General features: G+C 51.0%; 5 protein-coding genes across 14 annotated transcripts in view; 1 reads left to right on the forward strand and 4 right to left on the reverse strand.

Moving 5' to 3' along the window:
- Bcan (brevican) overlaps positions 1-7274 on the reverse strand; it is a 17187-nt gene extending 9913 nt beyond the window's left edge. The window contains exons 1-6 of the mRNA XM_046421901.2: positions 7145-7274; positions 2472-2582; positions 1555-1929; positions 1139-1313; positions 782-909; positions 116-409 (exon numbers count right to left, since the gene is read on the reverse strand). Of these exons, the coding sequence (XP_046277857.1) occupies positions 116-409; positions 782-909; positions 1139-1313; positions 1555-1929; positions 2472-2562 (1063 nt within the window). The 5' untranslated portion in view covers positions 2563-2582; positions 7145-7274. The remainder of the gene's footprint in view (positions 1-115; positions 410-781; positions 910-1138; positions 1314-1554; positions 1930-2471; positions 2583-7144) is intronic.
- A 14248-nt stretch (positions 7275-21522) lies between these two features.
- On the reverse strand, positions 21523-26982 carry Hapln2 (hyaluronan and proteoglycan link protein 2). Of its 9 annotated transcripts, XM_058571886.1 has the most exons (9): positions 26625-26982; positions 26513-26535; positions 26406-26425; positions 26231-26312; positions 23614-23724; positions 23032-23385; positions 22732-22848; positions 22435-22617; positions 21523-22122 (listed from the first exon to the last, which is right to left on the reverse strand). In XM_058571886.1, exons 2-9 carry the CDS (start codon positions 26532-26534, stop codon positions 21842-21844), a joined length of 1170 nt encoding a protein of 389 aa, XP_058427869.1. In that variant the 5' UTR covers position 26535; positions 26625-26982; the 3' UTR covers positions 21523-21841. The 9 variants fall into 9 exon arrangements, with proteins under 9 accessions (XP_058427869.1, XP_058427870.1, XP_058427873.1 ...); XM_058571887.1 differs by lacking the exon at positions 26513-26535; XM_058571890.1 differs by having other exon boundaries at positions 23614-23749; positions 26231-26425.
- An 8099-nt stretch (positions 26983-35081) lies between these two features.
- On the forward strand, positions 35082-44220 carry LOC124077394 (G patch domain-containing protein 4). Its single transcript, XM_046421769.2, has 8 exons — positions 35082-35532; positions 39040-39168; positions 39633-39706; positions 39802-39894; positions 39994-40077; positions 42192-42283; positions 42660-42710; positions 42921-44220. Exons 2-8 carry the CDS (start codon positions 39090-39092, stop codon positions 43747-43749), a joined length of 1302 nt encoding a protein of 433 aa, XP_046277725.1. The 5' UTR covers positions 35082-35532; positions 39040-39089; the 3' UTR covers positions 43750-44220.
- Positions 40282-47740, reverse strand: Naxe (NAD(P)HX epimerase). Of its 2 annotated transcripts, XM_046421771.2 has the most exons (7): positions 47529-47740; positions 47321-47429; positions 47087-47197; positions 46890-47003; positions 45444-45591; positions 44749-44956; positions 40282-40296 (listed from the first exon to the last, which is right to left on the reverse strand). In XM_046421771.2, exons 1-6 carry the CDS (start codon positions 47708-47710, stop codon positions 44754-44756), a joined length of 867 nt encoding a protein of 288 aa, XP_046277727.1. In that variant the 5' UTR covers positions 47711-47740; the 3' UTR covers positions 40282-40296; positions 44749-44753. The 2 variants fall into 2 exon arrangements, with proteins under 2 accessions (XP_046277727.1, XP_046277726.1); XM_046421770.2 differs by lacking the exon at positions 40282-40296 and having other exon boundaries at positions 44703-44956; positions 47529-47739.
- Positions 47741-51324: 3584 nt separating this feature from the next.
- Ttc24 (tetratricopeptide repeat domain 24) lies at positions 51325-58420 on the reverse strand. The gene is made up of 9 exons (XM_058571860.1): positions 57730-58420; positions 57406-57609; positions 56407-56535; positions 56129-56241; positions 55311-55409; positions 53523-53620; positions 53184-53427; positions 52051-52178; positions 51325-51635 (listed from the first exon to the last, which is right to left on the reverse strand). The coding sequence occupies exons 1-9, from the start codon at positions 58418-58420 to the stop codon at positions 51554-51556; spliced, it is 1788 nt and encodes a 595-aa protein (XP_058427843.1). The 3' UTR covers positions 51325-51553.
- Positions 58421-60948: the final 2528 nt, after the last annotated feature.

Below are 60948 nucleotides of genomic sequence, written 5' to 3' on the forward strand. Positions count from 1 at the left end.
AGAAGCTGGGGACCAGGCCAAAGACCCAGGAGAAGAGCTTTGGCTGAGGCTGGGGCAGGACTTCCAGGCTCGCCCTGGTCCCTGAGGGCGCCCCACTCGGTGGGCAGGGGCTCACCTCGGAAGCAGTAGACGTTGAAGCGGCTGTGCTGGTTGGGGAAGCCGGTCTGGTTGGGGAAGAGGAAGAGGGTCTTGACGCCGGGCAGGCCCCCGCCACAGCGCTGGCTGGGTGTGACGATGGGGTAGCGCACACTGCCGTCGGCCAGCCAGCCCGGGCTGCAGCGGTCCAGGCCACCATCCCAGGCCGCGTAGAGCTGGCCCGTGGTGGCGATCTCGGCGCCCCGCTCCCGGCAGTAGGCCCGCGCCTCCTCCAGCGTCAGCTTGTCTGGAGGGGCACCGAGGAAGAGTTCTCCTAGGGACAAGAGGAGGCAGGGTCACCGGCGGTCAGTGGACACTTCTACCCTGGACGCCCACGGGACCCTGAGCAAGCTTCTCCAGGCTTCTGTCCCCTGGTGTGTGGTCAGCCACCCCACCTTAGAGGATCAAAGTCTGGAAGATCCTCAGGATGGAGATTAGGGCTCAGGGGAACCTGGCCCCACTTCCTCCTTCTGCAGACAGTCATGCACGGGGTTTACAGAGAGGGACACTGATGTCTCCTTACCCCGCCTGCCTCCCTGCCTTGGGAAATACATGAGGGACAATAAGGCCCTGTGCAGGCGCAGGAGGACCTATGGGCGATGCTGGAGAAGGGACTTGTCCCCGGGGAGCCCTCAGTTCCAATCACCGTTCAGGTCTTCAGCGTAACAGTAGACGTCGTAGAGGTCCTCTGGGTCCACCACTCCGTAGTTCCGGACCCCTGGGAAGCCGTCCATGTCTCCATAGCAGGCCTCGCGGGGGGTCTGGATGGGGTACCTGGGACGGGAGGGCAGAGGGTGAGCAGGTGCCTCTGCCCTGGAGCCAGCCTCCATGCGCCCTGCTCAACCATGGCCCTCTCGGTGCAGGGCTGCCAGCCCAGCTCTGCAGGGAAGCAGGTCCTCTCCCGCCCTCCTCGGACCAGCCTCCTTCCCCAGAGGCCAGGAGCTTGGTGCCTCCAGCTGCTGCAGAACCGGAGGCCACGGCCTGGGTCACAGCCCCCGCGCACCTCACGGTCTGGTCCGACAGCCAGCCAGCGTCACACTGCTCATAGCCCCCCAGGTAGGCGGCGTAGAGCTGCTCCGGGGTGGCGATGCGGGCTCCAATTCGGGCACAGGCTTCCTGGGCCACGGCAAAGGAGAAAGCATAGCGGGCAGAGCCCTCCCGGTAGAGGAAGACGACCCCTGAGGGCAGAGAGGACCTGAGCCAGGTGATCACCCAGTACGCTGACCCCCATCCCCCAGCCTCCTGGTGCACAAACCAGGGGTAAAATCCAAATTGCTCTCACTCTACAGCATGAGAGACTTAAGTTAGACGGGGCAGATTTCCTTCACCTGGCCCTTTTTCCAACTCAGACTGCGGGCTCCCCAGAGCAGGAGTCTTTGCCTCCCTCCCTCCCACATCCTCTGGGCCGCGCACTCTTACCTTTGACCTTGACCTCCACGGCGTCGCTGCTGTCGTCGATGCCCTGCTGGACCTCGCAGCGGTAGATGCCCGAGTCGTTGGGCCGCAGCTCGCTCAGCACCAGGGACACGTCGGTGAGCGACGCGGGGTAGGCGGGCAGCGCCACGCGGAACCGGTAGGCCTCGCTCACCTTGACGCGCAGCCCCCGCGCCACCAGCACCTCGGCCTCGCGGCCCCCGGACAGGAAGGTCCACTTGACCCGCGGGGACCCCGGCGCCGCCCTGCGGCTCGGCGGCGGCCGCAGGTAGTGGACGTGGCACGGGATGGTGAGGTCGCCGCCCAGCACCCCCCGCAGCGGCGCGGTGCGGGCGATACGCACGCGGAAGGCGCGGTCCTCTGTGGGCGGGAGGGACGCGGTGCTGGACCGGACCCTCGGGCGCAGTCCCCACTCCGCCACCTGCAGTCCCCCCTCCATCCCAGCACCCCGGCTGGCTGGACCGGGTCCTGCTGCCCTGACTCTAGGTCCTCCAGGACCGTCCCTTAGGGTCCCCCGATGCCACCCCAGGGTCCTCACGCTGCACCCCAAGGTCCTCCAACCAGGACGCCTGAGGCCTTCAGCTTCCCAGACTACCTGGCCTCTCCCCTTCAAGGTTAACTCCAATTCCGCTCCTTTCTGCCTCCAGATCCACTCATCCTGCCCCAGCCTCCCCCTCTGTCCTCCACTCAGAGGCCCTCAGCCTCGCCCTCATGCTGCTTCCCAGCCCTGCCACCAACCAAGACCCCCCTGCCTACCAGGTCTACCCGCACCCTCTCCGTAGGCCCCCTATTTGACCTCCTCCCCAAGCCCCCCAAGGCTGGAGGCAGTTGTTAGGGTTGAAAAGAAACCAGCCTCTACCGCAGGGGACAGAGGGAAAGCAACCCCAAGCAGGGATGCTCACCTGAGCTGTCCCCTTCCAGGACATCAGCGAGGGCTGCAGGGACCTGGGTCAGGGCCAGGGCTGTCAGCAGGCCTGCCAGGAGTGAGGCCATGCTGCAGGCTGGTGAAGATACTAGAGGAGGAAAGATGGAGTTAGACTTCAGGATGGACTTCCCCTGTCTGACTGCCACACCCAGCTCTGGAGGTAGACCGCGTCTGCAGCACCATCAACTCTGTGTCTGGTCCCTGTCCCCTTGCCAAGGGATTCCTCCTCAGAGCCAAGGTCTTCCTCCTAGTCAACACTGTGTGACCTGAGCCAAGTTCCTTGCTCTCTCTGGGCTTTTTTTCTTACTGTGAAAACAGCATTATTAACTCCCACTTCATTAGCTGCACTGAGCCTTGGGCTTTGTGAGAGCTTTATATTAAACAACCAGCTGTGTCGGCGACGGTGGTGCAGGCCTAGAATCCCAGCCACTTGGGAAGCTGGGGCTGGAAGACCACAAGTTCAAAGCCAGCCTCAGCAATTTAGAGAGGCCTTGTCTCAAAATAATAAATAAAAAGGGCTGGGGGGCTGGGAGGGGCGGGGTCGTGGCTCAGTGGTGGAGCGCTTGCCTGGCATGTGTGAGGCACAGGGTTCCATTCTCAGCACCACATATAAATATACGAATAAAATAAAGGTCCATCAACATCAAAAAATATATTTAAAAAAAGGGGCTGGGAATGTGGCTCAGTGGTTAAGCACCCCTGGGTTCAATTCCTGGTATCTGCCCCACCCCCAACAAAAACAGGTGGCACATGCTTGTAATCCCAGCCACGCAGGAGGCTGAGGCAGGAGGATCAGGACTTCAAAGCCAGCCTCAGCAACTGAGGGAGGCCCTAAGCAACTCAGTGAGACATTGTCTCTAAATAAAAAATATAAAAAGGGCTGAGGATGTGGCTCAGTGGTTAAGTGCCCCTGGGTTCAATCCCCAGTTCCAAGAACGTAAAAGAACCCCTGTATCAATGCACAGCATGAGGCACACAGTAGGAGCTTAGTAAATCCTTATAACATGAATGGTGAATGCTAGTATACAGTTGGCCTTCCCTATCCATGGGTTCCGTATCTGTGCATTCAACCAACTGCAGATCAAAATATTCAGGAAAACCTGCCTGCACTGAACACGTACAGATCTTCTTGTCATTATCTCCTGAGCAGCGCAGTGTGACCACTGTTTCTGTTGAACTGGGAAGTGTAAGAAGTCCGGAGATGACTTAGAACCACAAGAGGTTGTACACAGGTCATATGCACATAGTAGGCCACTTTATATAAGGGACCTGAGCCTCTGCAGAGTTTGGTATTCATGGCGGGTGCAGAGGCTCCCAGACCAATGCCCCCCCCATTCTGGCAATAGTACTTAGAACTCCACCTGCCCTCCCAGTGCCACGTGCCTCCCTTGAACCAGAGCCTCCTCTTCCCATAGGACCCCTCCAACTTCTCCTGCCCACTCCTTCCTCCCTTGTACCATACCCACCTGGCCTCCTCCAGGAAGGCCTCCTAGACTGAACCTGGGCAATGCACAGATTCTCCCCAGCCCAGCCCCTCCTCTTCCTCTGTGTGGGTGTTTTCCTTTAGGTTTTTGTGCAGGGGATTAAATCCAGGGCACCCCACCATGGAGCTACATCCTCAGGTCTATCTAGTGACCTGTGCATAAGGGTCTCGCTAAGTGGTTGAGGGTCTTGCTAAGTTGTCCAGGCTGGCCTCAAAGTTTCGATCCTCCTGCCTCAGCCTCCTGAGCTCCTGGGATTCCAGGCGTGGGCCACCGTGTCCAGCCAGCCCCCTGTCCCCTCCCTCTGCTCTGCAGGCCTGTCACCCTCGGACCCCCCCTTCCCCTCGGCCCTCCCTCTTCCTCCCAGCCATTCCTTTCTGCCTGGCGCGGGCTTTCCCACCGGATCTCCCGGCTCACAAACCAGCTGGGACAAAGCCCCCGTCTCTGCCAGTCTGGACCCCATCCAGCCTCTCCTCCCCCACCCCACCTTTTGTGAAGGCCCCAGGCTGGGGGTAGGCTAAGGGGGGGTGAGAATAAAAGGGAGCGAGCACCCCTTCCTACCCCTGGCGGTCAGACGCTCCGGAACTCAGAATCCTCTTCTAAATATCTCAAATCTTCAGAGAGGTGGAGTGGGACACTGGGAAATGGAGACTGATGCCCAGAAAGGGACGGAGCCGCCCCTAGGTCCCCAGCAAAGACAAGTCGGGCACAGGCCAGCGTGCCCTCAGGAGGGAAGGCTGCTAGTGTCCAACATCAGCTTTAAGGGTCAAGCTAGACTTAGAAGAATATGGGGACCCGCATTGGCCGAGGAAGAAGCTGATGATGCAGCAGGAGGGATGAAGGTTAGACTGCAGGCAGGACTCCTAGAGATCAGGCTTATTCTTAACTGGCTACTCACGGCCGCTCCTGGTACACTGAATGTTTAACCTCCATCTTCCCTGCCTTTTCAGGGTCTGCCTTCATACATGTCCTCTCCCTCCTGAGTCTGAACTGATGGGAAATTGTCCTCTCCTCCTGGATCCTCTCCTAGGCTCTCTGCCTCTCCTCCACTTCAACCTCTGAGCTGGTCATACTCAGGGAGGAGAGGCAGGAGGCTCAGGGCCTCTGACGGGAGGAGGTTGCTGACGGGGCCAGAGCAGGGGGTGCTGAGGCCAGCTCCGGGCTGGGGACCCTGGGCTGGAAGGGGGACCTTTTGGCGTGAGCGGCAGGGCTCACCGGTGCCAGGAGACCACGTGCCATGCATCTGAGCTGGCTGGGCCCCTCTCTCTGGTGGGAGCGGAGCTGTTCACAGACCTCGGCTCTCTGACAGGTGCCCGGAAACCCATACAGTCGAAGCCTGTCTGGGGCCAGGCCCCGGGCCACCCTCCCACCTCTGCCCCGACCGGAGGACGAGGGAAGAGGCTCTGGGGTCAGGGAGGACCCGGCTGGAACATGGAGACCTGGAGGCCAACCCACCCCATCTCTAAGAGTGGGAGTCCCAAATCAGAGGGTCCTGTTCTTGGAGAGCGCCACCTCTCCTCCCCCCAGGGTCACACGGGAGCCCTAGATTTGGATCCTGGTGTCCAGGGGCTGGGTCCCTCCCCCGCCCTCTCTGCTCCAGCCTGAGTCTCTGCCCTTGTCTTATGTCCCAAGCTGTTCAGGAACTTTCCTCCTGTTACAGGTCATTGTTGTTGACCATGGACGTCCACCTCCCACCCAGACCCGGTCCACAGGGAATCAGGAGCCGCTGCACACGTGCCAACTTGCGCGTGCGGGCACGCGGGACACCCACCACCTGCATGCTGAGTGCCCACTGGGTGGCAGTCCAAGGTCTGCTCCAGAGGACCTGAGCCCCAGCCAGCACCCAGCCAGCAGGGTCAGCAGGGAGGCATGGAGGCCAGACCTCCACCTCAGCAGGAGGGAAGCTCTCGGTCATGCCTTAGTGACTGTCTGAGGAACAACTTGTACATACACAATACCAGTGAGGCCCCGGGGGCACGATCCTGTAAATGGCCCTATTTATTGCAAGAACAACTAATAATAGTGTGAGCCACATCCCCAGCCGAGCTGTTGCAGACCCTGTGAAGTCTGAGACGTGGGGGACACCTCCTCAGAGGCAAAGTCAGCTGTAACCACACAGGCGCTGGGACCCTGTGGGTGTGCCTATTGGGAACACGGTTCAACAGGGATTGAACCCAGGAATGCATGACCACTGAGCCACCTCCCCAGCCCTTTTTAAGTTTTATTTTGAGACAGGATCTGGCTGAGTTGCTTACAGCCTCTCTGAGTTGCTGAGGCTGGCTTTGAACTCTCCATCCTCCTGCCTCAGCCTCGCGAGCCTCTGGGATTAGGGAACACCGTTTCTTGACCCGACTGGTGTTATCTGCCATCTGTGTGATGCAGATCACGGTGCCAACAAAATCAACGTCCATCCCTTGCTGGTCCTGCTAGAATCCTGAAGTTAATGGGATTGGAGGAGGGTGTGGGAATACCTGGGGCAGGAAGCCTCCAGCCCGGGCGGGTTAAGAAGGGAGGACGTGGAATCCCAGTCCCAGCCAACTGTTCCCGGGGTCCACAGGAACCAGCCCCCTCCAAGGGCCTCCGTGGATAACCTCTTTGTGCTTCCTTCAAGTAAGGAGGAGCCCAAGGTTCAAGGAGGTCGCCCAACTTGCCCAAGGTCACACAGCAAAGTAAGTGGTGGAGCTGGAAGTCCCGCTCCAGAGTGGGCGCCGCCACCACCCTGTGCTGCGCACCCTGGGGAGGTTCCCAGAAGGCGGCCGCTGCTGCCCGCGGTTCCTCCCGGGGACCCACCGCTCCTGCTTCGCCCAGGGCCAGGTGGAAGTCCTCTCCGCCTGGAGGGGCGCGCAGCGGGCAGGACAGGGGGGCGCTCCCGTTGACTGGACCCCGGGCTGCAGCCGGACCGCGAGCAGCCGTGTGCGCGGGTGTGCGCGGGTATGCAGGTGCGCGCGTGTGCGCGTGTGCGCGGTGTGCAGTGCGCGCGCCCAGGCACCGCTCAGGGCTGCGTTGGCAGCAGGAGCCGGCGCCAGGACCGCTCCCCCGACCCCGCCGGGCGCCCGGGTCTGTGAGCCGCGGCCTCCGAGGCGGGGGGCTCCGGGTGCGAGGCCGGAGGCCGGGGGACGCCCCTCGTCTCCCCTCCCACGCCCGGCGGCCAGGCTGCGGCGGCACTCACCTTCCCGGGGCCGGGTGCGGGCGGCACTGTCCAGCTCGCCGCGTCCTCCTGGGTCTCCGGGACCCACGGCCGGTCCTGCAGCCGGTGCGACTGCGGCAGGCACTGCGCGGGCGCGAGGGGAGGCCGGGCCTGCAGGACGCGCGGAAGAGGGCGCCGGCCCGCCGGGCGCCGCACAAAACCCCCTTTCTTCACCCCCCACCCGCCCCGCCCTTCTCTGGGGCCACCCCCGCCCCCTATCCCGGAACGAGAGGGGCTCGGGGTGGTCACGGGACCCGCTGCCTTCTCTGCGTCGGTTCCCGGCGGCAGCGGAGAGGGCAAGGACAAGCGAAGTAGGACATCGTTCCGGGGATAGGATGAGGACTTGGAGTAGGAAGGGAGGGCAGAAGGGGCGGGGAGGGAGCGCCAGAAGATGATGTTGTAGCTGGAGGGATGGAAGTTAGACAACTGGAGGGACTTCCCATTGGTCAAAGAGGGAAGAGGAGGGACTCAAACTTAGTAGGGAAAAGGATGAAGGATCCTGGAAAGAGCGATACCCCGCCTCCCACCCCCAAAATGGGAAGCTGTCTTTTGGAGGCAAGGATGAGGTGCAGATGACCGTGGCCGCCTCCCTGGGGATGTTCTGATTGGGCTCTGTCTCCCGCGGTGCTCCCAGAGGAGGAGCTGACTTTGCAGCTGGGGGGATGGAGGTTAGACAGCAGAATCACGGGTGAAGCAAAGCGAGTCAAGAAACCTCTAGCCGAGGGGGTGCCCGGGGCACTCTGAGCGGTGCCGCTGGTCGTGCAAACCAATGTGCACAGTCGCCGCGTTGCCGGGCGCCCAGAGCCCGCTGGCCAGGGCTGGGGCTGCTCAATGTGCAGGCGGCTGCCAAGGGGTGGGCCTGAGGCGCCAGCAGTTGTCAGGGGCTCCGCAGCGGCCAGAATACCAATGGCGCCGCCCCCGCTTCCCTCCGCTTTCCCAGGCCCTCTCCTCGGCTCCTCTCTCCCTCCCCCTCCTGGGACTCAGGGACACCCCTGGCACGGACCGCGGGCGACGGTGCCTGGATCCTCTCCTGGACACGAGGGCAGCTTTGTGACCCCCATAAAATGCAGCCGCATCCTCAAAATATTGCAAGCACAGTGGGGTGCCCACCGCAGACACAGGCTCCCACAGGCCCTGGCTCCTGCGGGACTGCACCCCAAGTCCCCCCTGGGGGTTCTGGACAGCTCCCTACCAGAAGCCCACCCCCAACCCCACGGCCTGGGCTTGCACCCCTGGGCCACCGCTGAGTTCCCAAAGAGCTCCTCCCAAAGGCCTGAGGGTCAAAGAAGATTCCAGCCACTCCTCAGAGGTCCCTCTACTGTAGGGACAGAAAGATCTGGGATGGCAGTGATCAGATCCCTCAGCAGGTGGCTCGCACAGATGCAAGACTAAAGGGCACAGGGCCAGGTGCCTCCGGAGGCCTGGGGAGGAGGAGGCCTCGCTTTTGTTCTTTTCATTAACTAAATGCCAGCTAGGAACCAACGTGGGCCAGGCACTGTTTTAGGCTCCAGGAACACAGAGCCCGGCCCTCCTGTCCTGGAGAAGCTGAAGAGATGGAGAGGTGGTACCGAGAGGCCTCAGGGGACAGGTCTGAGCAGTGCCTAGTGGCTCCAGGGCCTGTTTGCTCACCTTGACCTCCCGACTCAGGGCTGGAAGAGAGTCCCTGCCCTCAGGGGGGTATTGACATGGTGGCCTGCCCCCTGCCCCCACAGCCTCGGGCTCACCCCCACCAGGGCTCCACAGACAGGGCTTCAGGCCAGCCAGCCTGAGCCAGGCCACCAAGTGGCTGACATTCAATCCCAGTGGCTGCTGGATGTAACCACAGTTCCTGCCCCGGGGAGACCTGCCTGGGACCACAGAAGGCCCAGGAAAGTGACCTTCCCCGCCACCCGCCTCCTGACCAGAAGTCCAGGTGCACCGCTGCTGCCCTGGGGGAGTCCGACCTTGACCCAGGGCCAGCACCTGGGGCAGTGTGTTCAGGAGGCGGACTCCTGGTGAGGGAGCAGGCACAGGGAGGGACAGGGAGGGATGCTGCCGACCTCCAGGGGAGGAGGGGGTCTCAGCACTGCAGCCAGAGTCTCCACCTGCCACCCTCAGTGGCAGATCTCAAAGGGTGTCACTCCTCTGACACCATTTTGTCACCTGTACAACTCTCTGATGGACACCATTCACCTGCACTGGGGGAGGGGGGCGACCCAGTCCACGGCTCGGGCTCTGAGAAGATCTGGATTTTTTTTCTTTTTTCATATTTATATTGGTGCTTTTTTAAACTTTTGTTTTAAAGTATTATTATTAGTAGTAATAGTAGTAGTAGTAGTACCAGGGATTGAACTCAGGGGCACTCAACCACCAAGCCACATCCCCAGCCCTGTTTTGTATTTTATTTAGAGACAGGGTCTCACTGAGTTGCTTAGCGCCTCACTGTTGCTGAGGGTGGCTTTGAACTCGTGATCCTCCTGCCTCAGCCTCTCCAGCTGCTGGGATTACAGGTGTGCGCCACCAGCCCCGGCATAAAGCATTATTTTTTAAACTTTTATGTTATTTATTTATTTGTATGTGGTGCTGAGGATGGAACCCAGTGCCTCACAGGTGCTAGGCAAGTGCTTTACCGCTGAGCACCAGCCCCAGCCCCACATTATTTTTAAAAAATTGTTTATTTGTTCTTTTTGGCTACACGTGAGGGTAGAATGTACTGTGGCTCACTGTACATGCATGGAGTGTAACTGCCCGTTCTGTGGTTGAACGTGATGTGAGTCACACTGGTCGTGTGTTCCTACGTGAACATGGGAAAGTGATGTCCGATTCATCCCTCTGTCTTTCCTACCCCCATCCCCCCTCCCTTCCCTTCATTCTCCTTAGTCTAATCCAGTGAATTTCTATTCTTCCCCCCTCTTGTTGTGGGTTAGCATCCGCATATCAGAGACTATATTAGGCCTTTGGTTTTGGGGGATTGGCTTATTTCACTTAGCATGATAGTGTCCAGTTCCATCCATTTACCAGCAAATGCCACAACGCCATTCTTCTTTATGGCTGAGTCATGTTCCATTGTGTATATATACAACATTTTCTTTATCCATTCATCCATTGAAGGGCACCTGGCAGGCTGGGGATATAGCTCAGTTGGTAAGTGCCCGCCTTCCATGCACAAGGCCCTGGGTTCAATTCCCAGCACCCAAAACAAGAAGGGACCAGAGCTTACCTATAGTGAATTGAAGATCTGGGTCTTTTCCTTTGCCAGACAGTGTTCGGCGTGTGCAGCCCTAATCTGCGCGAGGCCTCCTGGCCAGGAGCTCACAACCCTCTGTGTGAATGGAGACGGGAGGGGTGGGGGGGCTCGCCATTTGGGAACGGAGTCTTCCTGAAGCTTTCTCAAGGAGGCAATGAGCATCTCTTTAAGATCCTTTCAACATTGCTAGCTGGGAAAACCTACATGTCCTCTAACCTGCGCTCTGAGATGGTAACTGCTGAGTGGGGACTGTCCTTGCCATTACAGAGCCCTTCATCTCGACGCACAGCCATAGGACTGTCCCCCATTTCTATTTGCTTTCTGAGAAAAGGCCCCTCCAAATCTGCAGGCATTTGTGGAGATCAAGCAGGACCAACAGAAGCAGGAAGGATGAAAGTCAGACTTCAAGTAGAAATCTCAGTTATCTTCGGGACGAGGACACTGAGACCCCCCAAAGGTGAAGTAAGGTTCAGGGTCACACAGTGTGGAATTTAGTGAGACGAGAGAGCTAAAGCCCAACTCTCCTGCCTCCTGGGCCAGAGGTCCTGCCAACATGGTCTTCTCAGGGGAAAGAAAAGGAGCCGGAGAGAGAGCCAGAGGGAGAGAGGGTGGGCAGGGGAGAGAGTGGCACCTCTCCCTGCCTCTTCCACGTGCAGCCCAGCTGGCCGCCTCCCAGCCTCCAGGCCCGGGGAGGTTTCCAGCCTCTCTGGTTAAGAACAATCCACCTCCTGCGTCCACCCCACCCCCACCCCCACCCCACCGAGGCCAGGACCCAAGTGGGGAGAGCCTCCCCATCCCTCCTCCACGCCGTCAGCCCTGGCCGTCCTTGCTGGGCTCCCATCCACAGGGGACGCTGGGAGAGCCCATCCTTCCAGAGTTTTCTAGGCGCTCCCACACCGGGAGGCGGGAGCCAGGCAGCTGAGTTCCTCTGAGGTCTTGCCCGCCGCACGGACACCTGGGTCCCCGGCCTTGGGGACGTGGGATGCGCGGCTCGGCGCTGGCCCAGCTGTGTTCAGAGAATGGGGGCTTTGACAGCGTCTGAAAGACCCCAGCGCAGGCGGGCGGAGGGGAGGGCGCCTGGGGCAGCTCTCTGAGGGCTCTGCAGCCGCAGGGGCCGGTGTCAGAGATCTGCCGCTTGAGGACAGCGTGGGAGACCCTGCTGCATCTGCCTGGCCGCCTGTCCCCGACTCTCACCAGGGGGTACAAGTGCGTGTCCAGAGGTCACTCCCAGCCTGCTCCAGGGTCTGCAGCCATGAAACCAAACCAAACGCAGGGCTCACCCCAAGTCTGTGCCCATCTACTCTGGAGCAAAGTCTGTCCCCCCAGGAGGTTCCCTACAGCCCCTCTCCCCGCCTGCCCACGGGGAGGCCCCTCGCTTCTCCACTTTGTTGGGACCCTAATCCCTTAGCTTCAGTATCTTCATGCATAAGATGGAGAGAACACCCCACGGGATTTTATTTTATTTATTTGGTTGGAGATTTGACCCAGGGGTGGTGCACCACTGAGCCACCTCCCCAGGCCTCTTTGTTTTCCATTTTGAGACAGGGTCTCAGCCAAGTTGCTTAGAGCCTCTCTAAGTTGCTGAGGCTGCCTTTGAACTCTCCATCCTCCTGCCTCAGCCTCCCAAGCTACTGAAATGACAGGTGTGTGCCACCACACCCGGCTCAACTCCCGATTTGGCCAATTCACAGGGTGTAGTGGATCCAGTGAGTCTCCCACCCGCACCCCCTTAGCGGTCACCCCTCCAAGCCAAGGGCCACTTGCTCCTGAGGATGTTTTTCTGTCTGCAGGGTTTTGCTTGACCTGAGTACACAGCAAATCAGGAAACCAGAGGGTTGGTTCTGTTGGTGGCGATCCAGCAGTGGCAAATGGGACACTGGAAAATCAACACCTCAGCCCTCACGGCCCAGGTGGGAAGACTCTGAAGGAAGTCTGTCTCCCAGGGTCTCCCAGCACGGCCATGAGCTGTTCAGTTATGCACCTCTCCCGGACCCCGTCCCTGTTCACATGCCTGTCACTATCTGAGAACTTTCAGTGTCACCCCATCATGAGGACACCTAGGCACAGCAGCAACTCCCATGGTGTGTTTGTGGTTGGGTGTTAGCAGGTTCAGAGGATCCAATGAGCAGGTGGCCAGGTCCCATGTCACTTACCTCTGCTATCCCTCGTCTCTTACCTTGCCTCACCTTGTACCTTGTGCAGTTTTCTTTAAGACCAGACTTCAGAGGAGGAGACCTCCAGGCCTGGTTTATGGACCCATCCATCCATCTGGCACAGTGGTATGAGCTCAGTATGGGGGCACACCCATAATCCTAGCAGCAAGAGGGTCACAGGTTTGAGACCGGTCTCAGCAACTTAGTGAGACCCTCTGCAACTGGCAAGAGCCTGTCTCAAAGTAAAAAGGTCTGGGATGTAGCTCAGTGGTTAAGTGCTCCTGGATTCAACCCCAGTGCTACAATAAATTAAAAAACGTCAAAAATAAATAAGCCAGGGCTGGGGTTATAGCTCAGTGGTGGGGTTCTTGTCTTGCATGTTCGAGGCACTAGGTCCAATCCTGGGCACCACATAAAAGTCAGCAAATAAAGTAAAGGTCTCATGTCCATCTACAACTAAAAATATTATAAATAAACAAACAAATTAACCAGGTGTGGTGGTGCACACCTGTAATCCTAGCAGCTCCGGAGGCTGAGGCAGGAGGATTGCGAGTTCAAAACCAGCCTCAGCAAAAGCGAGACCCTAAGCAGCTCAGCAGACTGTGGCTCCGCGGTTAAGCCCCTCCTCCCCCGGTGCTCAGTACCTCGTCCCAAGTAAATAAATGAACAAACATGCGCTGTCACCAAACTCCAGCCACCTGGGGAGGGCAGGAAAGACCAGAGCGAGAGGGGAATCCTTCCAGGAGGAGGTGTCCAGCGTGGCTCCTCTGCCGCAGGAGAGGCGAGTTGGGGGCAGTATGTAGAGATGGACTTCTGAGCAGCGGAACGGCTTGGCTGGCTGGTCAGGAACCAGAAAGAGCAAGATGGGAGGGTGGGAAACAAAGAAGTCGGGAACAGAGATCTGTGGATGGACTCACAGCAGGGAGCACACGGTACACAGAGCTCTGTGTCTTAGGTCAATGCCGTTACAGAGCCTCCCCTGAAGAAGAGGCATTGAACAGCAAGGGGACACAGGACTCCAGGGGATGACAGGCAGCCTCTGTCCTCCATGTGCGGGCTTGCATGAGGGGACCTGAATGAGGGAGCTTTGCGATGGGTATGGAGACTGGGCCAGGACTTGCCAGCAGCAGAGCCCGGCGCTCATCCCCCAGGAGCCACCACCCAGGAGTAAGCCCCCACACCAGGCAGTGTCTCTGAGCATGTTGGTTACAATGTATCTTTTCAATCTGGAAGGAGTGGCCATCTGTCCTCACTGGGATTAGTGCATATTCTGGACATGGATTTGCCTTACCTGACTAAGTGCGTTTGGCCAGCACCGATATCCAAAGGCACAATGGAAATGAGTCCCTTTATGGTATCAAATCTAAGTGAGAGGATCCACTTTAGCTGGGCACAGTGGCCCACGCCTGTAATATCAGTAGCTCAGGAGGCTGAGGCAGGAGGATTGCAAGTTTGAGGCCAGTCTGGGCAACTTAGCAAGGCCCTCAGCAACTCAGAGAGACCCTGTCTCAAAATAAAAAATAAAAAGGACTGGGGATGTGGCTCAGTGTAGAATGTCCTAGGTCCACTCCCCAGTGGTGTGAAACAAAACAAGGTCCACTTTATAGTGAAGGAAATGTGTCAATGGGCTCGTGACCCCTGATCCGTTGGCCCTACAATATACCACATCACTGTAAGTGCCCAACTCGATAGTTGACCAGCATGGCTTTTTTTTTTCTCTTAATACCGGGGATTAAACTCAGGGGCACTTAGCAACTGAGCCACATCCCAAGCTCTTTTCTTTTTTTTTTTTTTTAATTTTTAAAAAATATTTATGTTTTAGTTATAGGTGGACACAATATCTTAATTTTATTTTTATGTGGTGCTGAGGATCGAATCCAGGCCCTCACACATGCTAGGTGAGTGCTCTACCACTGAGCCACAGCCCAGCCCCCCAAGCTTTTAAAAAATATTTTATTTTGAGGCAGGGTCTCACTAAGTTGCTGAAGCTGGGTTCGAACTCGAAACCTTCCTGCCTCAGCCTCCCGAGGCACTGAGATTACAGGCAGGCGTGCGCCGCGGCGCCTGGTTCAGCATGGTCTCTTTACAGCGTATCTAAAACCAGTTTGGGGAGAAGGTCCTCTGGGATTGGGCTGCTGCTTCTCAAAATGTAGTATATTCTTTGGAGCCAATGGTCCTTATGCAGTGCTGAATCCTAGGTAGCTAGGAATCACGGATACAGGAACTAAGGCCTGAAAACGACCACCTCCCTCATCATCAGTCCTAGTGGCCCATTTGGGGAACTGGTGCTTCCACTTCCTATACAGTTAGGCTCTGCAAGATCAGAAGCTCTGGTTCCTGGGGCAGAGGACGCATTACCAGAGGTCACAGTAAAGGTACCACTAAACCTAAGGCCACAGCAACTACGGGGCCATTTTGGGCACCTCATGCCAATTGGTCAGTAGGTAAAGAAAGAAATTATATTGGCATAGACATTTGATTTGTTTTATACTGTGAATGGACCCCAGGGGTTCTCTATCACTGAGCTAGAGCCCCCAGCCCTTTTAATGTTTTGAGATAGGGTCTCACTGAGTTGCTCAGGCTGGCCTTGAACTTGCAATCCTCCTGCCTCAGCCTCTGGGGTTACCAGCTGTGCCACCATGCACGGAGGATACTTGATCTTGGTTATCCCATAAACAGGAAGTTGTAGCCACGGTGGTCGGTGAGGGGTTTGATATTGAAAGACTGAGACCTTCAGGGATGAGAGTCTGGGTTTTCCATTGGGAGAGCTCCAGAGAACGAATCCTAGAGGAGGGAAGTGTTACAGGTGATGCAGGCTTGGGACTCATGGAGCTATAGTGACTGTAGTTGTTCCCACTGACCCTTCTGTTGTAAGACTTTCTTTCAAAGCAACAGAAATCGTGAGCTAGGGATGTAGTTCAGTGGCAGGGCAGTTGCCTAGCATGCTGGAAGCCCTGGGTTCACTTCCCAGAGCGGAACCAGAAATAGCAATGAGAAGCTGAGGCAGGAGGATCATGAGTTTAGAGCCAGCCTCAGCAATTGGGCAAGGCCCTAAACAACTCAGGGAGATCCCGTCTCTAAATAAAATACAAAATAGGCCTGGGGATGGCGCTCAGTGAGAAAGCAATGAAAGAAAAGAACTAGCAATCAGTCGTCACCTTGAAGCATCAGCGTGACAGGACAAAGGGAATCAGTAAATCTTTTTGTCCTTTTGACAGGACAAAGGGAATCAGTAAATCTCACACAGGCACAAAGGATCTGAGCAGGCAGAGTGGATTGCAGCGGTGACCCAATTTTCCAGCATTCACCTCTACAAGGAGAAGGGATCTTTGTGACATCTGTGACTCTGCCTGAGGGATTTTTTTTTTCTTGTTGTGAGAACACTTTTGGGCTCAGGACAAGCCAGAAATGCTTGAGAGCCAGCTCCCAGAGGGGACTCAACCAACAGTGGAGGTGACAAATAAAATGTGTACGTATATATGCATATATGTATATATTGGTACTAGGGATTGAACCCAGGTGTGCTCTACCACTGAGCTACATCCCCCCCCCCTTTTTTTTTTTGAGAAAGGGTCTTGCTAAGTTGCAGGGACTGACCTCAAACTTGGGGATCTTCCTACCCCGGCCTCCAGAACCACTGGTCTTACAGGTATGAGTCACCACGTGTGCCCCCTAAAGTACGATTTTGATAATGATCAGATTGGACAATGGAGTTCTTTATCATACTATCTTCTCTCCGTTTGAGTATTTTTGAAATTCTCAGTAAAAAATAATAAAAAAAGATCTGACGCTATTATCGACATTCAGAGTATGAATCAATGGCATCGTCTCTATGGGTGTCAGAAATGGAGCATTGCAGCAGATGAAAGGCTCTTCCCATGGCCTTTTTTGCTGCTTTAGGTAATTTCGGTTGTTTGTTTTTCGCGCTGTATCCCAAGGCCTTGAACTTGGCCCTGGGCCTACCAGGGCTACACCCCGAGCCCCCTGGCCATTGCTCCTGTGGTCTCTGGACCAAGGCTGAAAGCACTGTACTGCAGAGAAGCCATTTTCCTGCTGTCTGAACTGCGGGAGCCCAGGGTCTTGGTTTCTGGGGCTGTGATTTCAACATAGGCTAGAACATGGAAAACTCTGGAGCCCGTGGGTGGACAGGAGATTCGCAATAAGTCCCAGAATCTGGTCCTGGGTCTCCTCAGCAGATAGTCCCAGTTGTGCTTCTAGTCCCAAGTAGGATTGTTCTCTCCTGCCCCCTTGTGGTTGTGCGGGGCTATGCAATTGGTTCTGGCCAATGAGGTGTGAATTTAAGGGACAGGTGTCCCTTCTGCATGGAGCCTTAATTGCTAGGGCTCTTTCTTTTTTTCCTCCTGGAGTGATGATTGAAGGCATTTGAGATGGTGGCTGCTCTATCAGCCTGGGTCCTTGAATGTCTAAAATAAGATGACGCCTCTTTTTGAGGGGTGTGGGGGGGTAACCAGGGATTAAACCTAGGAGTTTTTATATTTTATTTAGAGACAGGGTCTTGCTGAGTTACTTAGGGCCTAAGCTGAATTGCTGAGGCTGGCTTTGAACTTACGATCCTCCTGCCTCAGCCTCCTAAAATGTTGGGATTACAGGTGTGCATCACTGCACCTGGCTAGATGAACCCTATTATTGACCACTAGACTGAATGAGAAACAAACTTTTGCTGTTTTAAGCCCATAAGATTTGGTCTAGCTAACCTTGAATAATACATTTACATACAACAACCAATCCTACAGGCTACCTGGTAACATCCTGAACAATAATTATTACTGTTGCTGTGTTATTGTTACCATGGTCATTACAGGTGCCACTTTTAAGTGCCTCTTGTGTGGACCAGGCTATGCAACCCAGTGTATGCAATGTTTCCATTAATGTCTACAACAAATCCAGGAACAGTTATTATTATCCTATGATCAAGATGAGAAAACAGAAGCTTAGGGGTTGGCACAAATGTTTTACTTGCTGTATTATGGTCATTGAAGATGCTCTTCACTCCCTGATCCTTAGCTGATGTCCCGTGCAATCAATGCTTTTTAACAATGATTGAACAGTTGTTATTGTCCCTTGGAAGATAACTTTAAAACATGTATCAAGCACCTTTAGAATATTTATACCTTTTGCCCACTCATTACTTATCTCTACCCAGGACTTTGCAGTGTAGTAAGATTGCTTGACCAGTAAATACAGCCACGTACTGCACACCATTTCAGTCAGCTGAGGACCCCATATCCAATGGTGGCCCCATAAGATGATAAGGAGGTAGGAGGGAAGAATAGAAGAATACTGGACTAGATGAGCCCTCTTATTGACCACTAGACAGCTGGGACTGAAGGGAAGGGTGGGTGAACAGGAAACAGGAAAGACAGTGAAATGAATCTGACTTAACTTTCCTATGTACCTATATAAATCCATCACAGTGAGTCTCCACGTCATGTACAATCACGAGACTGAGGTTAGAATTAGTATAAGATGTATTCCATGTTTGTATAAATATGTCGAATTATACTCTATTGTCATGTATAACTACAAAGAACAAACTTAATTTTTTAATTAGAAGTTTATAGTTATATATAGTTATTGGGTTAACACACCCATTTTTTTTTTTTGGTGCTGGGATTAGAACCCAGGGCCTTGTACATGCAAGGCCAGCACTCTCTCAGCTGAGCTGTATCCCAAGGCCTAAAGAACAAATTTAAAAATAAATAATGTTCAAAAGATGATAATGGAGCTGAAACGTTCCTATTGCCTAGTGAGATCAAAGCTAAAGAGAGGCAAGAGAAAAGGAAACTTCAGAAGAAAAGGATGTCCCAAGAAAATTCACAGTGAAAGGCTTGGCAGAAGCTTTGTAAACCCCAGCAAACTCCTTCAAAAGTGTGAAAGCGTGGATGGGGCTGGGGCTCAGTGGTAGCGCACTTACCTGGCATGTGTGAGGGCACTGGGTTCGACTCAGCACCACATATAAATAAATAAAATAAAGGTCCATCAACAACTAAAATAAATAAAAAGTTTGAAAGCACAGACCCAACACTGAAAGGTTCTCATTTATAGAGAAGAGTATTATCCACGTGTAAGCAAATCACGATGAAGAAAGAAGCAAACCACCATGCACACAGTTCTGCAGAGTGCCACCTCTTCAAGAGCCTCAGAAGTCCTTCAGGGGTGATTCCAGAGAAGGCGTCTCTGTCAGAGGAGACCGCAGCTCCACAGCTCCCAGTGTGCTGCTGTCCCTAAATACCTTCCAGGGGGACAACATGTGAAGGTAGCAGACTGTGGCAATTATTATCCTGGCCTTGTGTAGGCTAATGTGTGTGTGTGTGTGTGTGTCTTAGTTTTTAACAAAAAAGTTTTTTAAAAATGATTAGTAAGGGCTGGAGGCGTGGCTCAGTGGTAGAGCACTCGCCTGGCCTGTGTGAGGCCCTGGGTTTGATCCTCAGCACCACATATAAGTAAATAAAAAAGATCCATTGACAACTTAAAAAAATTAAAGAATGATTAATAGATGAAAGCTCAGAGAGTAAAGATATAAGGTAAGAAATCTTTTTGTATGGCTGCTATAATGTTTGTTTTCAGCTAAGTGCTATTGCAAACAGAGTGGAAAAGTTTTTAAAGATCTCAAAATTTATGAAGTAAAAAAGTTACAGTGCAGGGGGTGTAGCTCAGTGGTAGGGAATTCCTCTAGCGGATGTGGGGCCCAGGGTTCAATCCCCAGTATCACCAAAAACAGAACAATCCAACAAAAAAAAAAAGGGGGGGGGGGAGTTACAGTAAGCTAAGGTTAATTTGTCAATGAAATGTCTTTATAAAGTTGCTGTGGCCTAGAGTAAATTTGTCAATGAAATGTCTTTATAAAGTTGCTGTGGCCTAGAGTAGAGTGTTTATAAAGTGTACAGTAGTGTACAGTAGGGCATCAGGTCCACTCACTGCACAGTCACTGACTCACCCAGAGGAGCTTCCAGTCCTGCAAACTCCACTCACCCTGAGGGGCCTGGACAAGCTCACCATCTTATTGTCTTTCATACCATAATTTTACTGTAAATTTTCTATTTTTAAATCCCCCAAACACCATTGTGTTACAATTGTCTACAATATTATGTACAGTAACATGCTGAACAGTGTTGTGCCCTAAAAGCAAGACTCTACCCTATAGCCTAGGTATACAGTAGGCTCTACCATCCGGGTTTATGTAAGTATACCCTGTGATGTTGGAACGAGGAGAAAATCAAGTGAGTTCTTAAAACATTTCCTTGTTGTTAAGCTATACATAACTGTGTGTGTGTATGTGTGTGTGTTTGTGTGTGTGCGCACACGTGCATCAAATACATGAAAAATAAATTGGTGACATTAGAGTTTGTCTATTGATTAGTAATTTTAGCCATATATTTAGAGGGTCATTGTTCTAGTTCCGGGTTTGCCTGTGGCCTCGAGTTTGGTGTTTGTCTCCTCCGGAAGGATTAATTTCCCATTGATTTTAACAACTGTCTTTCCTTTTGAATTTTTATTTATTTATTTATTTGTAAGTACCAAGGATTGAACTCGGGGCACTCGACCACTGAGCCACATCCCCAGCCTTATTTTGTATTTTATTTAGAGACAGGGTCTCACTGAGTTGCTTAGTACCTCGCCTTTGCTGAGGCTGGCTTTGAACCTCCTGTCTCAGCCTCCTGAGCCGCTTGGATTACAGGAGTGCGCCACTGCGCCCGGCTCCCTTCTTTTATAGCAGTCCCTGAAAGCTCTCTGGGAGACTGTCCCTGAAAGCCCTCTGGGAGACTGTCAAGATATAAACACATTTTGAAATATGTTTAGGTCCACAGTATATCTGCTCTCTGGGGCCCAGAGGGCAGGCCTCGGGGTGTGCAGCGCTCCTAACAGGAGAACTAAAGGAACCCTAGGTGAGTGCGCGGCGCCCCCGCGTGGCACCTGTTGCAATAACAGTCTGGGTTCTCCCGCTGGGGTCCTGGGCCAGGAGACTTTCCTGCTCTCTCCCTTGGTCTGTGATAGCCCCCCCCCCTTTTTTTCCCACCTTTTAAAAATCACATTTATTTTTATACATTTATATATCACGTATTTCTAAATTTGATACATACCATCACATATCAGGTTTGAGTATTTGTACAGTATGTTTCTATGTTTGGCACGTAAGTTACATTTTAAATATTTTATTGCCTGTAGTATGCCTAGGGTGCTTCTTACTCCAGCCTTAAGCTTTGATTGTATTACCCTTATTGAAATATTTAGAATCTTTTAAGTCGTGATAAAGGCACCTAGGAAGTGGGCCCCCAAGATATGCTAGGCACTTTTACCTACACTTTTTAATTCTCAGTTTGGTCCCCACTTCAACAAGGAGGCTGAGACCAGAGGGGTCAGAAAAGCCCTGGCTATCGGCGTCCTTCATCCACGTCCTGTCCTTCATCCACTCCACCTTAGAGCCTCCCTGTTCCTCTTCCTCCAGTTCCTTGGAATCACAGGGTGACCCAGGTCGTCAGGTGTAGCTTGGGTGTGGGACTTCCAGCGCAGGTGTGTCATCGCCCTCTTCTACTGCACCTGCGTGGCCTGCCCTGCCCAACAGGGGCATTGTTCCCCAAGTGCGACCAGGACACTGGGTCCCGAGTGTGTATGAACCCTCCAAGCGGGCAGTGGACTTTGCTCCCCGGGGACACTGAACTCGCGGCCAGAACCTCCCCCTTCAGGCCGCCCTGTTCCTCCAGCTGCTCCAGGAAGCTCCGCGCCGCGTCCAAATTGTGGCTCATGGCACCATCGGCCCGCAAGGTCCCGTCCAGTAGTTGCGCTCAGCGCTACCAGCCTGTGATAGCCCTTTTGTCGCAATGCTGTCTTCTGATAACCCATCCTTTGGAGGCAGTGGATCCCCTCCTCCTACCCAGGCGCTCAGTCTGCACGCTGGGTCCTTCCTCCCGCACACCCACACCCCCACGCTTCCCAGCCTCATCAGACACCGAAGGTTCCCACGTTATTTTATTACTGTACGCAGAGGCCAGTTAATTCCTCGGGGCGGCCCTCCGCCCTGTGTGTCTGCGTTCTCTGGGATGGGAACCCCGTGGGTCTGCGGTCAATGGGTCCAAGGGTCGCACGCAGCCGCGGGGGATGCCACCACCTCCCCTCCCCAAAGTTGGGCCAGCCGGAGTCCGTGGCCCGCAGCCCCCGGCTGGGAAGGCAGGTCAGGAGGGACCACTCCGCGTGTGGCGTGACAGAAGGCTCCTGGGAAAGGGGCGGCAAGTGACCCCGCCACCACTCTTCTTGGCGGGCGCTGATGGGGAGCTGTGGATTCTACTCCGCGTAGCAGTAGGTCCCGTAGGCCGCCTGCTGGGGTCTGGGGAAGCCGAAGCTGCGCACCCCGGGGTCCGGGAGGCCCCCGCAGCGCGGCCGCGGAGCAGTGATGGGGAAGCGCACGCTGCCGTCCGCCAGCCAGCCGCCGTCGCATTGGTCCAGCCCCGAGAACTTCCAGGCGGCGTAGAGGTGCCCGACCTTGGCTACCACCGCCCCGCGCCGCCGGCACGCCGCGTGCGCTTCAGAGAGCGTCAGTCGCCCAGGCACGAAGAACACCTGGCCTAGGGACCAAACCGGTCACCAGCCGCGGGGAGCGGGGAGGGGCGCTGGCACCAGGATTCAGACCCCCGGGCAGCGGAGCAGGGCGCAGGGCCAGCACCACTCGGGTGGTGGCAGAGAAAGGGTCGCGGCAACCGGATGCAGGTGGGTTTCGGAGCGGGGAAGTAGCCGGGGCGGGCGGGCTGCTGGAGGGACGGCGGAGCCTCGGCAAGGGAGGCCACTGCCGGCGACCCGCGCTTTGCGCCCTGCACTTTCCGCCCCTATTCTTCAGACCCCGTCCCAAGTCCCGGTGGCCGGCTCCCTCCGCCCCTCACCTGCCAGAGCCGAGGTGAAGCAGAAGGCGTCGTAGCGGTCGCGCTTGCGGTCGCGTGGCCCGTAGCTGCGGATGCCCGGCCGCCCTCGGCCGCCGCACGGAGCGCGCGCGGTGAGCACCGGGTAGCGCACGGAGCCCTCCAGCAGCCAGCCCGCGTTACACCAGTCCAGCCCCTCGGTCCACGCTGCGCAGGGCGGAGGGCCGGGGGGAGACAGGCGTCAAGGCACCGGGCTCTCCGGCTGGGCCCCTGGTGACAGCCCGGGGTGGGGTCGGGCGGTGCCGGGGCTTGGCCGCTCACCCTGGTACAGCTGGCTGTAAGTGGCCAGGCGTCCGTCCTGCTCCTCGCACGCCTGCTTCGCCTCGTAGTAATTGAACTGGTACCGGCCGCGGCTGGGTTGGTAGGGAAACACCACACCTGCCGGGGGCCGGGAGTCGGGCGGGGCGACAGGTGGGCGGAGGGGAGAAGAGGGCGGCGCGGCCTGGGGAAGCTGCTTCGAGGACCCGGGAGCGGCGGGTCGGTGCTGGGACGGAGTTCTGGGAGACCCGCGCCAGGCGACCCTGTCCAGGGAGGAGCCAGAAGGCCGCGGAAGGGCCTCACCTTCCAGGCGCAAAGTCAGCGCCACGCTCTCGTCCTCGATGCCGTTGACCAGCTCGCAGCGGTACCGGCCCTCGTCCTCCAGGCGCACGCCCTCGATGACCAGGGAGGCGTCCAGGCGATGGCTCCTACGCATCCTGGCGCGCCCTCCCAGAGGCCCATAGCCCCGGGCGTGCAGTCCGTTGGTGATGAGGATCAGTGTCTCCCGGAGCTCCCCGGGCTCCACTTTGCTCCAGCGTACCTTGTAACTGGGAGGCGAGGCGCCCAGGACGCAGGGTAGCGTGGCCGTGGCCCCACGACGAGAGTGAATGACCTCGTGGATGGGGGGCAGGAGGTAGTGGGGGCCCGGGTGGAATGCTGGGCAGAGGGGGCCACAGTGGCAGGAACCCCCTGATCCTCACTGCCCCAAGTGCCCATGCAGACCCTGCCCCCAGAGACTTTCCCCTGGTCCCCTGACCCTCTCCATTGCCCATTCCCCACTGACTCTCCTAATACCTCTAACAGCGGCCCTTTCCACTCTTCCCTCCCACCCCTGATGTCCACCCCCCAGTGTGTTCCAGGTTCTGGGCTGGGCTGGGGTCTTACCTGAATCCCCCAGGGCTTTGTGGAAGATGGCAAAGGCCCAAGGGAGAAGGAGTCGGCACAGTGCAGGAAGGGTGAGGCTACCTGGCATGATGGGCAGTCCGAAGGCACTGTCTGCAGGGCACAAAAGGGGCATTCCCTAGGACCGGGAGAATGGGATGGGAAAAGAGGAAACCCCTTAGGAATTCCTGGAGGGAGCTATCCAACTGGGAAGCCCAGGGGGCAGAAAAGGAGCTGGTGACAAAAGGAAGGTATGGCGAGTGGAGGGAGTAAGGACCCCACCCACTCTGCCGGAGGGCCATCCCTCTTCCTGGCCCACCTCTCCTCAGTCAGCAGGTCCTGATATAGCATCTCTGTCCTGTCCCATCCCAGGTGCTACTTCCTGAGCGTGCCATCCAGTTGTCATCTCCAGTCTGTCCCCCCCACACCCCTTCTCCATCCCAAATTCAGAATAAATATAACCTTGACATCTCCTGCTTGAAACAGTGGCTCCCCAGTGTCCTGAGGATGAAGTCCAGTCTCCTGACTACAGTTTCCCAGTCTCCCTATGATCCAGTCTCCCCTGCATGTCTGAAATCAACCCCTGTGCTGTCCCTCACCATCCCCCACTCTTCACTGTGCTCCAGACATGCTGGACTTCTGGCAAATTCCAAAGCAGCCCAGTTGAAGGTCACCTCCTTTACACAGGCATCAGTTGGCCCCCACCCCCTCTGGGAAAACTTCTCATTCCCAGTTTGCTATACTGTAGTGCACTGTGATCTAATGTACTGGACTGGGGATTGTTTTTCCTTAGAAGTAATTTTATTAATATCTAACCTAATGGTGTGAATTTGAAAATAATCATGTGCATGTGTAGATTATATAAGTGAGGTTTTCCAGAAGTTATAAAGTATAAAATTAGAAAGCCATAAAAACTATTTCAGGGCTGGGGTTGTGGCTCAGTGGTAGAGAACTTGCCCAGCATACAAGAGGCACTGGGTTTGATCCTCAGCACCACATAAAAATCAATCAATCAGTCCATATATTATTAAAAAACTATTTCAAATGCAATTGTCTATTTTGTCAGAAGATTCCCCCCTTCTTTGTCATATCTATTTTAAATTAGACTGAGGACCCTTTGACCTGGTTTTATTTTTCAAATGTGGCTCTTCCACATCCTAACTGCAGAACTTTAAACAAGTTATTTAACCTCTCTCTGCCTCCTGTCTGCATTAGTAAAATGTGGATAATAATAGTATACCTACCTCACTGAGCAGTAAGTAGATGTGAGGATTTGATGAATTAATATGGTAAATGTAAAGGGTTTAAAGCAGTTCCTGATACAGAATGTGTGTGTGTGTGTGTTTGCGTGCTTTCATCACCATCATCTCCAGTTCTTAGCTCTTGTTTGTGACACACAGTAGGAGTGTCTGTGGGTGTTTTAATGAATGAACTTACGTTAAGGACCTCTGAGAGGAAGAGAGAGGGTATGGGGAGAGAAAGGAAACTTCCTGAAGAGTAGCCAGAAATCTAAAGAACTGAGCTCCATCTTCCTGCAAATGAGGGCCAGACACTAACGTGCTGGAGAAACAGTTTAGTAAGTAAGAAGTAAGAAGTTCCCAGTGATTCAAAGTGAGAGTACTTGCGACAGGATCTGAATGAGAGACCCTCCTGCACTGTTAGGAAAACCTGCTAAATAAGGGTGACCATGGCCAGGTGTAGTGGCACACACCTGTAATTCCAGCAGCTGGGAGGCTGAGGCAGGATTGTGAGTTCAAAGGCAGCCTCAGCAACTTATCAAGGCACTAAACAACTCAGGGAGACCCTGTCTCTAAATAAAATACAAAAAAAGGGCTGGGGATGTGGCTCAGTGGTTAAGTGCTCCTGAGTTCAATTCTCAGTTACCGCCCCCCACCAAAAAAAAAAAAGAGTGACATGAGAACTGACATTGAATCTGGAACCAACTATAATGACAGCTAGCATCAACATCTTAAATGTTCAACATGTATAAAGACATGAATTGGCATGAACATACTTTATACAAAGATATGAAAAATTGTGCTCTATATGTGTAATAAGAATTGTAATACATTCTACTCTCATGTATTTAAAAAAATAAATAAAAAATTAAAAAAGAACTCTGAAATGACTAAAAAAATGTTTAAAGTCAAATATGCCTGACACCACTTCAAGCACTTTGTGTATATACTTATATACATAAGTGTGTATTTCCCCTTCCTAGCAATCCTGTGAGGACAGGAACTAACAAACACCATATGACACATGTTGAAACAAAGGTGCACACTTTTTAAGAAACTTCAGTGTGGTCACATAGTAAGAGGAAGGATCTGCTGGGATTTGAACCCAGATCTGACAAGCTCTTTATCACTGATCTATATTTCTGTATTGTTTAAAAAATATTTTCTTGTCAATAGACATTTATTTATTTATTTATTTATTTATTTATTTATTTATATGTGGTGCTGAAAATCTAACCCAGTACCTCCCACATGCTAGGCAAGTGCTCTACCACCGAGCCACAACCCCAGCCCCATATATTTCTGTAGTTTAAAATGAGTCCACATAGTGTTTTCATGCTTTTGCCGAAAATGACACAGTAGCCAGCAGCCCGATTGCCTACCTGTGAGAAGCTGGTCTCTTCCAGAGACAAAGGGAGCAATGCTCAGCTGCTCTCTGTCCTGCTTAAGGCAGTCCAGTGGGTCCTGGTAAAGGTGTTTCCGGGTCTCTCTGGAAGTCCAAGCACTTTGAAGCCCCAGGGCTTGAGCACTTGACCAACGTGGTTACCCCCTTTATACCTTTGAGAAAGGCTTCATCCCTGTGCTCAAAGAAGAAGAGTGCTGGAAGCTTCTCTCAACCATCAGTCCAGTAAGCCAGGCTAAGTGACCTGTGTCCAGCCCCGTACCTTTATCTGTGGAGCTCACCATCCTGGGACCAGGAGGAGATGATGGGTTTGGGATGAGGGGTGGGAACCAAGAGGGAAGATGGAGTAAAGGGGTCAGCTCAGAAATGATTACCTGGAAGAGTGCAGAAAGCAGGTGCCTTGTTTCTTCTAAACACTCTTGAACCAGAAGGGGGTGGACTGACCAGTGGGTGTGAAGGTGTAGGACCGGTGGGATGGGAATGAGCCCTGAATGTGGCTCACAGATCCATGGCAGTCAAGCTCGGGTCCTCTGCACTGCCATGTGGGTCTCATTTAGGCAGCTCCTCTACTTCGTCCCTGCAAGTCCTCTGCCCACCGCATCTGGGTGTGCATGGCCTTTGGGAAGAGGCTATTAAGGTGAGATGCTTCAAGGAAGCTGACCCCTTCTATCCAGCTCTGCCCTCCCCATCTGTCCATCTGTCTGTCCTTTCCTTCTCTGTTCCCACCCATCCGAAGCACAATTTCCCATTGTCTCTGTCTTTCCCCCTATTGTTGACTAACAGGGCGCCTTTCTTTATGCTGTGGGTAATGGCAACGAAATGTCAACAGCTGGGGATGTGGGATGCAGGACCGGCTGGCACATACCACCGGAAAAAGAGCCTGGGTGGGGGGCGGGCTCGGGACAGGAATTGACATCCAAGGAGAAGAGAATGGGCTGAGGGGGAGAGAACAGGTGGTGAGAAGGTTGAAATGGGGTCTCCCTCAGAATTCCAAGTTGCAAGATTCTGAAAAGATTTTATCTGAGTCCAGGGGAGTGGCCTGCTTCCACAGAGGGCAGAGGAAATAGCTACTATTAATGCAGAGACATAGAAGAGATGGAAATTAGATGAGGAGGAGGACTTTTCTTTCTTCCTTTTTTTTGGGGGGGGTTACCAGGGATTGTACCCAGGGGACTTAGCCACTGAATAAACCACATCCCCAGGGCTTTTTATATTTTATTTAGAGACAGGGTCTCACTAAGGTGCTTAGGACCTTGCTAAATTGCTGAGGCTGGCTTTGAACTTGCAATCCTCCTGCCTCAGCTTCCCAAGCCGCTGGGATTACAAATGTGTGCCAGTGTGCCTGGCTTAAAGTCTTTCTGTTGAGGGATGATTCACATATTCAAAGAGCACACAGATCTTAAGTGTAAGATCAATGACTTTTTTACCTGTGTATACATCATGAACACAGGTAACCCCCTCCAGATCAAGATTCAAAACATTCCGTACAATCCAGAATAAATCCAACTCCTTTTTGTTTGCTATCAAAGCAGATGAAGGACTCCCACTATACATCCCCATTAATAGTTGTTTAGGAAAATTCAGGACTTTAAATTGCTTCTTAGCTTTTTTTTTCTCTGCTGAGCAAACCTACGTCTGTAGCCTTGGGTTTCTAGAACCACACAGTTCCAGAACTGGGGGTCACCTCAGAACAGTGAGCTTCCTCATTTACCAGATGAAGAAGAGATGGGGAAAAGGGTGATTTGTCCCAAACCAGAACTTTCTGCTGTTTTCCACCAATCCCTCTTTGGTTTCTCTTCAAGTCACAAGAGCTCCAGGTTCTCACTTGGACCACACAAGGGCACCCCAGTTATACTCTTCAGGGGTCCAGTTGGCTGTATTCCTTCTGTTCACTCCATCCCTGTCCCCAAGCCTTTCCTTCCTCCTCCCTGGACAGTCTCTCATGAGAGAAGACAAATAGCCCCCTGTCTCCTCGAACAGGACGCCCTGATCCAGTGCATCTGATTGGCTTCTTCCCAGTTCAAAGAGGGAGAGGGAGAGGGACGGGAGGGGAGGACAAATGCTCCCCAGCCTGGATGGTTGTCTGTTTCCCAGGTTCACCCATCCTCCTCCTCTCCTCCAAATCACTTCTTAACTGTGGCTGGAAGTCTTTGGTATGTGAACCCATAAAGGCTGAGCAGGGCAGAGAGGAAGGCCTTGAAGTATTTGATAGACGCAAGAGGAACCCTTTGACGACGTCCAGAAAGGGTCAGTTACTGTTGGAGATCACATAGTAATTAAGTAGCCCAGACAGTTCATCTCCAACGCTAGAGGAGTTCTTCCTTGCCACGAAAGAAGAATCCCTCCAAATGTAGAAGAAGGTGAAATGAGGATTTCTTCGTCTCTCTCCCTCCCTCCCCATTGTGTTTTGTTTTATTTTCTACTGAGCCACCCAACACCCACCCCACTTTTAACATTTTTATTTATTTATTATTTATTTATTTATTTACTTTGGTGCCAGGAATTGAACCTAGGGCTGCTTAACCACTGAGCCACACCCTCAGCCCTTTTTTATTTTTTGTTTGAGACAGGGTCTCACTAAGTTGCTGAGGCTGACCTCCAATTTGTGATCCTCTTGTCTCAGCCTCCCTGGTTGCTTGGATTACAGGTGTACACCATCATGTGGGGGCTTTTTTAAAAAATTTTATTTTAAGGTAGGGTCCTGCTAAGTTGCCCAGACTGGCCTTGAATCAGTGTGGGCAATTTGTGAGCCAGCCTCCCAAATCTCTGGGATTACAGGTGTGCACAGCCCCTCCCAAGTAATTTGAATAAACATAAAAAATGTTAGGCCTAGGGCTGTGGATACAGCTCAATGGTAGAGTGCTCGCCTAGCATGGGAAAAGCCCTGCGCCCCACACAAAAAAAAAAATTTAAAAAGAATCCAAAAAGCCAGGCGCAATGGTACACGCCTACTAATCCCAACTACTCAGGATACTGAGGGAGGAGGAGCACAAGCTCTAGACCAGCCGAATCACCTTAGCAAGACCCTGTCTCAAAACAAAATTAAAAGGGCCGGAGATGTTGCTCAGTCGTACAGAGCCCCTGGGTTAAATCCCCACAAAAATACATATATAAAATAAAATGAAATTAGGGTTGGGGGTGTAGTTTAGTGATAGAGCTTTTGCTTCGCAAGAGCAAGGCCTCGGGTTGGGTTCAATCCCCAGCACCGAAGAAAAAATGAAAATTCCCCTTTAACACCTTGTTATCTATCCTTCCAATCGTGCAAGGCACTTATATATCATATATTTCCATTTCCATACATTATACATATAATTTAAATGGTAACATGCAATACGAAAGAGCGCCAGCAGGTGGAGGAAGAGGGCTGCGTCAGCCGCGCGACGGCCTCTGCAGAGTTCTGGGCGCCACACCCAGTTCCTGTCAGGGATCACCAGATGTTTACGGCAGAGGATGCTCAAATCAAAGACTTCACCGCTCCGACTCAGAGCGCCCCGCGGACCCTTGTTTTTCTTTGTTCAGCTAAGCTCTAGCTGTGGAAGGGGGAGTCCCAATTTCTCAAGATGCTTTGCTTCATGTTTGGGGCAGCAGTGCCAGGAGAAGAATAAGGCCGGGATTCCTTGGTGTCTTTTTTGCCATGGTGGATCCCTTTCCCATCTCTACTCTGGCTGGTGTTGAGATCTTTTCTACAGTCCCTTTCGGATTTTTTTTTTTTTGTACCAGGGATTGAACTCAGGGGCACTTGACCACTGAGCCACATCCCCAGCCCTATTTTGTATTTTATTTAGAGAGACAGGGTCTCACTCAGTTGCATAGCACCTCTCCTTTGCTGAGGCTGGCTTTGAACTCGTGATCCTCGTGTCTCTGCCTCCTAAAAAGCTGGGATTACAGGCCACCACAACTGGCCCCTTACAGAAATTTTTCCAAAGCTTTTTTGTTTTTCTTTCTTGTCTCTCTCTTTCTCTTTTTCTCTCTCTATCTCTCTCCTTGGTACCCAGGATTGAACCCAGGGGTGCTTAACCACTGAGCCACACTCCCAGCCCTTTAATATATATATATATATATTTTAGAGGCAAGGTCTCACTGAGCTGCTTAGTGCCTAGCTAAATTGCTGAGGCTGGCTTTGAACTGGAGATCCTCTTACCTCAGCCTCCTGAGCCACTGGGATTACAGGCCATGTGCCACCATGCCCGGTTTCCACAGCATTTTTGCTGATATTTCTGAAACTATTCCATTTGGATTTAAAAAAAAAAAAAGCACAGGGTGCACACCTATAACCCCAGCTTCTCCAGAAGCTGAAGCAGGAGAATCACAAATTCGAGGATTACATGGGCAATTTATCAAGTTTCTGTCTCAAAATAAAAAGGACTGGGAATGTAGCTCAGTGGCAAAGTGCCCCAGGGTGCAATCCCCAGTAAGGAGATGCAGAGAGAATGAAAAAGAAATAAAAGAAAGCCAGTGTGTTGAAACCCATAGTCCCTAGGACAACTCTAGAAGTCCAGCAAGCACTGCAAAGGAGAGCCAGCCACCAGCGTTTACACAGGCTGGGGTTCCAAGCCCCTTGAGAGAAGTGTGGCCAGGGAAAGGCGAGGCACAACTAGAGGAACAGGACTTAGGGGTCAGAGACAGGTCTTGACCCAGATCCCAGAGAACAGTGGCTCCAAGGGCAGATGACAGCACAGCATCTAAGAGAATAAATAGTGAGCTGAACACACACTGATGGCAGCACTAACGCTGTGAGCACATTTTAGCCCACTTCCTGTCTCTGTGCTCTGCCTGGCCCTCAAGTTACTCATCTACAACTGGAGGCAATTACATAAAATACAGGATAATGGTGAGAATCAAAGAAATCACCCCTCAACATCCACAGGGGATTGGTGTTAGGACCACCTACAGATACCAAAATCTGGATGCTCAAGTTCCTTACATAAAACAGCCTTGTGTTTGCATGTAACTGAGGCACATCCTTTCAAAAACTCTATTGCTGCTGAGCAACATCCCCAGCCCTTTTCATTTTTTTGAGACAGGGCCTCTTAAATTGCTACAGGCCTTGCTAAGTTGCTGAGGCTGGCCTTAAACTTGCAATTTTCCTGCCTCAGTCTCCTAAGAGGCTGGAACTATAGGCGTGGGCCACCAGACCTGGCCCTCCTGTATATTTATTTATTTTTAAAATTTCACATTTTTTTTTAGTTGTAGATGGACACAATACATTTGTTTTGTTTATTTTTATGTGGTGCTGAGGATCAAACTCAATGCCTCACACCTGCCAGGCAAGCTCTCTGTTTTTCTTCTCCGATTTTTTTTTTTGGGGGGGAGGGTACCAGGGATTGAACTCAGGGCACTCAACCACTGATCCACATCCCCAGCCCTATTTTATATTTTATCTAGGGACAGGGTCTCACCAAGTTGCTTAGCACTTCACGGTTGCTGAGGCTGGCTTTGAACTTTCCGTCCTCCTGCCTCAGCCGCCCCAGCTGCTGAGGTTATAGGCATGTGCCACTCAACCTGGCCCCGATATTTTTTATCTGTGCTTGGTTGAATCTGTGGATACAGAGGGGCAATTATATGTTGATGTTTGTGAAAAATGATATTTTAAACTATAAACCACTGTGCAAAAAGTTATTTTATTTATTTAATTTTATTTTCATACTTGAGATCAAAATCACAGGCACTTAACCGCTGAGCCATATCTTCAGCCCTTTTTATTTTTTATTTTGATACAGAGTCTTGCTAAATTGCTGAAGCTGGTCTCCAACTTGAAATCCTCCTGCCTCAGGCTCACAAGTTGCTAGGATTACAGGCGTGTGCCACTGTGCCTGGTAAAAATGATTTTTAAATGGTAAAGCACAGTATGCTAGGAACTATAAAATATTTACTCTCATGAACTCAAATGGTTAATGAATTAGGAAAATTAGAAACTGCCTAAACCGGGGCTGGGATGTGGCTCAAGCCGTATCGCGCTCGCCTGGCGTGCGTGCGGCCCGGGTTCGATCCTCAGCACCACATACAAACAAAGATGTTGTGTCCGCCGAAAACTAATAAATAAGTATTAAAAAAATTAAAAAAAAAAACTGCCTAGACTGAGGATTAGGAAAGATCTTATAAGATCAGGCACACCTTTTTTTTTTTTCCTGAACAGAAAGAAAAGTAAATAACATTCTCTTAGGTAAATATTGCCAGTATTTGTTACACAAGCATTAAAAAAAATCTCACATTGTATTGCAACCACAGATAGTTTCTCTTTCTGCAATTTCAGATCCACTGACGGGAATAAAAATGAGAAGAAGGGGAGGAAGAGAAACGGCACCCTAGGCCATGAGCCATGGAGGTTTTCTGAAATGGAATGCTTTTTATAATTGTTCCTCACCTTTGGCCCATTTCCCTCAGCACTGAGAAACTCTAATTTGTATCCATTTGCTATTTTGAAATTATTATTCCTAATGAAAATAATGCATTAATTGATTTTTTTCGAATGGTACTGGGATCCAATCCAGGTCCTCATTCATGTTAGGCAAGTGCTTTAACACTGAGTTAGCACTCCCAGCCCTGATCGCTGACATTTTTAATTGCAAAGATTACTGTTAAAGAACAAGCTTATTTGTTGATGTTTGTCAAAGCACAGTAAGGCCGACTTTATTCAGGGCCAGAGAGACAGGTTTAGATAGGTCATGGTAATGGAATTCTGCATTGGGGGAGAGGGATTGGGTTAACTCTGAATAGAATAGGGGCAAGTGGAAATTTATAGCCAAGGAGTAGGATGGGTTATAAAGAGAGAATGTGAGGGGTGAGGGGATTCTGGCTAAACCAGCCTAACAAGGTGATCAGGCATCACTTGGGGCTGGTGAAGGATGAAGAACCTGATCAGATATTGAGAGTGATCAGATATGAAGGGGGGGTATTGCTGAATGGATTTAGCAGGGTTCTTTGCTAAAACTGAATTTTATAAAGTGCGTAGATTTGGCTGTGAGAAGCTTCAATAGATTCAATAGCCTGACTCAAGTTTGGCTAAGCAATCATTGTCAATATAAAGAAGGGGGAAAGGGCATGGGGGTGGAGCACAGCATTAGCCTGTTCAAGGGTTCAATCCCCAGTACTCCATACCTGCACCCCTCAGAAGAAAAGAGCAGGCCAGGTGCAATGGCGCACACCTGTAATTCCAGCAGCTTGGAAGGCTGGGGCAGAAGGATCACAAGTTCAAAGCCAGCCTCAGCAACTTAGCAAGGCTCTATGCAACTTAGATTGTTTTAAAATAGAAATGAAAAGGGCTTGGGATGTAGCTCAGTAGTAGAACTTCTGGGTTTAAAAAAAAAAAGAGGAAGAAGAAGCCATAATTTTCCTATACCTAGGAATTCCTTGTTTATAATACACTGATGCTCTTCCCTTGTTATTTTTGTGTGCTTATGGAGAATGGTGCATGCCTGTGAACCCAGCAAATCAGGAGGCTGAGGCAGAAGGATTGCAAGTTTTAGGCCAGTCTGGGCAATTTAGTGAGACTCTTGTCTCAAAGTAAATAAAGCCAGTCATGTGTGTAATCCCAGTGACTCAGGAGGCTGAAGCAGGAGGACTGCAAATTCCAGGCTGCTTCAGCAACTTAGTGAGACCCTGTCTGAAAATAAAAAATGAAAAGGGCTGTGTATGTAGCTCAGTGGGAAAGAACCCCTGGGTTCAATCCCCAGTTTCGGGGGGAGGGGGATCTGGATGGAAAGGAACCATGAAGGCTAAATCATTTGTTTTCAAACCTGACTTTTAATCTTTTAAAATATATATACATACACACACACACACACACACACACCACACACATTTTTTTGTTGTTGTTGTTGGAACTGGGGATGGAACCCAGGGCTTTGCCAATGTGAGGCAACTGCTTGGTGGCGGAGCTATATCCCAGCCCTCACACACACAAATAAGATAATGGGGTAGAATTGGGGGAGGGGTAGTAGAAATTGAAGTCCTATCTGTGGAATTTCTGTGATCCCTGAAATACTATAATAAAACTCACTTTGTGAAAAAGATTGAACCAGTCCAATACTCTAATTGTACATATCAGGGCAAGGGTGCTCTTGATGCTAAGAAGTGATTTGTTCAAGGTCACACAATTAGTAGCAGAGTGAGAAAAGGACTCCCATTCACAGAATGCTCTTCATTTGGATCCCGCTAGAGGAATGTCTTTGTGGCATCCCAGGTTCCTTCTGCAAGCATCTAAATTTCCAATATCCAGGATCCAGAGTTACCATATGTTAAAGTAAAGGTAAGACGGGGAGTGGTGGTGCATGCTGTAACCCCAGGGACTCGGAAGGCTGAGGCAGGAGGATGTAAAGGAGGATCCTAAGTTCAAAGCCAGCCTTAGCAATTGAGAGAGGTCCTGTCTCTAAATAAAAACTAAAAAGGGGCAGAGGACCTAGTTCAGGGGTAGAACATCCCTGGGTTCAACCCACAGACTAAAATAAATAAATAAATAAATCTGTGGGAAAAAACTTCACGGAGGATGAACTAGGTATAGTATTCTAAGCATCGGTGCCAGGCCTAACTGTGAAATGGCTTTTTTTTTTTCTGCTTACAAGTGTCCAGGGGCGTTAAGCCCTCGGAGGACGGATGTGCGGAGGCGGGTGAGGGGCACTTGTCGTCCTCCCTGGGCGGCTCAGGAGACCCGGGGCCGGTGAACACTGGGCACAGCTGCGGTCGGCGGCACGTGCGGCTCCTCCCTCCCTGTTCAAAGACCCCCGTGTCCACAGGGAAGCCCAACGGCCCGGGCAGGCGTGCGGGCGGGATCTCGCGGGCTCGCGTCTCCGCCTCCCCGAGTTCCCCGGAACCGGCAGGTCCTGGCACACCGGGCAGGGTGGGCGGGCACAGAGTGTCCGAGGAACCTACTGACATTTCCAGTCTCAGAATAACTGTTCCCTAAAGCTGAGGTCCATTCCCGTCCAGCACAGCTCGCGGCCACCCCCTGCCGCCCCACGACCTGCTCAAGCCGCCCCCGGCGCAGCCCAAAGCTGTACTCGGCATCCCGCGGGGACTCGGTGACGACGCAGTCCCCTGCCCCTCGTGGCCTGCGGGGAGGAAGCAAGTGGACCATCCAGGGAACCCAGGGCAAGGCACACCCCAGCGCCCAGCGTCCACGACACCGAGCCTCCGAGACGGCTTCCGCAGGACTGGGACCCTAGGGCCCACGGGCGTCTCTATGGTCCCCGCAGCCTAGAAGGACCGGGACGCGATTTCCGGGAAAATGGCGGCGCCCGAGTCAGGCGTGGCACATGTTTCCGCGGAGAGCACCTCTCGAGGCGGGTAAGGCTCCCTTACCCGGGCTAGGAGCGGCTGGGAGGGTAGGAGACTGCAGCAGGAGGTTGGAGGCCGGGGAAGAGCAGCCGGCTCCAGGGCTGCTCTAAGACAGAGGCCCTGCGCCATCTGGGAAGACAGGTTGGGCAGAGAGTGTCCCCAAGCGTGCCCGGCCTTCACGAGGATCGCGGGGCACCCCCGAGACTTAGTTTTCCCCGCACCCATTGGAAGTCCGTTTAAAGCGATCCCCATGCATGTCATTCGGTTCGATAAATGACCCAAAGCATTCTCGATTTCTGGAGAGGCTTTATGTGTCAGGCGAACAAAGCCTGCTTCTGAATTGAGGGCGTGTGGTTTTGAATTGCCAAGACAAGGGTAGACTTGGTAAGCCTTACCGCAGAGAGCAAGAGGGGCTGTAAGGAACCGAAGAGCTAGTGGTTAAGAACAACAGTTCTGGAGTTGCCCACTACCGATCCTGCATCCACTCCTCGCTAGCTATTTGATTTGGGCAATAGCGTGTCTGTTTGCTTTTTTTTTTTTTTTCAGTTGTAGATGGACACAACATCTTTATTTTTATGTAGTGCTGAGAATCAAACCCAGGGCGTGCGAAGCAAGCGCTCGCTCTACCACTGAGCCACAACCCCAGCCCCCTGTTTGCTTTTTTTTTTTTTTTTTTAATTACTGATAACGCCTCCTAATGTCGTTGTTGATCAGTTGAAATGTGATAATCCATGTGAAGTAGTTAACAACAGGCTGGTACAGAGTAAATGGGCAATGTGTAAAATATGATTGTTGAAATCTGGGGATTGATCAGAGATGACTTCTGAAAGGAGATTGTTTTGAGGTGGCCTAAAAGGCTTCAGCATTTGAATTTTACTTGTCTTAGAGTATCAAGAAACAAGATAGAGCAATTTCTTTACTTAAAACTTCCTGTCGAAGCTCACAAGGTAGCAGCTATGGTTTCAGGTTATCATCTTTCACAGTAGAAATGTGAAGCATCCTGAATTTGTACTGGGGACTGCTCACCATTTTTCTTCTTTTTTTAATGTTTAATGGAAAATGCTTAGAGCAATGCATGTTTATACGTGGATTAGAAAAAAATGGCAGAATCCCCAGGGTTCTTCTGCTGGGATGGAAGAGGGGGGATAAGAGATTCACAAAAACCCCCTTAGATAGAAACTGCCCCTAAATATTTCCAAACAAGCATACAAAACAGGCCAACAGTCTCCTGCTCACCATTCTTAAATCTAACATATTATGTTTAGGAGGAGTGGCTGTCATGGTGTGTCTCATTTTTTTTTAAAAAAAGATACTTACTATGTCTTCTTAAACAAAAGTTTTCCCTTAAGAGTTGTCACTTTGGAGACTGGGGTTATGGCTTAGTGGTAGAGGGCTTGCCTAGCACATGTGAGGCACTGGATTCAATCCTCAGCACCGTATAGAAAAGTAAACTCATAAAATAAAGTTGAAAAAAAAAAGTTGTCACTTTGGGGGCTAGTCGTTAGTAGAGCACTTGCCTAGCATGTGTGAGGCATTGGGTTCGATCCTCAGCACCACATAAAAATAAAAAAAAAAAACAAAATAAAGGTATCGTGTCCATCTACAATAACAACAAAAAAGAGTTGTCACTTTGGGAGGGTATGAATTACCCTGAGTTATTCTTGACAATCATCTGCAATAAATGAAATGTCTATAATAAATGAAATGTCTGCAGATATTAGCACAAGTTAACTGTGAGTCAGCATTGATAATCTTAGTTTTCAATGTCTTATGTGATAAGACACTTTAACCATTTCAGAGACAAATTTACATATAAGTTTGATAATACCATTCTGGGTTCAAATAGAACAACATGAGTTACTGTAAAGAAATGCCTCTAGTTGATGGAGTGATAGGGAACCATTCTGGAGTCAGGCTGATTGGGCTATTATTCCATTTTCATCAGCTGTGTGCTCGGGCAAGAAACTCATAAAGGAAGCATAACTTATCTCGGAATTGTCAAGATTATATGACAATATGTGTAATCTACCTGTTAAGCATTAAATGCTCAGTATGAGTGTCCTTCTAAGCCAGGCATGGTGGTGCATGTCTATAATCCCAGCGATTTAGGAGGATCACCAATTCAAAGCCGCCTCAGTAATTTAGTGAGGCTGATGAAACTCAGTGAGACCTTGCCTCTAAATAAAATATAAGGGCTAGGATGTGGCTCAATGGTCAAGTGCCCTGGGGTTCAGTTCCTCAGAGTGCCCTTCTAAGCTGGACATTTTCAGAAGGGGAGCTCCACCAAGGCAGACACAGCAGCACCGTGGGGAAAGTGTAGCTCCTTACCAATAGGACTGTGTAAATGCTGTGACATAGTAGAGAATGTAGGCTTTCCTAACTATTACCTTAAAACTCAGGTTGATAAGGACCTTATAGCTTTATTTTTATAGGATAATAAATTTTGGGAGATGGTATATATGGTGGCAGAGAGTGTGGACTCTGCAGACAAGCTGTTTGATTTGAATTTTGCACACATTCCTGTGTGACCTTAAGCAAGTTACCTAACCTCTTTTGTAAAATAGAGATGTTTGTTTATATTGGTACTGGGGATTGAACCCAGGGGTACTTAACCACTGAGTCATATCCCAGCCCTTTTTAGTTTTTATTTTGAGACAGGGTTTTATTAAGTTGATTAGGGACTCACTGACTAGCTGAGGCTTGCTTTGAAGTTGTGATCCTCCTGCCTCAGCCTCCTGAGTCACTGGGATTACAAGTGTGAGCCACTGTGCCCAGCTAAAATAGAGATCATTATAATACTTTCCTGAATCCACATTCAGGAAAGCATTAGCATACCTTTGTGGTGAACTCTCCATAAATCTAGGCATTAGTGTTAACACCATTCCTTCTTGAGTCTGAGATATGTTGGTGTTGGACAGTCAGGGAGCTCCCCAGGAGCAGTCAGGAAGAAACAGGCCCTCCTTCCTGTCTCTCCTGAGGGCTCAGGAAAGAGAATTCTTACAAGAGCAGCCAGAGTAGGGTTCATTCTGCCACGCGACCAGCGCAAGCTTCATAAAAGAAGGTTCGATGCATAAGAAATTGCTAGTGAGTTTTAAATTAAAGAGACAGACTCTCATTTACCTTTAACTCCAGCTCATGAGACGGCTTCTCCTAGCTCCTGCCTCCATCCACCTAATGCGGTGGCGAGGTTTACAGAAGAGACAAATGAGAGAGGGAGAGCATGCCAGGGAGTGAGCTTTTTTGGGGGAACAAAAAATTCAAGGGAAAATCCCATCCAATGAAGGTTAAGGGGGGGCAGCATCCCAAGGTCAGGGCTGGCGATTGGGTCTTCAGGTCAGTGGCCAGGCATGCCTCTGCACAGACAAGCCCTCGGACCTGGGAAAGGGTGTGGGATGGCTTTTACACCGCTGTGTCCAAGCGCCTCTCACCCAGCCTGGGAGGTAACTCATTCACGTGCGAGGATGGCCTCCCACAGTTCATGGCTGCTATGGGCACTTTCTTCTTTCCTCTTAAAAGGATGATGTCATTTCTCCTCCTCTGGTGAAAGCCAAGCCTCTTTGCCCACCATGAGCATCACCCCAGAGGTCAAGAGTCGTGGGATGAAGTTTGCTGAGGAGCAGCTGCTAAAGCATGGATGGACTCAAGGTTATCCCCATGGAGCCTCTTCCATAATCCCCAACTCCCTGCCCACCTTCTGCCTTGGGGAGAGGCCTCCTGGATTACCCACTGTAGTCCTTTAGTTAGAGGAAAAGGTAGTTTAAAGGAAAATTTTACAGAAGAATAAGTTTTCTGATTTATTCAAAAGAGAGAAGAATGGGGAAAATTTGACAGTGGATAACAAGGAAGAAGAAGTGGTTGGGAGGACCCAGGGAGGGAGGGAGGGACCTGGACTCTGTCCCTGAAGAGTCAGGGTAGAAGGTTAGCTTAGGTTTAGACACAGTGGGAATGCATAGAGTGGCACTAGAAAGAATGAGACTAGAAGTCCTTCTAAAAGGGATAAAGTATACCCAAATGCTAAGGTGTACAATGGCAAGGAGTGATATGTGTGGAGTGGCTGGTGGCTCAAGGCAGGCTGCAGAATAAGCCAAGTTATTCACTGTTCTCTGCAGGCAAAGGACTAGGCCGGAAGGAAAATGGCATCACCCAGGCCATCAAGGTGACTCTGAAGCAAGATACTCATGGGGTAAGACTGGGCAGGCTGGTCAGCATGGACGAGAGAGGGGACCCTTGAGGGCTTGATGGACAGGTACTCAAGGTTCATACTTATTCCCCTGGCAGGTGGGACATGATCCTGCCAAGGAGTTCACAAACCACTGGTGGAATGAGCTTTTCAACAAGACTGCAGCCAACTTGGTAGTAGAAACTGGGCAGGTATGAGCTCTGATAGGCAGGCACAGGAAATGGAGGGCCTGAGACACGGTGGGAAGGGAACATATGGTATGCCACCTACTCACTTATACCTTCCTGCAGGACGGAGTGCAGATAAGACGCCTTTCCAAGGAGACCACTCATAATCGTCCCAAGCCTAACATGCTGTATCAGAAGTTCGTGAAGGTATTAGAGGCTGGGGTGAGAGGGCCATCCTTTTTGCCTTCCTGGCTTCTCTTGGAGCCTGAGCAATTGCTTTGTGTGCCTTACCGATTATCAGGACCATCCATAACCTAGTATGATCCTGTGCTCATCTTTCTGGGTTAACTTAGACTGCCCAAGTTCTTAGTAAGAACGGAGATCTTCAGAGCTGGGTGAGTGGCACATGCCTGTAATCTCAGCAACCTGGGAGGGTGAGGCAGGAGGATCATAAGTTCTAGGCTTGCCCCGGCAACTTAGCAAAACCTATGTCAAAAAACAAAAAGGGCCAGGGAGGTAACCTAGAGTGCGCCTGAATTCAATCCAGTACTAACACCCACACATACAAATATTAACAATATAGCGGGGATATAGCTCAGTGGCAGAATGCTTGCCTAGCGTGTGAGAGATGCTGGGTTCAATCCCCAATACTGCAAATATACAGATCTTCGGCTGCATGGATCCCTGCCAGTCACTGGGGGAGGAGTAATAGGGAATGGAGGGTAGGGTCCAGATGGTGGCATCTGTGTCTATTCAAAGGACTTAGAAGGTAAAGGGGACCTAAGAATTTATCTAGTCCATCCTTATTTTGCATATGTGGCTAAATGGGTGAAAAGTAACTTGCCAAAGAGCCCAGTTGGCTAGTAACAGCAAATAGGACCAGAACCCAGGTGTTTGGTCTCTTTAATTTTATTTATTTTTTAGTTGTAGAGTTGTAGTTGGACACAATACCTTTATTTTATTTGTTTATTTTTGTGTGGTGCTGAGGGTTGAACGTAGGGCCTTGCACATGGTAGGCGAGCACTCTACCTCTGAGCCACAACCCCAACCCTAGTCTACTTTTTTTTTTTTTTTGCACTGGGGATAGAATTCAGAGGTTCTTTACACTGAGTACATCCCCAGCCTCTTTATTTCTTTTTTGAGACATGGTATTGCTCAGTTGCTTAAAGCCTCACTAAATTGCTGAGGCTGACCTTGAACTTATGATTCTCCTGCTTCGGCCTCCTGAGTTACTGAAATTACAGGTGCACACCACCACGCCCAGCTGGTTTGATTTTACTGTACCAGTAGAAGGGAGCTAACATTGAATGGCTATTATGTGCTGAGGGCTTTGCATATTACCTAGCAGATCTTTCCACTCTCTGTTTCTCTCTGTTGTTGTACTACTCCAGTTCATGTCATGGTCACTTCTTTAACAGCCTCCTCACCCCTAGTCTCGCTCCCCACCCCAATCACTTTACCCTCTACAAAACATCCAGGATGTGGGCTCTAGAACAACTTTCAGCATGTCACCAACTCTTCTTGGACTGGGATGGTGCGGTCCAGGTTTATCTGGCTGTGTACATGGCCCTTCATGCCTTGTCCCTGCCTTTTCTCCAGCCCCACGTCTTGCCAGTTCCTCGAGGACAGTTACACTTTAGCCAACTAGAATGTTTCTTTTCTTTGAAGATACTGTGTTCTTCCACCTGCAGGTTTTTGCACGTACTATTCCCTCTGCCAGGCGTATTCTCCTTTTGCTGATTTTCTTGTCTTCTAGACTACTCATCAGTTACTTTTAGAAACCCCTCCCAAGCCCTTAAGTCTGACTTGGGCCCCCCTCTTCTACCAGAGGTAGCATTTCCATCATAATTGCCTATGTTGGACTGTATTTCTTATCCCTTTCCCTATAGCTCCACCTGGGCTGGACCCTTCTCATTTTTATTCAACTTTGTATCCCCAGCTCCTTGGCCCATTGTAGCTTCTCAGTTAATCTAATTAAATGAAGGTGCCGTGAGTCGGTATTGGGTGGGGGTGGGTGGATGCCATCTTTATTGTCAGTTGTTGGCACCTGTTCTGTAACGGTCTGATGACCCAGAGCACTCCCTTCCTGTCTGTTCTGCCTACCAGCCAGCTATGAGCCTAAGGTTGCTTGCTTCCAGCAGCTGCAGTCCACCTTCTGCCAGGTTGAAGTATACAGGCCCCCGTGCCTGTGGCTCTGCAAGGAGCAAGTTGGGGGCTGGCAAATTCCTGCCTAGGCTATGAATTCCTGGGAGGCTTCCACAAAGGAAGAGGGGTGGTAGTGGTGTTGAGTGGGCCATGTGCACGCACTTCATCCCTCCTAGACGGCCACGCTGACTTCAGGTGGAGAGAAGCCAGACAGAAACTTGGAGAGCAGCAGTGATGACGACAGCCAGGGGCCCAGACCCCCAAAGATGTGAGAGTCCACTTTAGCATGGTGGGCGGGGGTTGGGGAGGGAGAAAGAGCCGAGTCCAGTGCCTGCCTGGGTTTCTTGGGGGTGGAATTGGGTTGTATTAATTAGTATGTCCTTAGCACTTCAGAAAGTGCCAGGTCTTGGGCCTGGGTTGTGGCTCAGAGGTAGAGCACTTGCCTACCATGTGTGGGACGCTGGGTTCAATCCTCAGCACTACATAAAAATAACATAGAGATATTGTGTCCACCTATAACTAAAAAGTAAATATTAAAAAAAAAAAAGTGCCAGGTCTTGAACAAAAATCTCAGTGTTAAACATTTTAGAGGGAAGGAGAGGTCAAGCCTTTCTGCCAATCTGTAACTCCTCATCTGCCCCCAGCCTGACTGATGAGATGCTGCTCCAGGCCTGCGAGGGGCGAACAGCACACAAGTAAGTAGTAGTCACTTCTGGGCTCCCTTCCTTTCTGCCTATCAAGCCTGTGCTACCTTTTGATTATTTCTACCCCAAAGAAATAATTCTTGCTGTCTACCCATATGCTGCCTGAAAATAGGTAGTTCTCTGTCCCCAAGCCCCAACTTTCCCTGCAGGCTTAAGGATAGGCCCAACTCCCAATACCCTTGCTGACACTGTCTGTTTCAGGGCTGCGCGTCTTGGGATCACAATGAAGGCCAAGCTTGCTCGGCTAGAGGCCCAGGAGCAGGCCTTCCTGGCTCATCTTAAAGGCCAGGTCTCTGAGGCCTCTCAGCCACAGTCTGAAAGCCAGCCTCCCAACCCCCCCAAAAAGAAAAGGAAACAGAAAGAGCCTAGAGCAACTGAGCAGAGTGTGGATGAGGAGCACCCAGAACACACTGAGCACAGCACCAGGAAAAGCAAAAAGAAGAAAAGACGACATCAAGAAGAAGAGGTCTCAGATGAGAGAGGGAGTGGAGAGGACGAGGCCGCGGGGCCCAGTGGGCTCGAAGAACCCGGGAGCAGAGAGCAAGCCCGTCAGTCTCTTAAGAAAAGGAAGAAGAAGAGGAGGCAGCACCGTGAAGGGGAGGAGGGAGAGGAAGAGACGGGGGTGTTGGGTGGAGAAGGAAGAGGGAAGGATCCTGCAAGTGGTGTCGGGAGAAAGGAGGTGACGAGCAGAGCGCACAGGGACCCCTGCCGCAGAGACAAGAAAAAGAAAAAGCAGCAGTGGCATGAGGAGGACTTGAGCGTGGCTGATGGGGATGGGGGGGAGACTGCTCCAGAGGGTGCAGCCAGGGAAGCAGGTAGCTCGCCCTGCGGTAACAGAAGCAAGAAGAAGAGACAGCAGTGCAGGAAAGAGGAGGAGGTCTCGGAGGTAAGCTGTGAGGGTGACAATGACAGGACTGAGGAAATAGAGAACAGAGGTAAGAAGAGGAGGAGGCAACAACTCAGGGAGGAGAGAAGGCGAGTCAGCACTGACCAGAGCACCACAAAGAAGAAACAGAAGAAGAGAGACTGAAGGCCTCTCAAGCTGGAGTCAGTTCCTTTTCAGCTGTAGCCTCCGAGACCATGGTCAGCATCCTACAGGAGGAACCCCTCCCAAAGAGGAAACTGAGCTCAGGGACAACAGTCTCCTGCTGGAGACAAGTGCTGCGTCTTAGTCAAGGGAGTGGACGTGGTCTCTCCTACTCTCCCTGCAGCCTCCAACCCAGAGACATGAACTCAAGTGCCTCCTGGAGCCAGGCAGCTAAGGAACAAGGTAGACAGGGGCAGTGGGAACAGGAATATAGACAGGCGCATCCCTACCAAAATACGCCAAAATGCAGACTTATGGGAAAGGTCTTGGCTTTTAAATATCATGAAGGCTAAGAAAAACACAAATTTGGGGTTATGGGCTATATTCAGCTCATAGGTTGCTTGTTTCTAACACTATACCAATTGATTATAAATAAATATGAACTTGAGCTCCCAGCCTACAGGTACATACAAATTGGCATCTTTAATTCCAGCCTTGGAAGGTCCTGAATACAAGGTGTGGTACACACAACTAGAATCCCAGTTGAGGCAGAAGGATCACAAGTTCAAGTTGGACCCTTTCTCAAACTAAAAACGGGTGGGGATCTGATCAGTAGTAGAATGCTTGTGTAGCATGTTAGAGGCTTTGGGTTCAATCCCCAGTACCACAAAAAAGAAAAAGAAATTTCCTTGAAGTCTTGAAGAAATTCCTTCTGTTAACCTCCTGGAGTCTTGCTGCATTAATGTAAATGGAAGTAGCTTAAAGACAGCATTCAGCTCGCTGTCTCAAATGGATAAGTGTCACTTGTGTATGAAAAACAGCACATCTGACTTGACAACTAGTTAATTATCATTTTTTTCTACATGCCACATGACCTCTCTTGCCTGTTCTGTTCCCCCAGAGGCAATACCACCACCCATTAATCTTTACATCCAGAAGAGCTCCCAGGACAACAGTTCTGGGAAAGGCACTAAGTCTTTATTGAGGAGAATTCCCACCCACCTGCCTCACTGGAGGCGGTAGACGCATTCAGTGTCCGGGTAGGATGGCAGGTTCAGCTGATACTTCTTTTCCAGAGCAGGTGGTACAAAACGACCTCCCAAGTAATGGTAGCGACCAGTGAACTGGGTAGCAGACTTTTTAGGTGCTGTCAGAGAGATGAGCAAGTCTGGCTGGATCCCTCCAGAGTTTCCCTTCTCCACATCCCATCCTGAAAAGAGGGTGATGCTCAGAAGTGTGGAAGAGGCCATAGGTCTAGTCCCCTTCTTCACTTCACTTTACCCTAGTCTTTTTTTTTTTTTAATTTAGTTGTAATTGGACACAATACCTTTATTTATTTTTTTGCTGAGGATCAAACCCAGGACCTCGCACACGCTAGGCTAGTGCTCCACCGGTGAGCTCCAGCCCCAGCCCGATTTACCCTAGTCTTAAGGACTGGGATGCCCCTTCAGTCCTTGCTGGAGGAACTGTCACCATAGGAGCTCCAGATACCTCTGGGCTTTGTTTTCTTCATGGGGCCAGCATGTAACTCCTCCTCAGCCCTAAAAAATGTGGGACCTGGAAAGCTGTGTTCAACCCCTCTACACTCGTCATTTTAGACCTGGTTGGAGCTCTGGCTCAACAATCAGGATTCCAAGGTACCTGCTTTGCGACAGAGGGTAGAGCCCCAATTCCCCCAACCTTCTGGGTCCCAGCACCTGAGGGAATGTCGATGCTGGCAATCGGCACAGTGAGTCCACTGAGGACACTCAGGATGCTGCGGAATGGCTCCCGAACATCACCCTTGAAGCTGAAGCCAAAGATGGCATCCACCACCAACTCGTACAGCTCATCAATCATCATGGGCTGTGATGGAGCAGGAAAAGGCAAGGATGTCAGACCAGCAGCCTTAACTGGAGAGGGTTAACTGGGGAGGGCTATCTTCTGTACCCACAGAGCACTCAGAGGCACAGAAACTATCTCACTCAAAGCCATCTTTTTTTTTTTTTCTTGGCACTAGGAATTGAACCTTGGGGTGCTTTAACATTGAGCTACCTCTCCAGCCCTATTTATTTATATCAGAGATTGAAACCAGAGGCATTTAACTACTGAGCCACATTCCCCAGTCCTTTCACTTATTTATAAATATATTTTTTTAATTGTAGGTGGACACAATTCCTTTATTTTTATGTGGTGCTGAGGATCAAACCCAGTGCCTGACACATGCCAGGCGAGCCCCCCCAGGCCCAGTCCCTTTTTTATTTTTTGAGACAGGGTCTCACCAAGTTGCATAGGACCCTTGCTAAATTGCTGAGGCTGGCTTTGAACTTGGGATCCTCCTGCCTTATTATTCCAAGCCACTGGAATTACAGGCATTTGCCACAATGCCCTGCTTGTTTAATTTTTTTTGGAGGGGGGGGTACCAGGGATTGAACTCAGGGCACTTGGCCACTGAGCCACATCCCCAGCCCTATTTGGTATTTTATTTAGAGACAGGGTCTCACTTGAGTTGCTTAGTGCCTCACCATTGCTGAGTCTGGCTTTGAACTCGCAATCCTCCTGTCTTAGCCTCCCAAGGTGCTGGGATTATAGGAGTGCACCAACAAAGGGCATACTAGAGAAAGGGGGGCATGGCTGCGGATTCAAGCCAAGCTGAATTCACACACATTTTCTGTTCTGAGTGCTTGCCACTGGAGAGGCTACAGTGCAGAAGAGCCCAGGACAGAATCAGGAGGGCTCAATTTCTGGTCTCAGCTCTGCCATGATTCAATTCTGTGATTTTGGCAAACCACTTAACTGCAACTCTGTATCCTTGTCTGCAAAATGTGTTAAGAGTTTTTCTAATAAAAAACTCATGCATCTGCAGAAAAGATTTAGAGTGAGGCAGTTACTCCAACTAGAGAGGGACAAATCATGTTTACAGCATGTGAGGGGAAGAGGATCTGACTACAGAGGGACTGGGGAAGAAAGCTGTAAAAAGTGGTGGCATTGGGGACTCATGAGAACATCTTGTGGAGGAGGAGGGGCTACCACTTCTATTCAAATAGCATCCTTTAGGCATCTTCTGTGCTGGGACTGGGTAAGTGAGCTCCGCCTGGAAATGGGCAGAAAGCAGAGCCTGGAGTGGTTACTGGGGAGATGGGCTATTGAATGAAGCCACCTACCTCTGGGGGCATTTCACCAAGGAAAGGGATGTCCATTTTCTGGCACTGAGTCACCAGTGCAGTGAAGAGTGGTTTGTTGGGCCTTTTGGGGTAATAGATGGTTGGCTGGTAACCCTAAATGCAAAGGGAAGTGGCAATTTAACTTCAGATCCCAGAACCCTAAAGCCCTCCCCCAGGGCTCCTCCCCACATACTCACAAAGAGTTTGAGATGTCTAGCGCAGACCAAACCATCTCCTCCGTTATTGCCGGGGCCACAGATGACCAGGACAGTAGGGGGGTTCCTGGCCATGGACGAGGAGGGATATGCCTGAAGGCAGAGTCAAAGGGTTTTCAGGCAGTAACAGACCAGTTGGGCCAGCTCCTATACTTTATGCTCAGGAGTGTGGCCACCTCCTTGCTCCTCCTGGAGATCGCGGGTTGTGCCACTGACCTTGGCAATGGCTGTAGCGCAGCTCAGCCCAGCCAGCTCCATAAGTTGGTCCACGCTGAACTGGTACTCGTTGAACAACTCCTGGTCCACGGCCTGGGCCTCCTCCTGGCTGAGGGAAGCGCTAACCTGAGATCCTGCCCTCGGGTGTCACGAGGCGCCGGGCCCGAGGACAGCCGTCCACCGCGTGCCCGCCCCCGGCCTCGCCTACCTCAGGTACTTTACCGCGGTGCTCGCCATGGCCTCTGAGTCCCGGGGCCCACCCACGCTCAGCCGCTGCGTTCCCCACCACGTGGGGCCCGCGCGGCAGGCGCCGGCCTGACTTCTGACTCGAGGCAGGCGTGAGCCGGCAACCAGCAGCCCGAAGCCCAGCAGCGCCCGCAGCCCCGACATCAGCTCGCAGGCGCGCGCGCCTCCGGCCCGGCCCAGTTCCGGCGCATGCGCGGCGCTCCTCCCACCCGAGGCCGGGCCGCCGCGCAGGCTCCGGAAGCTCCTTAGCTGCTGGCGGCGGGCGGCGCGCGGAGCTCTGCGCTCCGGCCGCTCTGCCCCGGGCCGCGGGATTCGGGTCCGCCCCGCCCGAGGCCGGCCTCCCGTGCGCCCTCTGTGACGGCCGGAGCCCAGCCCTTCCCGAGAGCGTGGACTCGTCTCCTACTCGTAGACGTACTGAAGGCCTCGGGGAGTGACCCGCGATTCTCCAGCTCTGCCTGGCTGTGAGCGCGGCGGCCGCTGGACCTGCTGGGGGGACTTGGGCCTCCTGGTGGCGGGGCCGCAGACACACACCAGGGAAGGGAGGGCCTGCATCCAAAGCCAGGCGAGGGCCCTCCGGGACTGCCCGACACGACAATAAGCTCATGTTCATATTTACCTAATCTAGGAACCCCCTCCGAGGTGGGTTAGTTCCCACCTCGGTTCCTACCAGAACATCACGCCGTTCTTCTCTACTATAAATCCTAAATAGGTTAAAGATGTCATTGAAACCAGAGGTTCCCAGGTCACGCGATGTTCCATTAGGAACCTTGAGGAGAATAAGTTTTATGCAAGTACTTTTATTTACTTATTTGCAATACTAGGGACTGAACCCTGGGCCTCGCACATACTGGACACCCTACCACTGAGCTTATATCTTCAACCCTTTATTTTTTTCTTAATTTCATTTTCAGATAGGGTCTCGCTGAATTGCCCAAGTTGGTCTTTTGTAATCCTGTCTCAGCCTCCGGAGTAGCTGGTGTTACAGGTGCACATTGGCTATCCAAGTACTTTATTTTTGGGGGGATTGAACCCAGGGGCACTTAACCTCTGAACCACATTCCTAGCCCGTTGTTTTTAACTTAGAGACAGGGTAGCGTCTCTTAGTTGCTCAGGGCTTTGAACTTGTGATCTTCCTACCTCAGCCTCCTGAGTTGCTGGGATTACAGGCATGCACCACCACACCCTGCTATTTGAGTGCTTTTGAGAATGCAAACAGTGCTGCATGGGTAAGAAGCTGGGGAGTGTACTCCCTGTGAATTCGTTCGGGGTACACCAAAAAGCCTCGAAGGGTGACAGAATATGCCACCTCAAGATATGCCACTTTGGCATAGGATTATTTTGAATTAAAGTCACCGGAAAAACAGTAAGAATAGAAGGCATTCTTACCTCCCCTTTTCTTCTTGTACCAGGGATCGAACCTAGTGGTGCTTTACCACTGAGCTACATCCCCGCCCCGCCCCCCCTTTTTTTGAGACAGGGCATTGCTGGGATTACAGGCATGCATCACTGCCTGCAGCTCTCCTTTCCTTCTTTTTTTTTTTTAATATTTTTTTAGTTGTATGTAGACACAACACCTTTATTTTATTTATTTATATGTGGTGCTGAGGATTGAACCCAGGGCCTCTCATGTGTTAGGCAAGCGCTGCACGGCTGAGCCACAACCCCAGCCCTCTCCTTTCCTTCTTGAAAGCAGGAGAAATAAGATTCTCATGTGAAAGACATGCTGCCTGTACTAGGAGGAAAGAAATATTCTTATTCCTGAAGAGGAGAACAGAGGTTAAGAACTCTGTACAAACTCTGTTAAAATTCGACAGTGTTATCTTCCTCTAGCCTCCATATATATTTTAGTTGATTTTCCACAATTTCTTCCCTTTTTTCAACCTAAAACATTTAGGTTTTGCTGCTTTTTTGAGTTGTTCCTTTTGTTATGATATGAGGGGCCCTGGTCACAAAATTTATATTAAATATATTTGTATGTGTTTCTCTTTAACCTGTTTTACATCAACTTAATTCTCAGGCACAGTCAGAGCCTCCAAGGAGAGTAGAGGTTAAGTTTTGCCTCTCCTACACCCTCTTATCAAATATGATCAGGATTGAATTATCTCATTTCAGCTTAAAACACAAAACACATTCATTTGCTTCTTGTCAAACTGGGACCCAAGTCTTTTCTCTGAGGTTAGGGCCCCTTTTTTCTTTTTCTTTTTTTTTTTTTTTAAAGAGAGAGGGAGAGAGAGAGAGAGGGGGGGAGAGAGAGAGGGGGGGGAGAGAGAGAGAGAATTTTTTAATATTTATTTTTTCAGTTCTTGGCTGACACAACATCTTTGTTTGTATGTGGTGCTGAGGATCGAACCCGGGCCGCACGCATGCCAGGCGAGCGCGCTACCGCTTGAGCCACATCCCCAGCCCCCCCCTTTTTTCTTACATAAACCTCACGCAGTTACTTATTACCTGCAATTTCCAGTTTTCTTCCTTAAAATGAATCAATTAATGGGCATGTCTGAAGCAATCCAAATGCAGAATTCATCTAGAGTCTTATGATTTCCTCCCAATTTGTAATAATTTCCTTGTTCAAGTCTAATTTCAACAGCAGCTTTTAAAAGTGACTCACCTTAATCAGTTCTTTTAAGGATCCAACTTAGTTTTTGTAGAAACACTGCTTGTTTTCACACTTAGTTAAATATTGTATAAATTGATGAACTAAGTTATATATTATAATAAAACAACCATCATGAGCACATTGGAATAAATCACTGGCTGGTGATGTGGCTCAGTGGTAGAGCGCTTACTTAGGATGTACAGTCCCAATCCCTAGTACTGCATGCATAAATAAACAAATAAAATAAATCACACCAGACAGCAAGCACCTAAGTTTGAATCCTGCCTTCTCCACATACGGCTTGTGTGACCTGGAAATTCCCCTTTGAGATTTCTTTTTCCTATCGGTGAAAGGGGATAATAATAGCACCTCATAAATTTTGTTGTAAGGAGAAAACACTAGTAAAGCACTTAGTATATGGGACATGTGCTAAGTACTCAATAAATGTTAATAATGTCATTGCTAGCCGGGCACAGTGGCACACACCTGCAACCCTAGTGGCTCGGGAGGCTGAGGCAGGAGGGTCACAAGTTCAGAGCCAGCCTCAGCAACCAGGAGGCACTAAGCAACTCAGTGAAACCCTGTCTCTAAATAAAATACAAAATAGGGCTGAGGATGTGTCTCAGTGGTCAAATGTCCCCGAGTTCAATCCCCAATGACCCCAAATAAATAGTGTCATTGCTATTGCCCTGGCTGGCAGCTGGCCTTGTCCTACAGGCTGTGGGCCTGAGAAAGCAGTGAACAGAGGTCTGGGTCGGTTAGTGTAAGGTCTTCTGTAGCATTACATCTCCATTTCCCATCTGAGAAAAGAAGGTCTGCAGAAAGTCAGTGACTTCAAAACCACCTGACCAAGAAGTCAGAGTTTTATTGGTTGATTGTTCCTGTGTTGAGCCCACGGGTGCTTTACTACTGAGCTATATCCACAGCCCTTTTTAGTTTCTATTTTGAGACAGTTTCACCATGTTACCCAGGCTGGCCTTGAACTTGTTATCTTCTTGTCTCAACCTCCCAAGTCTCTGGGATTACAGGCGTATGCTGCTGTACCTAGCAAGAAGTCAATAGTTTTTAGAACTGGCAAGGGCTTTAGCAATCATGAGGTCTGGACTCAGAAGGAAAAAAAAAAAAAAAAGCAGGGTAGGAGTTCACTATCCATTTTCTTTTTTCTTTTGCCTTTTGAGTCCAAAAATTCCAATTAGGAGCAAAGAGAATCTCTTGGAGCTGGGACTGCAGAGCCCTTAGCCCACCTGCTCAGGAGTCCACTCAGTGACTGTGTTGTTCTATTTCCGTACAGGGTTGAATGATTTGGGAAGAGGCTCAGTCCCCAGAAGTCTATGAAGTGTGTGTGTTGGGGAGTCCTGCAGAGGTGAGGGCTACAGCGAGCAGGGTGCAGGTCACATGATTATGCAGAAGCCAGACGGGGTGACTCTCCTCTGAGGGTTCTTGGGGAGGGCTTCCCTGGGCCGCCTGGCTGACCTAAAGGAGGGAAGGAGGGGTTGGCCAGTGGGATCAGCGAGGGAGAAGAGCAGGGGGCCTGCCCTGGCTCCAGCTCCCTAGGCCCTCGCTGGCCTCCACTGGTGGGCTCCAGTGGAGGAAGCAGGAGACTTAAACTTCATGTTCCCCACTTCTGTAGAGATCTCTCTCTCTCTCTCTCTCTCTCTCTGATTCCCATAGTCAGGCCATGCAGGAGGCAGGGAGACCCTGGGCTCCAGAGCTGGGTGAGGGTTGTTAGATTGCTGAAGTAAGACAAACATTCAGGGCCCCCTATCCCAGGCACCAGATCATTTCTTTTCCCAGCTATGACAGTGGTCATGTTCCATCAAATATCATCCCAAGCCACACACATCTTCTGCTTCCTTCATCCATTCTTCTCCCCTCCTCCAGGACTCACCTATTGGCTTGGGAGCCATTGGGTATCAGGATACCAGAGTACTCTCTAGGGGCACCCAAACCTCCGAATGGAAGATGGGTCCTGGGTCCTGGACCTAGAATGGAGAGGGTCAGACATTCACCACAAGCCTCTTCACATCAAGGAACATCATGGTGGGAAAGAGAAAGCTCTGGGGGAGGAACAAGGAGGCTGGATATCAGAAAATGCATTGGTCCTGGTACAGGGAGGGTGTACCAAAGACTGTGCCCTCAGCTGGGCATGTCTGTAATCCTAGTGACTTGGGAGGTTGAGGCAAGAAGTTTCCAAATTTGAGGCCAGATTGAGCAACTTAGTGAAACCCTGTCTCAAAAATAAAAATAAATTTTAAAAGGGGGGGTGCTGGGGAGGGGGGATGTAGCTCAGTGGCAGAATACGCTTGGGTAATCCTCAGTACAAAAAAAAAAAAAGAAGCAGCCAGTGTGATGGAAAATGCCTATAATCCCAGCAGTTTGGGAGGCCAAGACAGGAAGATGGCAAGTTCAAAGCCAGCCTCAGCAACTTAGCAGGACCCTGTCTCAAAAAATAAAAAGCGGGGCTGGGGTTGTGGCTCAGCGGTAGAGCACTCGCCTAGCACATGCAAGGCACTGGGTTCGATCCTCAGCACTACATAAAAATAAATAAATAAAATAAAGGTATTGTGTCCAACTACAACTAAAAAAAAATATTAAAATAAATAAAATAAAAAGGGCTGGGGATATTGCTTAGTAGTAAAGCACCCCTGGGTTCAATCCCAGATTTAAAAAAAAAAAAAGACTACGCCCTCTGTCTACAGGGGCACATGGGCTAACTTAAAGCTGGTAGTCAGTACAATTTGCTGTGCTTGGGGGAGCTCAGCAAGTAACAAGGAACTTGGATCCCAGAGTTGGGAGCCTTTGAGGAACATTCTAGTGAAGATTAAGCTAGGGTCAGAAAAACACCCAGCCTAGTACCTGGCAGGTAGCAGGCTCTCAACAAACCTTGGTGCTCTGAGATGTAAACTTCTAGAGGTTAGGAAAGCCCCAAGCATGGAGGGAGAGGCCAATCTGGAAAGGGCTAGGGTTGGGGTGGAGTTGGGGTGTGGAGGAACAGGCCAGGGCCTTGAGAGGGAGGCAGACGTGTGGGGAGGACTCTTCCAGGGGTTGGCAATCTGGAGAGCTGGATCTGGGTGACTCAAGGACAGATGGAAGGCGGGAGGACCAGGAAAGTAAGGAGAGCACCAGCTGAGGTGAGACGGGGGACCACCTACTTGACTCACCCTCTAGTTTCTGAGGCACAGACGTGGGAACATTCACCAATCCCTCCTCTCCTTTCTCCTCCTGGCCCTCCTCAAATTCTTTATCTTCCCTTCTACCAGACGGTCTGCAGGGGCAGGTGAATGAGGTGTGCAGGGGCAGAGGAGGTCCCACCCCTGCCACACCTCTCAACACCCCAGTCTCTGACCCAAGCTGCCTCACCTGTGCTGGGCATCTGCTGTACTGCTTTGTACCCTGGTTGAGGTCCCTGCCACTTGGCTGATCCTGCCTGGAGCCTGGGGTCTTCCTGGTGCTGGGGTCTGGGAAGAAAGAGGAGTCCAAATAATTGATTGAAGAAAAACCCCTCCCTACTGCATATGCATATGTGAGTGTGTGTTCCCTTCACCTGCCTGCAGGGAGACATCATGGCCCCAGAGAGACGGTCTCACCTAATAGAGACACCCCAGGTGTGCCCACATTACTGGGAATAAAATTCCAGGATAAAGTTCTTTATTCCATTAAGGTCCCCAGTAACAACTTTCAAGTTAGAACTCAGGCTCACGGACCTGGCCAGAGCCTGGCTACCGCCCCATCCTGCCTAGGGCCTCACCTAGTATAACCACAGAGTTAGTGGCAGATTTCAGGTAGGGCCCAGGTCTTCTGGCCACAAATCCAATCTCCTGACTGCGCCAGGCTAATATTTTTTTCAGAACTATTTTCATTTTTCCCATATTTTCTTACTGGTGCACTATAATTATACAAAATAGTGGGATTCATTGTTACATATTTACACACAAAATATAACAATTCAATTTGTCCCAGGGTTCCCTAGTATCTCCCCACCCCCATTCTAGTCCCTTTCCTCCAGTCTACTGGTCCCCCTTCTATTTCCAGGAGATTCCCCCCCCCAACACAAAACACTTTTCCTCCCTTTTTTCCCCATAACTTCTACATATGAGAGAACACATATGACCCTTGACCTTCTGAGTTTGGCTTATTTCACTTAACACAATGCTCTCAAGTTCCTCTATTTTCCTGCAAATGATATAATTCCCTTCTTCTTTATGGCTGAATAAAACTCTACTGTGTCTATATCCCCCATTTTCTTTATCCAGTCATCCATTGACAAGACACCTAGGCTGGTTCCATAATTTGGCTATTGTGAATTGTGCTGCTATAAACGTGGGTATGCATGGATCACCAGGGCATGCTGACTTTAATTCTTTAGGATAAATACCAAGCAATGGTATAGCTGGGTCATTTGGTGGTTCCATTCCTAGTTATTTGAGGAAATCCCATACTGATTCCCACATGGTTGAACTGATTTACAATCCCACTAACAGTATAAAAGTGTTCCTTTTCTCCCCACATCCTCTTATTTTTGCATATCCCTCCCCCCCCCCAAAAAAAATCTGGAGACTCGCCAGTAAGATTTCCTCAAAGCAACATCCCCATCCTGTGGCCATTTAGGGAACTGCAGCTAAAGATTTACACCTTTCAACCCTTCACAAAAGGCTTAGTATCCTTGTTTGAACTCATTTACTTGCACCCAGTGAGCTTGCTGCTACCAACCAACCAAAGCCCTGGAGCAGCCCTTGTTTGCTTTCTTTTTGGTACTGGGGATTGACCCCAGGGGCACTTTACCACTGGGCTACACCCACTGCCCTTTTTATTTTTGAGACAGTGTGTCACTAAGTGACTTAGGGCCTTGCTAAATTGCGGAGGCTGGCCTCCAACTTGCAATCCTCCTGCCTCAGGTCTCCCAAATCACTGGGATTACAGAGTGCACTACAGCTCCCGGCTCCTGGAGCAGCTCTTGTGCTGGATGTGTGCCACAATCCCTGCCCACCTCCCAGCCACTGAGAAAGTGATACACATCCCACACGCCAACCCAGATGACACAGATGAGCAGTCAAGCTCAGCATCCCTGAGAACATCAGCCCTGTCACTGCCCCTTCTCCAGGCAACCTCTCCCTCCTCCCCTGCTTCTTGTTTCAGGTGTCATCTCACCGATGGGTGAACCTGGACCAGCCCCACCTGGGCCAAGTGGGTCTTCATGGCATCTGCCAGCTTGGCCACCAGCCGTTCCCGCACAGAATCTGGCTCCTTCTGGAAAGAGAGAGATAATGGGGGGAAGGAAAGGCCTGGACTTTGTAGTTCTCAGGGAACTGGGTGAGAAAGAAATAGGAAAGAGGGGAGGGAAAGGGGCTTTATCTCCCCTCCTCTACCCCAGCCCTGTGCCTTTCCCAGTGTCCTGTGGACAGAGAATGCCTCTTCCTCCCAGTAGTATACGGGACCCAGCACTCAATGTGTCCAGTGTATGGTTTTCTTTTTTAAATTTTTTTTTAGTTGTAGATAGACAGAATACCTTTATTTTATTTATTTTTATGTGGTGCTGAGGATGGAACCCAGGGCCTCAGATGCACTAGGCAAGCACCCTACTCCTGAGCTACAATCCCAGCCTCCAGTGTATGTTTTCTTTTCTTTCTTTCTTCTTCTTCTTTTTCTTTTCTTTTCTTCTTTTTTTTTTTTTTTTTTTTTTTTGATTGTTTGGTACTGGGGATTGAACAAAGCCACATCCCCATCCCTTTTTATATTTTATTAGAGACAGAGTCTCGCAAAGTTGCTTAGGGCCTCACCAAGTTGCTGAGGCTGGCTCTGAACTCGGGATCCTCCTGCCTCAGCCTCCAGAGCCGCTGGGATCACAGGTATGCGCCACCACACTCAGCTCCAGTGTATGAGAGTGAGTGAGTAACAGGAGAAGGAGTAAAGACCGGAATATCACCTGGGAAGGCTTCTTGGAGGGACAGTGGGGAAGAGGACCTCACCTGACACTGTATCAGCGCTTCCTTATAGTACTTCAAAGCCTGGTCATATTGTCCCAGTCTGGCTGCAGCAGCCCCAAGACCCTCGTAGGCCTGCCACTGCCCCTTCGTGTCCCCTGGGAAAGAGAGTCTGAAACGTTCCTCATCCTGTCCCATCCCGTGGACCGTCCACTCCAGAGGTACTCCCCACCCCTAGATCCCCCATCTGCCTCCCCATAGCCCCAAGGATCCTCAGTTTGGGGGTACCCCACCCAAGTCATGGGCTCCCCCTCAACTCTTACCAGCATCCTGGGCAGCCAGCAGGGCATGCAGATAGTTGTCTCTGGCAGCCCTGTGGTCCCCCAGCTGGCTCAGCGCGAATGCCAGGCTGCCAAGGCTTCGCCCCTGCTCCCATCGCTGCCCCAAAGAGCCTGATGATAGATCGCAGCCCGTCCTAAGAGGGGACTTTGGTTGCGGAGCATCAGGACCCTTCCTCCCATCAAGTTAGGAAGGGTGCCCAGGGATCCTGCGCCCAGCCCCGGCCCAGCTCCAGGTGCACCACAGAGGCCTGAACTCTCTGTGCCGGCTTTTCGGGTCCTGAGCTCTGACCCCGTTGCCCACCCTGGCTGGTTTTACCATGCACCAACCTCGTGAGATAGGCAAGGCACATATTTTGGTTTGGTTTGGTTTGTTTTGTAGTCCTGGGGATTGAACCCAGGGGCTCTTTACCACTGAGTCACATCCCCAGCCCTTTAAAATTAATTTAAATTTTTTATTTTTAGGTATTGAGGAGGGAACCCAGAAGTACTTTGTCACCGAGCTGCATTCCCCAGTCCTTTTTATTTTTTATTTTAAGACAGGGTCACACTAAGTGGCCCAGGCTGGCCTTGAACTTGCAGTCCTCCTGTCTCAGCCTCTGACTAGCTGGGATTACAGGCATGAACCTCAGTGCCTGGCAAGGCAGACCTTAATAGCTCCATTTGATATGGGGGGAAACGGAAGCTCAGAAGGACACACTCAGTCAGAGGAAGGGCTGGGCTCCGCCCCAGGCCTCTTATCCCAACCAGTGCCCTTCCCTGTGTCCATCGCTGCCTTTGCAACATGGGGGTGCCAGCTCCTGGGGCCGCAACCCTCTGTCCCATCTGGCTATCCCATTTCCTGTACTCTCAGCCCTCACCTCCTCACTCTCGGCTTCCAGGCCCAAAGACCTTGCAAAGGTCATCTACCTTGAGTCCTGGGCCCCACTGAAGCCCCCCCTTACTCCTTGAGCCCCAGTCTCATTCCCCAGCCCCTGCACTCACCATGGAGGTCAGCAGCCTTCTGGTGAAACTGCCGGGCTTCCTGATAGTTGCCAAGGGCATTGTGGGCCATCCCCAGGTTTCTTAGCACAGTGGCCTGCTCTCCTGGCCTCTGGCACAGGGACAGGGCCTGTAGGAAGGTCTCCACGGCCAGAGGGAACAGCTGGAGCTGGGAGTAGCCCAGGCCTAGATCGTTATAGAGCTGTCCTGGAGGACACAGACAGAGCAGTCACGTCTGGGGCCGTCCACTCGCCCCTTCCCCGACCTCACAGTAGCATCAGCTCGGTGTCTCCCCAGACCCCACATCTTCCCTGCCCAAGGCCTCACCCAGCAGCCCCTGCTTGGTGCTCCTCTTGGCCAGCCTCCGGCTCCCCTCCAGCACCTGCGCCACCTCGCCCACCCCGTGCCGCCCACTCTTGAGCATACACTCCGCTGCAGCCCCCAGTGCCCGGGCTGCAGCCCGAGGCCGGCCTGCTTCGGCGTAGGCTTGGCTTGCTTCCTTCAGGCACTGGGCTGCTCTCTCGGGCTGTCCCAGGGCTTGGTAGCAGGCTCCCATCTTCGCTTGGGCTTCCCCCTGGTCACCCTGTGGCTGGTAATGACTCAGGGCCTTGTGGTACCAGTTCAAGGCTTGGGGCAGGTCACCCAGGGCATGGTAAGCCAAAGCCACGTTGAAACACTGGTCACCATGACACGTGCCCTGTGCCTTCTCTTCAGGTTGGGCTCCAAGGAGCAGCTCAAGGCCTCTGGCCGGGTCCCCAGTCTCCACATAGGCAGCCCCCAGGTTGAAGGCGCAGGCCCGAAGCACAGGGGTATTTCTGGTTCGTGGGGCCTCACAGGCCAGGAGGAAAGCCTTCTGGAAGTTGGTCAAGGCCTCGTGGTTCTGACCGGCTTGCAGAGCCCGGTGGCCAGCCCTGGTGAGGGCCTGGATAATGGCCTCTTGCTGTAGCCACTTTCTTTTCTTCTTGTCACTCAAGGGCTCTGATTCCTGGGGGATATCCTCAGGACTGGGGGGAGACATTGGGCTGACAGTGGGGAACAGAGGGTCAGTACCTCCACCCTGGCTTCCCCAACAGAAGGATCCCTAAAGGGCAATCCAAGTCTGCCCCTGTCCAGGCGCAACCCACAGGTTCCGGGGTCTCCCTCTGACATCTCACCTCATGTCATCTGTCCCAGTGTGCCGCAGATTGACACTGATTCTGAGGAACTTGTTCTTAGCTTTCCTTCAGCTCTCAGGTTTCTTATTTTTTCTTTCAGAAAGTCCCCTTCCCTGCCACCGACTGGGGACTTCTGTGGTCCTACAGCCCCTTATGCCTGTGTCTTTTACGGTATTTATTACGCTGGTTTGGAGACGCTAACTTTCTTGTCTGTCTCTCCCATTAGATTTGGAGCAACTTGAAGGCACATAATAGATTCTTAATAAACTTAATGAATGAGTTCTAGGGACAGCTGCTGCTGATGGGTATATAGTGTGAGTGTACTCAGTGCCACCAAAGTGGACACATAAAAATGGTGAGAATTCCGGGCACAGGGCTCACACCTGTAATCCCAGTAGCTCAGGAGGCTGAAGCAGGAGGATGGCAAGTTCAAGGCCAGACTTAGCAATTTAGCTAGGAAGAAAAAAAAAAGATAAGGAAAAAAAAATGGTGAGAATAACTGGGCATAGCGGTGCAAGTCGGTAATCCCAGCTACTTGGGAGGCTGAGGCAAGAGGATTACAAATTGGAGGCCAGCCTGGGCAATTTAGTGAGATCCTGTCTCAAAATAATAATAAAAAGGGGTTAGGGTCATAGCTCAGTGATAGAACACCATTGGGTTCAATACCTAGTACTGCCACCACTTCTGGCCTCAAAATTTTCTTTTTTTTTTTTTAAAGAGAGTGAGAGGGAGAGAGAATTTTAATATTTATTTTTTAGTTTTCGGCGGACATAACATCTTTGTTTGTATGTGGTGCTGAGGATCGAACCCGGGCCGCACGCATGCCAGGCGAGCGCGCTACCGCTTGAGCCACATCCCCAGCCCCTCAAAATTTTCTTTTAATGAAAATAGGTTTATTATTTTTTGGGCTGGGGATGTGGCTCAAGCGGTATCGTGCTCGCCTGGCGTGCGTGCGGCCCGGGTTCGATCCTCAGCACCACATACAAACAAAGATGTTATGTCCGCTGAGAACTAAAAAATAAATATTAAAAAATTCTCTCTCTCTCTCTCTCTCTCTCTAAAAAAAAAATCTTAAAAAAAAAAAAAAGAAAATGGGGGTGTAGCTAGTGGCAGGGTACTTGCCTAGCATGCATAAGGCCCTGGGTTCAATCCCCAACACACACACACAAAATTTTTTAAAGGTTAAAACAAATTTTATATTATATCTACTTTACCACAATAAAAAAGTTTATGCAAGCCAGGCACAGTGATGCCCGCCTGTAATCCCAACGGCTCAGGAGGCTGAGACAGGAGGATCGAGAGTTCAAAGCCAGCCTCAGCAAAGGTCAGGCCCTAAGCAATTCAGGGAGACCCTGTCTCTAAATAAAATACAAAATAGGGCTTGGGATGTGGCTCAGTGGTCAGGTGCCCCTGAGTTCAATCCCTGGTACTCCCCACCACCAAAAAAAAAAAAAAAACCAGTTTATGCAAAAAAAAATTTTTTAAGTTTATGGAATGAACAAAGAAAGAACAAGAAACACAGAGCCCCTCCTCTAACACCTCGTCTATACTCTGCCTGCACATACACTTGTCCAGTCATAATCTAGGCTCCCTGCTGCAAATCCAAGATGTAGTTGAGGTCAGTGAGCTCCTGTTGTGGTCAGGAGCCATATGAGGCATCCGGGGCCCAAAGCTGAACAGGCTACTGAATGGGCAAGGAGCCAACCTCCAGAAGAGCAATTCTGTCTCCAGATCTACTACATCCTCCCTTCCTCAGGGGGGGGTTCTCTCTCCCCGTCTCTGCCTTCTACCTGCTTGTCGGTTTCTGTCCCCCAACATCCTGCTCTAGTCCCCAGAGTTCTCTTAAACCCCAATACATTCATCTCATCCGCATGTGTATCCTATTAGTATTTTTCCTGTTGAAACAAATGCAAAGCCCATTCCTGAACTCTTTCCTAGGACACAGGAAAAGGAGTGGAAAAGCCCCAGGTGTTGGGCTCTTGGCCCCTCCTATTTTCTCCCCTGTCTCCATCTTTTTTTAGGAAGGGCTGGCAGAAATGAGGCGTTCTCTTTTTAAAAACAGTCTCTTTGGCCGGGCGCAGTGGCACAGCCTGTAATTCCAGGACCTCAGGAGGCTGAGGCAGGAATATTGGAAGTTCGAGGCCAGACCCAGAAACTTAGTAAGACCCTGTCTCAAAATAAACAGGACTGGGGAAATAGCTTGGGGGTAAAGCATCAATTTCCAGTACCAAAGAGTTCAATCTCCAATATCAAAAACAAACAAAAACAGATCCAGACCTGCTGACTTTCCAAGACCCTCGACCCTGGGGTGTTCCTGGCCATCCCCATCCAGTTTGGGTGCCCTGCTGCAGAACACCTTACCTGTTGGGTTTCTCTCTGCAGCTGGCTTTCT

This window comes from Marmota monax, unplaced genomic scaffold, assembly GCF_021218885.2.
Source record: "Marmota monax isolate L192 unplaced genomic scaffold, Marmota_monax_Labrador192_F-V1.1 WCK01_AAM20220418_F8-fsc00108, whole genome shotgun sequence".
NCBI classification, from domain to species: Eukaryota; Metazoa; Chordata; class Mammalia; order Rodentia; family Sciuridae; genus Marmota; species Marmota monax.

Bases quoted from the DNA above. Each gene is read 5' to 3' on its own strand.
- Hapln2 (XM_058571884.1), bottom strand. From the start codon at position 26,534: ATGGTGAGCTCCACAGATAAAGGTACGGGGCTGGACACAGGTCACTTA. The intron at 23,725-26,230 runs GTAGGCAATCGG...TGTGCCCTGCAG, and splicing joins AAGAGACCAGCTTCTCACAG to ACAGTGCCTTCGGACTGCCC. The intron at 23,386-23,613 runs GTAAGACCCCAG...CCCTCTGCCCAG, and splicing joins CAAAGCCCTGGGGGATTCAG to CATTCCACCCGGGCCCCCAC.
- LOC124077394 (XM_046421769.2), top strand. From the start codon at position 39,090: ATGAGCATCACCCCAGAGGTCAAGAGTCGTGGGATGAAGTTTGCTGAG. The intron at 39,707-39,801 runs GTAAGACTGGGC...TTCCCCTGGCAG, and splicing joins TGAAGCAAGATACTCATGGG to GTGGGACATGATCCTGCCAA. The intron at 42,711-42,920 runs GTAAGTAGTAGT...TGTCTGTTTCAG, and splicing joins GAGGGGCGAACAGCACACAA to GGCTGCGCGTCTTGGGATCA.
- Naxe (XM_046421771.2), bottom strand. From the start codon at position 47,710: ATGTCGGGGCTGCGGGCGCTGCTGGGCTTCGGGCTGCTGGTTGCCGGC. The intron at 47,430-47,528 runs GTAGGCGAGGCC...CGCTTCCCTCAG, and splicing joins ACCGCGGTAAAGTACCTGAG to CCAGGAGGAGGCCCAGGCCG. The intron at 47,198-47,320 runs GTCAGTGGCACA...CTCTGCCTTCAG, and splicing joins GCGCTACAGCCATTGCCAAG to GCATATCCCTCCTCGTCCAT.
- Ttc24 (XM_058571860.1), bottom strand. From the start codon at position 58,420: ATGTCTCCCCCCAGTCCTGAGGATATCCCCCAGGAATCAGAGCCCTTG. The intron at 53,428-53,522 runs GTGAGGCAGCTT...CTGCCCCTGCAG, and splicing joins ACAGCAGATGCCCAGCACAG to ACCGTCTGGTAGAAGGGAAG. The intron at 51,636-52,050 runs GTGAGTCCTGGA...TCCCTCCTTTAG, and splicing joins AATGGCTCCCAAGCCAATAG to GTCAGCCAGGCGGCCCAGGG.